We start from the raw sequence: 72089 nt of genomic DNA, 5'->3' as shown, positions 1-72089 counted from the left end.
TACATGAGAAGTCTTTGATATCGCGACCTGAATATTTAGATAAATAACTATACAAGTACTTGAATGCAATAGATAAGCAACATATGATACAAAACGACCGTTATTCTACACTAATTTACTGTCTGCTGTCCTGTTGTTTTCTCCATTTTAAAATCCGCTATCAGTTTCCAATAGAGTTACTTCATGTTGGTAAAAAAATTTTTAGCATTAAATCACATACCACTCTTGAGTCTGGTAAAGATGTTCCAACCAAAACCCATTTTCAACGTTATAATCTAATTTAGCAATCATTCCGCATTCTCTAATGTTTGTTGCCTGATCCATTCGTTTTATTCTGCTGCAGACAGTTGCTGAAATAACAATACAATTTAGCTGGGCAAGTCTGAGATTGGAGTCGAATTTGGAGATAGCTTTGCAAACCAAAAAGATAATGAGTTTGTTTCCTGGAACAAAATATAATATGTGTGTGACAAGAAAAGAAATAGAAATGAGAATTTAACATATTATCTTCTTGTTAAGTGGTCGTGATTGATTGATTCTTCTGTCAACAAATTTAAAATTATCATCATATAGTGTGCACACGATTGCTTGACATTAAGCTGCGAATTATTTGGGGATGACAGTAATATGCAAAAACATAGCATTTTTGGCTTTACTAACAACTGACCCTAATCGTCCGGTGAGGACAAAGACACACCTAATAAAAAGTGACCAATCTTAATAAGGGAAAACTATATTAAAACGGTAAGACACAATTCTAACACCGCAACTTAACTTGCTTGATTAAGATCCTAATTAGTTTCACTGGCTATACAAGACGATGTATGATACAGATTGGACAAAAACACGCTAGAACCAACGTGTGTGTGTGCATGCATATATATATATATATATATATATATATATATATATATATATATATATATATATATATATATATATATATATATATATATATATATATATATATATATATATATATATATATATATACACTCTACAGAGAGTCGAACAAGGGTCCGCGGGGTAAACAGTACCCATCGCCTTACCTACACACACGAGCCCATATTCCCTCACAACTAAGCACACATCACCAAACAAATGATGTTCCTCAATCGGTGTTATGTGCACTCGTGCGTAGCAGACACACTCATATGACGACCTAGTAATTACTTCTCATGTATCTACACAGTCATTCCGGATTCTTATGAAATAAATCAAGGTATACAGAATTAATTATGGGGAATTATAAATATACGCCAGGCATAACGGAAAGTGCTTTCTCTGGATTCAATAAAAGAATACTTGATAATAGTAGGCAGAATTAATATTTTAATACAAATATTACAATCTGACAGGTTAGAAACGGAGATTCGAACCCAGGTCCGCGAGTAAACGGCACCCAACGCCTTGCCTGCAAACATGAGCCCGTGTTCCCTCACGACTAAGCACACAGCAAAAATGATGTTACTCAATCGGTGTTATATGCAACCTGTATGACAGTATTATTTGTATTAAAATATTAACTCTGCCTACTATTATCAAGCATTCTTCTATAGATTCCAAGGATAGCACTTTCTGTTCTATCTGGTGTATATTTATAATTCTCTATAATTAATTCTGTATACCTTGATTTCTTTCATAGGAATCCGGAATGTTTTTTGTCAGCTTTTGGACAATACATTGCAATATGTCCCCATTGTTTACATCGATAACACTGCCTATTCTTATGTTTGGACTGGTCATTCGTTGATGTTAGTTTCGTTTGCTGCTGTAAGTTCTGAATATTCGTCTTGTTACTCTTTGCATTTATATTTTGACGAAACTTATTATTCTGCCCTTGCTGTTGTAAATTGGTGGGAATATAATTTTCTGCAGCCTCTACAACTGGACTAGAACCCTTGTTCCACCTAATTCCCTGTGCTTGATCTTGTAGCAAGGCTTTCAAGAAAAATTCCTCACGAAGACAAATAACTGGGTCACGATCCTCCAAAAAACGCTTAATGTGTTGATCAAACGTGGCCATTAGACCACGATACGTCTCGGTGCTTTCCTTCTTCATGCTCACCAACGCAGTGAAATGTTCATGCGGTCTCTTTCCAAAGCGATCAATCGGTCCTTTCCTGAGTTCCAGGAAATCGCAAAAAGCTTGAGTTGCAACATATCTAGCCTCACCTGTCAAAAGAGTTCTTAGCTGTAATACTTTCAACTCGTCAGACCACTTGGCATGATTTGTAATTGATTCAATCTCTGCTAGGAAAGTCACACTATCGTTTCCTCGTTCATGGTCGTATGCCTGAAGCTTTACTTTAAATGACATTAAAGATGTTTTTCTGTCGCGTTTTCCTGACGTTTTACTTTTTCTAACACAATTTCCAACAAGTCACTGCTAATATCACACACATATTCGCTGAATTCACACCTTTCAGAATTGTCAACTAAAATTCCAACGTATTGAACAATTCCAAATAATTCACACATAATTATTGGAATCCGTACCGCTGCCACCAAAATGTTACATTCGGGTTCAAAGGACACACAAACACCAAGCAAGGGTCCTACAACTTTATGGAAAATAAAACTAAAGCCTTTACAAAAACTAGAAGAAAGAAAAAAACAGTGTTGCTTACGGTACCAAGCACAACTTAAAACTGCAAGCTCTACCACTTTGCTCTTGTTTTTTGTGCTCTTGTTTTAGTAAGGGTTAGAGATAACGGATCTTATTTATATTAACATTTGTGCCTTATCCAGGCTCAGCTGGCCATGGGAAGATAAGCAACAGCACCAAACCTGTTGACATTCTCTAGTATCAAATATCCAGAATGCTGGGATTAATATTCTGGCCAACTGTCACTACTAACAATCGGAATCTGCTAGAATCTGATACAGGCACTGAGCATGAAATCAAACTTATAACAATGTAAAAGCAGACAGTCATTTAGAGAACTCATTAGGAGTCAACTAATCTGGTCGCAATGAGATGGGCGTTTTACAGCAGGATATTTGTTCTGTCAGGTCGAAAGAATTTAATTGTCAAGAAAACGAAGCGGCTTCCTAATTTTGCATTATATTTTGGTGTTGATAGCTAAATTTGATTTGGCAAAGGAACATACACAGATGGATGAGAGAGGATGATTAATTTGATAGTCTGTGCAGAAACTATTAAATTATCCTTATAAATCATTATTCCGCTGTTGATTTGGTTCTGTTTGACGTTATCTCCGTGTCTAAAGATATATTGCTGTAGCCTTTTCAAGAAGACCGAAATAGTGCTTCAGTTGAACGAAACAGTGCTTCAGTTGAAACATATTAACCACAAATTGCACAAATTAAATGTCAGGGATAGAGAAGCCATGTATACGATCATATGAAAACAAGCCAACTTATAGTTATTTATTCTGAGAGGGATCTTATTTGACGGTTAGCTGCAATCAATAATACTTGGGACTGAAGAGATTAGAGGATTCTTCCGTCTATCAAAAACGTTTTACACGAAGTTGCGGTCACAGAACCCTCCAGTATCAACGTCACTATTCGGCATATATTGGACCGAAGAAATTTGTTTATTCTTTCGGTCTTTTTTTTTGCCTCTTAAGATCACACAAGACATAAGTACCCCAGACTATGGGACCTACTCTTTTAAAAAAACATAAATGCGTATGATATAGTTCACTTGTGAATACCTGAAATTCATGCACAGGCTATAAAATCTGCGATTTTGTGTATTGCTAATATTTTGACTACGTATGCTAGCTAGAATGTTTTTACTATTGTTCCGTAAATTGCTACCGCTATGGGGTGGATGGGGGAGGGAATGATGTCGGTAACTGCAAGAAATTTACACCAGATATCAAGAAGCTATGATAAGTGAAAGAATGCTGTTTGTACCGTGATTTCACTTTTGTCTTCGTGTGATAGCATTTTTAATGGATTTCGCGGTTGCTCCGAATCAGGAATTTAAAGACCCCATGAAAAGTTATCCACACACGTGACGCAGAAAGTCCTACTCATGTTTTATTTCTGATACAGTGATAACAATCAGCAAAGCTGATCTATATGATAATCCTATTTAATTACGGTAATAAGAAAATGTATTTTATATTGCTTTATTTTAACTTTTTGTGACATAAATGATTACAAAGCATTTTATTTTATTTCATCGCACATGTATGAGTGAAGTAGCTGGTAGCTGTGAGTTCTACTCACTGCCTTAAATCGACACATGAGATCAGTAACAATACAGAGAAAAAAGGAAGGTACAATTAAGTACTAGTAATATTGATAACTGGAAAAGATAATGGAATGTTTCGTATAGGAAAATTATATATAATATTTATTTACATTTTCAATTTATTCAAGTGACATAGCGTCTACTTTGTTTCCTGCGATTATGTTTGTGATTTAAGATTTATCCAAAATTGTCACCCATTTGAAGAATAATTTGCAAAACGCATATATTAATGCAGCCTTTAAAACTTCTAATTGCGGGCAGGAAACATTCCAGTTAAATTCAAATCCTCCTAAAAGAACATCATTTTATCCACAAATTTTATTTTATCCAAAGGAATAGCAAAAATGTTAAATGCTAAAATTTGCTTGAAGTACAAGTACTAATTAAAAACATGTACATTTATTAATCACAGTCTAGTACTAATTAATCAATATAGATATTCATTAATTACAGCCTAGTACGATTTTTGGACAAAATCATCAAATGAACAATCAAGTTGCCTTATGCATCAAAGGATGTAAATAATCCCACAATTGGTTAATTACACATTTTCATATTTATAAAAGCCACCGATAATTAAGCAGGATCTTTGATATTTTCTTATTTGATTTAATTTAAACTAGACGGTTCTTAACACTGCAATCGCGGGAATCTAGTGATGAAGTGAGAGACTCCAGTCACATGGGGTGATACATCATCTTTATGTTTCCATAACTGTTTGGTATAGTGTTGATGGCTGAGTCAGCTGCGTTTGAGGTGGAGAAGTAATACGAAACACCACGCAAGGAACATTGGTTGCATATACGCTGAACTACACCTTTAAATATATCTTACGAATCTAAAGTCTTTTCTCGTGTTCGTGGTAATGTAATTCTTTCAGTTTATTCGCTCGTGTAGTACTAATCTATTTAATAAAATATTTTTTATTGGCTTCTTCTTCATTTCATACGTTGCTATCTTTCAATCTTTAATATATATATATACAAAATGTGATCGCCACAGTGGGATGCTTTCCACACTTATCTGCCCGGTACACATGAAATCATGGATCTGCTAAAGTTTTCTGAAGATTCCAAATTAGGGTTGACTGTAGAATCAATGCTTGATATCGCTCGCTTGTATTCAGGGTTTCCTGGAAATTTATAATAAATGAAAATGAAAGTTCATCGTTATTTTCAAACGGGACGGACAGAACAGAGAGATTGCAGTTTCGTGTGGAACATCGGTCCAAACATTATTTCAGTTTCCCGAACTACTTAACACGCAGGTATCACCATGTGCCGTGGCTCTAGCTGCGTAACAAATTAAAAGAGGTATGTTCTGAAGGAAGAAAGTCCTTATGTTCTCTCTTGAAGATTGGAAAAATGGAATGGAAAGTTAAACCCATTGACCACTGCCGGTCTGTATAAAAATAAAGCTTTTATTCCAATAAGGTTATATTGTTCCGGGTTGTGATCAAAGATTGGATCGAAAGACATTAACAAATTAGATTTATTTCAACATCAATGTGTGAAGCACATTCAATAATTCTTACATAAAACCAGATCTACTTTGAGAATAAATATACTTGGACTGAACAGAAATGTCACTGAAATCAATAAATTAAAGTTCAATTTCTTTTGCAAATTATGTCATATGCCCAAGAATACTTTGTCTAAAAATATCTTTATAGTAGACCATACTCATATATTTGCATAAAACAAAAGAGACTGATTCCCGATATATATAGAATTCTAAACAAATATGACTTTAAAGATTTCATTAATTTCTTGTGCATGAACCGTTCCGGCTGAGAAGGAATGGAAACACATAATATCGAACACCGGAAATGGATATAAGAATAATCGCTTCAAGAACACGTGTTTTGATGTTTCAGCCTTTCAAAGATTTAAAAATATACATCACTGTATTAAAACCGCTATTTTGTGCAAATAATGATACATTGATTTCGTACAAATAGGAGATATAAATTGGTGGTATCCGCATACATCTGAAATATAAAAATGCATTTTACCTTTGGATGTTATTCAGTGAGGCCAGGGTAAATAAACGGTTTTTTAATTTTTTTTGTTGCATCTAATATTTTCAGTGGTGTTCATGTAAATAAAAAAAAAAAACAGTGTTTCTTTATAAACTAAAATATCGTTGTTTATTATAGCACAATGTCTTGATGCAGGATCTTGAACTTAATGTTATCGGATATCAGAGACCCTGCATGCATTTCGTCGTGGAACGCACGTAATATTATTATCCTATGATGAAGGAAAATGTATAATAAAAAAAATAGAAAAAAAAAAAAAAAATAGAAAGCAATTGTGATGAGAAAGTTTAAAACTGAACGTATAAACATACAATATAGGAATATAATTTGTACTCGGGACCTCTTGTTTGGCAAGCGTTACACAAAGAAAGAAAAGACTAGGTCAATTGCCCTTCCTACGACGAGAATAAAAAAGAAGTAAAAACAAATGATAAAAATATTGGCATAAACGAATTTAAAAGAAAGTTTGAACATAAAATTAAGATAAAAGTTTATTAAAACAATATTGGATGCCGCCGCGAGTTTCGAACTCGGGACCTCTTGTTTGGCAAGCGTTACACACAGAAAGAAAGAGAAATGTGGATGTTTATATATAAGATTTTAGAGTCTTTTCATACATTTTGTCGTAGGGTGGACAGTGTTATACCTTTCTTCCATCTTCGAGCTCATGATGCTACTCCCATATTTCAATTTAAAACTTTTTCTGAATTATGAACGATCATGTTTCCTCTAGATATGGATTTGTCAGATTGAATGTAAACATGGTATTTAAGGCCATTCCAGAATGAAATGATAAAAACAATTGAGAAATAATGTATTCCAACTATGTGTAACCTTGTATAATTTCCGTTCCATAGCTAGAACTTGAAGCCCCATTCCTTTCCTTACATCTTTGTTACAAATGCTTTTCTTTATGTTGTCATTTGCCGGATGCATGTATACACATAAAATCAATAGCAAACTTGGCTGCAAAATGTTATCCTCCCCCCTTCCCAAGGCTATCAAATCAGTTATATCGAATTTTACATTTAACGAGAAGTGATGAATCAGTCGTCTCAAGGGGTTCATTGTGCAATTACCCAATTCTACTACAGTCACCTATCACTACTTCTTTTGAAATTATAAACTGGAACTATTAAATCAATACGGGAAGGCTTTTAAATACAAATTTATTCTCAGTGATATAATTGATTTTGAAATAACGAGTCCGTTTAATTTACAGTGATATTTATTTATTTAAAAATGGACATCTAATTCTTCACTGCACAATGAAAACGAATAACATCCAAAAATCTTGTTATTGATATTCAGTGATGTAATAATTCAATCTGTTGCTCCACTGCCATCTCGATTTTTCCCCCAATGTTTTATCTATCTTCTTTAGCCGGTTGTATGGAGGAACAAACTATCACATGTTCAAAAGCAATATGAAAACGCAGATCAATAGATGGATAAAACTGCCCGAAGCCTTTGAGAATGCATAATACTGATGGACTCGAATTGTATAACGCCGTAATCGTCACTAACTATTGGTTACATATTTTACAAATCTGTCACATATTTCACCAATTTAATGACATTGTACATTTCAAATCACAGTCTGCAAAAACTGATCAACACGTGCAATGTTGCTAGAGCCGTAAAGTTTCACATGGAGTACCTTTCGAACTGGGACGTTACTTTGACAGTCACAGCCGAAATAATACTGGCCGCCATGTATAGCCTATGGTGTGCTGAAAAATAGCGTTAAACCCTACAACAACAACAACAACAACAACCATGGTTGTTTTATATGATTCTACTCAACTTCAAGCTTATCGAATATCCTCCTGGTATGGCTAGCCTTCTACCATCACAGATGCTATGTCGATGGATAAGGCGCCGTACATCATCACCGTTATACAAGCATGTAATTAACAGCACGTGTGTTTAGCAGCAAATGTACTTCTGCCACGTCAAATAATGGTATGGTTGCGTTGCAATCCACTAGGCTAATCACGTCAATTTTCTGATCTTTATTTTAATTATTGACTGACACGAGCTCCACGACTGTCTCTATTCAGCTTCAGCATAAAGAATCCGTCTGCTATTATTATTCCCGGTTTAACTGTTGATTAAGACAACATATTGATTAATGTCCAATCTTTCATAGAACCTCCCATGTGCACAAAGGAAGTCATTGTAGTTTCGAATGCAGACTTGAGATAAATGAATTATGTTGCCTCAGTTTTTTATTATTTTCGAAGCATCGCATGGAAATATCCCGGCGAGTTCCGAATATTTAACGTACCATCTTTACTAGCTTATGAGACGAGTCGAAATGCAAACTGCGCAGACCCAGATCTGCAGTCGCATAATGTGTCGGCAGATCGGGGTCTATGCAGTTTGTTAGGAGTAATTAGTAGAACAAATAACATACCCAGATCTGCAAGTACATTATGCTATGGCAGATCTAGATCTTTGTTGTTTGCAGGTTGACTTGTCTTATAAAAGAGTACAGACTGAAACAATAGCTTTATAGTGACTTCCACAGGATAATTGAATCTTAATGTCAACAATCTCATATCTTAAAACTCGTTTCAAGAAACAAATTAGATATGTTTGTACATTTTAACTTCTTTCATTATCCATGTCCTCAAAGCAGCCGTCACTAAGTCCCAAAGGTGTTTTGTCTAGAGCAAAAGTATGTCATCTGGCAGCCAGAGTGCCAAGACTGACATTTTCTGAAGACAAGTTAATGTTTTTTTAGCTCTAAGAAGCATTCTGTTTCCTTTACTGTGTTATTAGGTTGAATCGCATGAAAACTAACTGAGACAAGAAAATTAGAATGTCATTATGTTAAATCATTTTAATATTCCAAAAGCATCTCGTCTTAACTGATACCAGTCAAATATTTCGTTTCATGAACCATTCACAGAAGATAATGTTGTCCGCACATTGGTTGATTAAACATTTAGTTTTTCTAGTGCTGTAAACTTATTGAAACCACTCGTTTCATTTTATTGCATTCGTTTTGTTTATTGAAACAACCTGAATATTCCAAATCTGATATTGCAAAAATATAATATGTCCTTTATAAACAAGAATTTTTCATCAGATCTTGAAAAATATCCATTATTGTTTGTTACTTAATCATATTAGTATTCGTGGTAACGATAGTTGTGTAAGTACTGATGGTAATGAAATAATCAATAAAGCGGCAAAAGCTAACCGGTGATCACTGTTTCTGAACTGAAGCTTTCATTATCTTAAAAGCAATTCATATAATTGTCAAAATATGTGGAATGCAAACTGCACGAATAAGACTCGTGATATCCTGTACACAGCTGGAGTGTGGTCTCAATCATATAACCAAGAAAGATAGATGATGTAGCACATATACCTGTCTCATACTTACCTTCTCAGTTTAGAGCATCCGCCTAGGATGCGAGATGTCGTTGGTTCGAACCCCGGCCGAGTCATATTAAATGCTAACAAAAGTGGTACTAACAGGTGCCTCGCTAGACGATCAGCATTAAGAGGTTAGTTTTAGGACTGGTCGGCCTGGGTGTTACATGGTGCTAAATGTCTGCAGCATGGTGCCCCAGTGCTAGACATCACTATAAACTGCCACACTGCAGACATCGTAGCTATATGACTGACAACAGTTTTAAAGTACGTTAAAAATCCAAATCACACACACACACACACACACACACACCTACGAAAGGATAAACTTTTCGACCAGTATGTGTACCTTGCCAGTGACCACTGACAGTTGAGCACATTCTTGCTGAATGTAGCACTGCCACTCCTTGATGTTGTTGTTGTTGTGGGGTTTAACGCCTTTTTTCAGCACACGATAGGCTACGCATGGCGGCCAGTATTGATGGTAGAGGAAGAACCGGGAAAACCCCGGGAAGAACCACCGACCCACGAGAAGCTACTGGCAAGCTTTCTCACATACCCACATTGGCCGAATCCTGGACTCGAACCCACGCAGACAGAGGTGAGATGGCAGTGATCCGTAACGGAGAGCGCTTTAGACCACTCGGCCACTTGGGGCCCCTGCCACTCCTTGAGACAAACCTGTTATTACAAAATCAATTAAGCTTTTTGATAATATGCCAGGAGATAAAATCGTTAAGTTTTTAAAATAATGTTTTCTGATATTTGACAAAATGTACACACATACTGTAAGGATATTATAATTGTTATCTTTATATTTTATTTTGCTCATCCTTTTAATAATTTTAATTACTTTAACATTTACCTGATAGGATAACTATGTTTACTTTAATTCGGAAAGGTTTTTCTTGTCACACATTTTATCAATGTTGCTAACATTGTCATTTTATTACCTGCGTGGCAGAGGAAAACCGTGGAAGACCCCGTAAAGAACCACCGATCCACGGAAAGCTACTGGCAAGCTTTCTCACATACCCACGATCATCGAAGCCTCGAACTCACGAGGACAGAAGTGAGATGTCAGTGGTATGTAGAACCTAACGCCTTAGACCACTGGATGTGTGTTAATATGCTGTTAAACTCTATACATATATGTATGCAGAACTACTCTTAGTGTCAGTGATCCATATCTTATCTCTGAAAATGGTGTACCTGCTTCGAAAGCCCGTTTGTCATCACAAATGCAATGAAGTTTATTTTTTACCTATCCTGATTTATTGATTTTGGTTTTGTAGTAGACATGTTTATCTCAATCCGAGTCTTGTATTTTGGAAATTCTCATGAAACTGTTTGCTTCATAGTTTATATTGTAATTTTAGTATTTTTGTATTATGTTGTGTCCAGTAATTAATTTGGGTTGGGATTTATTTCTTCAAATTATTTAATTCAAGTAATTCTTCTCTGGAAATACAAAGTGTTTTCAGAAATAACATTCATGGAAATATAGACTTGAATTTATACTGAAATTTCAAATAAGGATTTAATTCTTGGATTGTATTATTGTGAACCAACAAACAACTGCTGGCACATCAACATTATATGAGCCACCATATCCACATCAGCACCTTCAACGTTGTATTTAATTTGGGTTTCCACTAAAGTTTATTCAGAACTTTCATCATTAGGTATTGTGTCTGTAATTCAAGGATTAATTGGGATTTAATTCGCAATACCGTAAGACCCTTAGTTTTACATTTTCACTTTGAATTATAGAGAAATAAAGTATTTGTTGAATTTTACAAAAGCTTGTTGTTTGACACTCTTTTCTATTACTTATTTTAAGATTATAGAGTCGAAATAATTTCTTCTGTGGTGTTTTCATAATAAGAAATCTTTAAGGTATTGCTTAAACGAATTTATATATAGAAATGGGAAAATCATCGCGAAGATAATGAAGAAATATGATCTGAACATGGTTTTTAAAAGAACCATAAAGATATGAATCTACTGCTACTAAAACATGACAGAAAACAATACTGCGCATACAGTTTTCCCTCTTCATCGCCAACCAATAAAAGTCCGTAACACAACTTCATTACTTTAGGCTGATTGATCGTGGATCTAGAGATTACTACGATGCCAAGTATTTAGTGCCCGTACGGAGAAATGATGTTATCAACAGAAAACCGTCCCATCTCAGAAAATACATTAATTGCAACGTGCAAACTATGGCGTTGATTTCGATCAATGCCCAGTTTTTAAAGAGTTCTCGTTTGCGTTTCCTCAAATTGAGACTTTCGTCAAAGGTAGACGTAATAGAAATGATTAAAAATAACCCCACGGTGTGAAAAATACACACCTGGGGACTCTTTCTGTTTCTTTAAAACGAAAGGTATGTCAGCTTTTGAGGAGATCCTTAATATCTACTAAGTATTCAGTGGATGTAAATAATAAATTCGTGACGTAAAGACGACAACTAGATGACACAGCATCATTAATAGCAACTTGAACAATACTTTCAGGTTGTTGTATCGGCTCGATATTTTTAATTTTTTTTCACGACAACGTTGCAGGAATTACATTCAAAATTTAAAGTGCAGGTATTTCATTGACCACTAGAACGTTGTTGAGCGTTAATTTCATCAAATATAAAATTAAATAAGACTCAGTTCGTCTCACATATCTAGTCGGATATTCATTTGCCCCCAAACATGATCATTTGGGAAGTATCACTACGATTACCTTCGAATCGCTTTCAGTGACTCGAAATTATTAGATTGGGTTGGAAAGAGATGATGGTGTTCGGAATGAGAGGTAAGAACCAAGGTGACACCATACCGACGAGGTCATAAGGAAATGGAAAGGACGAGGTCATAAGGAAAGTCATTTTGAGGTTTTTACAAACGCTGCCTTCCTCGATGGATCTCTCTATATTCGGCTCCTGAAATGCATCACTAATGAGATCTTCAAAAAATCGAACTTAGCTATATGTGCAACAATACAAATAACATTGTGCGTGCGCGTGCGTGTGTGTGTGTGTGATTTGGATTTTTAACGTTGCTTTAATAAATTGTCAGTCATATCGCTACGATAGCTGCGCTGTGGCTGTTTATAGTTATGTCTAGCATTGGAGCATGATGCCGCAGACATGTAGCATGATGTCCCACCCAGTCACATTATCCTGACATCTGGCCTAACACTAATATCTAATGTTGAGCACCAAGCGAGGCAGCTGTTAGTACCATTTTTATAAGTCTTTGGTGTGATCGAACCCGCGACCTCTCGCATCCGAGGCGGACGCTCTAACCACTAGGCTACCATGGGCGGTGACACTGTATTTATACGACACAAAATGTATGCAAGTCAAACTGCACAGTAAGTCGTTTAGTCATTCGGTTGTTATAATTAGCAAATAAAATAAATAATAGATGAATAAAAAAAAAAAAAAAAAATATATATATATATATATATATATATATATATATATATATATATATATATATATATATATATATATATATATATATATATATATATATATATATATATATATATATATATATATATATATATATATATATATATATATATATATATATATATATATATATATATATATATATATATATATATATATATATATATATCATAACTTTTGACTTACTTTTCCTTGGAGGAGGATACGATGAAAAACTGTCACTAAGTTCCCCCTAAAAGACGAACCATTCTGCAAGAACTATAGGCTTAGAAGATGCCCATCTGGGAGTTTTAACGCGTACAGCTGGCACTAGAGTTATTTGATAGCAAATATTGTACTGGGTTCATCCCATTCTAAAAAGCTCTCAATTCTAGCAAATGCAGAATTACTAAGCAAAGTAACGATAATATAAATAGACGACAATATAAAATATCTATCAATGTAGAAAAGACAGATTCTTATAAATAGTTTTACTTGATCATTATTATTTACGGGCCTAAAGAATGTTATTAATCGCAAAGATCATTGTTATTTACGGGCCTAAAGAATGTTATTAATCTCGAAGATCATTATTATTTACGGGCCTAAAGAATGTTATTAATCGCGAAGATCATTATTATTTACGGGCCTAAAGAATGTTATTAATCTCGAAGATCATTATTATTTACGGGCCTAAAGAATGTTATTAATCGCGAAGATCATTATTATTTACGGGCCTAAAGAATGTTATTAATCGCGAAGATCATTATTATTTACGGGCCTAAAGAATGTTATTAATCGCGAAGATCATTATTATTTACGGGCCTAAAGAATGTTATTAATCGCGCAGAATAAAACAATTAGACGAACATACTCTTACTCGCTTTTGTAGTGTTTTCCAAAAAGGATAAAAAGCCTTCAGTTACAGTTACATCGGCAATAAAATCAATGAACCAATCTTTCCACAGTGCTTTATGTTCATTTTGTTAATGACTTTTACAAATATAAAACTATAAAATTGCTTATCTGATCAACCCTCATTGTGTCATACTGACAAACATAAAGTATAGCACCATTTTTATGCGAGTATTTGATCAACAACCGAATTTTTTCTTCAACATTGTACGCAAGATGGAATGAAAGCTGCACTATAACGCTCAAGTTTTGATAGACACAATTTTCCAGATTTGAGTAGTGTAACTGGGTGACAACAGGTTCTTCATCTATATATAAATTTGCACAATAAATTATTCTGCTGATTATGTTGTCATAATAATTAGCAAACAATCGTTAATTTTATTCTATTCTTAGTCAAAAAGACTATTCTAAAATATTTAAAATATAGACGTGCATTGAAATAATATTGAATTCGAAATTGCTTCATTATTTCGAATTATAAAAGCGAGATTGATTTTGTGATTTAATTAATTATGCCAACAAATCGGAAAGGCGCTGCGTTCCCTTGTTCCCGAGATGTTTAAACTCAACGAAAATGGCATCTAATACCTACTCGCGAAGGAAATTGATCTGGTGCAAGAAGGGCAGCATAGGAAATTGGTAGCCATCTTTTAGTAATCAAGAATCAGGTAGGACTTGTAAAACTTATTCCTAATCCCGTTAAAAATGGGAATTGCACGCCAACACGTATCTCCTTTCTAGCCGCCAGCAAACAAGCTGCCAATTCAAGCATGTTCGTTTCGTTAGCCATACGTTCTTAATAAGCTTGGACTATAATCTTTTAGCTAGCTAGTTCGATGCCGTCTTTCAAATATCGTCATGACGACAAGAAGCGATTAAGAGGACATGGGCGTGAAGGAGACACTTTTTGTGCTTGATTGTTTGCAGCTGTTCCCAGTAACTTGTCTACAAAATTAGCTTCAACCGTGATCCATACAATTTTCGAAGTGTGTTAGATCAAATAACAATTTGGCTTAAAGCATGCATCCGACTGAAAAATAAAGCAATGTGATGTCCTCGTGATAGACACAATTCCATCAGGGATGAACATTTTAGGAAGACACTTATTAGAGTTGACCTTCACCGCATTAACAGCAATCTTTTCTTAATGTCTTAACTGCCACTTTTATTGGAATTTAGTTTCATAAATTTGTTATCGCTGTCATATGTTTGTCATGGTTCGAAGAGATATATTATGCCACCATTACAAAAAGATACAAAGATAAATAACAACAAGCGTGTGTGTGTGTGTGTGTGTGTGTGTGTGTGTGTGACTTAGGTTTTTAAAGTAACTTTAACAATGTTTTGGTCATATCGCTACGATGTCTGTAGTGTGGCAGTTTTTATAGTGATGTCTAGCACTGGGGCATCATGCCGCAGACATGTAGCATGACGTCCCACCCAGTCACATTATTCTGACACCAGGCCGACCAGTCCTAACACTAACCGCTTAATGCTGAGCGCCAAGCGAGGCAGCTGCAGTACCATTTTTATGAGTCTTTGGTATGACTCAGCTGGGGTTCGAACCCGCGACCTCCAGCATTCCAGGCGAACGTTCTACCCACTATGCTACCGGAGCGGTGACAACAAATGTGTCATATATATGTGTCAGTATATGAAAAATGATACACTTAAATGTTTCAGTACGCATGGAGATGTGCATATTATGTTTAATGATCGTAACAGCATACCTGACTTAAGAGGGTCAAAATGGTACTTTTTTAAAAAAAGGAATAAATTGCGTATTCGACGTAGGTAAACAGTAATACACATATTTCTAATCAGCTACATTTACACAACCTCTAGAAAAATACCAACCTTTACAAAGTCACTCGTCAAAGATTCGGAAAAACAAAAATATGATATATTGAAAACAAAGCCAAAATTAAATTAAGATATATTGACGCAGTAGCTGGATCAGAGTAAAATATACGAAATGCAAAATTTGTCATAAATCAGAATTTATTTCATGAATTTAAAAAGATTGAAGAAACGTTGCAATTTAAGGACATTAAACTTATATATGGCAATCATCATGCTGGAATGTTGATAACAACTATAGATAATTTATCCAGCACAAAGTGACATAATTTTCTATGACATCTAGACTATGAGCATGAGAGTCCAGTGCGTATAAACATAACTCAGCAAATTGTGGAGAGAAATTAAGCATAATAAAATAAAATAATATTGATAAGTCTGAATTAAAGGAATGATCAGTTGAAGAGTCTACCTACATAATACAGATGACATGTGATTTTTTTATCGCAGAACTAATGCAAAGAGAAATTACTTTTCTTTAAAAATTACCAATAAATAATAGAATGATGACAGTAAACACTATGATAAGACAACTTCATTCTAAAAGAATTTTTGGGAAAAAAAACATTTAAAATGTTGAAATTGATACTAAACGCATCTCACATAAACCGTGAAACAGATACAATGCAAAGACTATGCTAGTCAATCGGATTTTAGCAAATTAAGAGGTAAAGCAAATCACATAGATGTTGATGCAATTATGAAAACATTTAAACTTCTCACGTATTATATTAAAAAGAGGAACCAGCTGCACCATAAACAATGCATTTTTCCTTCATTGTGTTGCCATGTACCATTTTAATACAGCTATACATTCCTCTATCACTAAAAATATTACATGCAAATTTACTAAGCATTGCTGAAAAGGAAAGGATTGATACACCCATCGGATGAATTTGAAACCAGTTCCTTTTTCACAGTGTATTTGAAGATACAAGTTTATGATAATTTTCATTTGACATCGTTAATGTATAAAGTGAATTATATACCTGTACTTGGTGCAATAAATATTGTATTGCATGGACGTGGTCCAGTCAGTCGCAAAATTGTTACAGGTGTAACAGAGAAAAAATGATACAGGAAGTGGAAAAACAAAAACAAGAGTAACTGAGCTCCAACGAGTGTATAGCATCAACGAGGATATAATGGTAGTACAGTGAATAAAACGAAAGCATTAAATCACTTGTGAGTATGGAAAAATAGCGAATAGAGTTTCAATGTATTTGCCTATGGCTACGTCCAACAAAGGAATGCTTGCATGACACATACACGAACCTGGCTCATGCGATAGGCAAGTATTTTAATACATTGATAGAAGAATGTGATGATGATTGAAAACCGAAATTAAGTGACAATCGACATTTCTAAGCAGCGACTGTTACCGAAATAGACTGCAAACTTTCTAGCAGACAAATATTCACGTCTGAATGCAAAAGTAAACAAATATATAAACCAACATCTATACAAGTAAAGTCACAATTATTAAAATCTGCTGTTTAATGATGTCATGCTTTGGACTCTGCTGGACAGTTCTGTCATATTTTTTCTCCAGTACTTCCTACCCAGAAATATTCACTGTACCAATGCGTACAATAGTTTGTGGGTAACTAAAGGAAACATCTCATAATTTTCGTACGAAAACAGTCAACATTTCGACAAGATACACAATCTCAAGCATTATATGTACAATCTAAATGTGTAAAATAATCGCTGTCCTAAAAGTTATGAAAAACTCTCGAACTCCTTGTTATTGATGTAGTAATGCAGTCGTTAATAGCATTGCCACCGAATGGAGAAACAAATCCAAGCAAATGGAAGGCTTATGCCTTAAAATAATATATAATTAAAAGAAAATATTAGATTTGAATAGACCTAAAAAAAATATTTGACTCCTGATGCGGAAACATTTTGTGTTGTCACGAGTGGATTCGCTCATAAAAAAGAAAAAAATCAATGTTCACTCGTGAAATATTTCGTTAGATTTGCCTTAAAATCGTAGATAACCCCTATATCTATAGAATGATACAGTATAGGTCGTTGTGTAACAACGAAGAGCAATTTCCTAACTTGGTTATTCATTTCCTGTCACTAACGTATTGTTGTCTATGGAAACAGTATCTATTTAGCTGTGAAAGTGTCAAACATCATGTTTGACTTTAAACATATATAAAAGGCAAAGATCTAATCTACAATCCTGACTGATTATTGATCTACTTTCCTGATTGATTATTGAACCTTCGTGAGTAAATAACATTGGCAGTTTTCGTTACAATTTATAAGTTAAATTTCATTATTAGTTCACGTTAAATAAAGCGACACCAGATTCATCGTTTTCTTTTGATATATAACGAGCTTTTATAAAATGAGAGAGAGAGAGAGAGAGAGCACTTAAGAAAATGTATATTACCCTTCGAATCAATTATCTTTTACAATTGATCTGTTACCGAACCATGTATTGACACTAATTTAGACATTGGTGAAACAGCGACTGAAGATCTGAAGATTTGGGGTCTTCTCGTAATCGGATACCAAACCATAATGTTTCAATGTCCTCATCGTTCCATTCTTTCACTTGTCATCGACAAAGTCTATGCAAATATTCAATTATTCACGAACCTTGCTGATAGCGTGATGACAATCCAAGTGTTTTGGTTCCATCACGGTCCAGTGAGATAGCTCATTGTTTGAGGCATCTGATTTAGTCTTCTACACATAGAAAATGCAACTCGAATAAGTATATTTAATATGTCAAATTCACTGTGCATGCCAACACACAATACATATCATGTTCTGTATTTTGTGCAAATGGGTTCAGATGCCGTATAGTCAGCAATCTACCAAGAGACTTCGAGTCACGCAAACTTTAGCCAACCAACAACTTTATTTTGATTGCAGAAAAGAACGATAATAGGATTGCCAGCAAGCAATCCGTGCGAAAAAAATCTGTAATCGAATTTTGAAAGACATCATTTATGTGATGCATGGTTAGGAGATACGAACATGCAGTAGTTTGACAGGCTTATTGGTAACGAACAACCTTATTACAAAATAGATCGCTAGTGTTTCAACATTTCAAACAGTCTATATTTTCACAAAAGCAATTTTACAGAGACATGGAAATTTGCAATTTACCCTTAGAGAAAATATTTGAAACCTAGATACGTTTCTTGAATGCAGTCAAGAAATAATTCATAATGAAATGACTAATCAGTTTTGATAGGCTAAACATAGATTAATCCTCGAGAAGAGGCATATAAATTTGTTTTACGTAAGAATGATGGAAATTCTAAAGCTTCAATCTATCACTGTCAAGCCTCCACCGCAGGGTTTTGTGAAGATTCCTATGACAGGCAAATAGTCCTTCCAATGATATGGCTAAATCTGCAGCTACAACAATAGCCCATAATCATTCCACGAAGACCGTGTTTCATTCAAACAGTTTTCTTCGTTCTAGTTGCCATAGCAATAACCTTTTGACGAGGATTCCTAGGTCAAACGTTCTTAATGAGCTGCGATCTGGATTAACGATAATTAATGTGATGCCATATATCTAATACTTGTATGACATGCGGAAGTGATCGATAGGACATGGACATGAAAGAAACACTATACGTGTTTAATTGTTTGCTGAAAAAGCAAGCTATTTATATAGTATTAATCTCGAACCAAGGGAGATGCAAACATCTTCAAATGAATGTAAGATGACACAACAAATAGACCCAAGGCCGAAATAGAAACGAAAGACACTACATTTTGCTGTTTTGTTCTGACAGAAATGATTCAATGCCCAGAACTGACCATTCGGCACAACTTGAAAACATCGCAAAGATTATTAGGTCAATCAACAACAACTGAACGAAAACAGAGATAGAATTTAAAGAGAACAAGGTTTGATTAAAAGCAACACATGGTGACTGAGTACATGAAATGGCTGTACCTGAATAAACCATGGCAAAATCTGATGTAAACCTAAATTAATTCATATATGTTAAAGTCTGAAGACGCGTTGACATTGCTGAAAATAAAATGACCTGTTTTAAACGATGGTCCTGTTAAGTAGTTGGTAGCATCTAAAGACAATTTATGAAGCACAATTATTCGCTACATGATTTGACTCCTTTTGAACTTACGCGTCGATACGTTATAGAACAAGACGTTTCAGAACAAGTATTCAAGACATCTTTACTACGTTCCCGAACGTCATGTTTCTTATACCAATATTTGTGGAACAAAGTAAACGGGATAAAAACAAACTAAAATTAACCGAAATGAAAGAGTGGTTGACAGAACAGTATGCTTATGCATTACACAAAGAACAGTATACATATACATTACATAAACAACCGAGAAATGGAGTTCCTTTCAAAAGAATTTATTCAAGTCACATGGTTGACAAATGAAGGTCACATATAGTTAACATGCAATCATAGAAAAATATAACAATCAATACAAACACACTTTGACAGTAATATATATTACTGTCAAAGTGTGTTTGTATTGATTGTTATATATATATATATATATATATATATATATATATATATATATATATATATATATATATATATATATATATATATATATATATATATATATATATATATATATATATATCTTTTCAGAAATAATCTTAAACAAGTATACATGACGCTTTCAGAGCAAGCTTTGAACATTAAAACCCTCAAAAAAGGAGGAAAGGTAGTAATTTGTCGGAAAAAGATAAACACTGTATGCTTTTTCGGTATACTTAATTATCAGAGCAACTGTTTAGGCAGAACATTAAAGAGTAGACTTTTTACGTTTTCACTCAAAATGAAACTATATGCTGAATGAGAAATACTATAAAAATGATTTGGGGCTAATATTCATGACTCCATTCGGAGTAACAAAGAATTAGAATATTTAAAGGTATGGATACTACTGGAACGTTTAAATTTCAGATGTGAGAAACAGTCAGAAGTTTGAAAATTAGAACAGTATTTGCAATGAAGAAATATTTTAAGTCGGATGAATAATTTTAGGTGACCCACTCGTTTATATTTGGGACGTGAGAGAATATAGAGACCATGTTTTATGAACAAGAGTTATCTCTGCATGATACACAAGATGACATAAAATAAAATTGAAAAGATTTTAAGGAACAAAATAGCAAGTGGTAAAAGGTATTTGTGAAATGAATAGATGCAATGAATATTTTACCATCTAATAACTAGCATAAATATATTATGCCATATTATAATGTACTTAAAGGACGCATCAACATTTGACCAAAAAAATAAAATAAGTGTTTCCGATCTGCCGACCGTCCCTATTTTGTTTTCCGTTGCTGCCCTAGTACTCCTCCCCCGTTACACCCCCTCCCAACCTACCCTGACTTTAAAATCAGTTCGATAGGAAGCACTAATTTTTTCACAACACCTTCATCACAAATAAAAAGCAATTTTAAGGAGAATGAAGACCTTGCACGCTTCAAATAACATGAGTGTGTAGAACGCGACAGATGTCGAAAACAACGGTTCAAAAACAGGGATTTAAAACATAAGAATAATAGGATGCAATCAAGAAAGTGTATCCTAAATCATAACGAGTATAAATTAATAAAATGTTATTCATTAATGAATAACATGTTAAGTGATTTACAATTGCAACAAGGTATTAGCATGGTCGGGAGGATATTACTGTAGAAATGAAAAGAGCTAACATTCAAAACCTTAATGATGATTGTTATAAATTTGATTGCCTGTATAATTTTCTAATTGTTGGTAGTGACAGTTGGCCAGAACATTAATCCAAGCATTCTGGATATTTGGTACTAGAAGCTGTCAACAGGTTATGTTCTACTGTTTATGTTCCCATGGCTAACTGAGTCTGGACAACAAACAAACCTTGGATAGACAAATCCATTAGAGCCCAACACAGAAGACGGAACAAATTGTTTGCAAGACAGAAAACAACAGGAAAAACAAGAGATCGGAAACTATACAAAGAAGCAAAAGCAAGATCACAAAGCTTAGAACGGCAGGCTTACTGGAGATATATTGAAAACTTGATAGAAGTCGGTAACCCACATCAAGAACAACAACCAAACAAGCAGAAGAGATTCTGGAACTACATTAAGTCCTTACGTAGAGACAGCTGTGGTGTGGCACCACTCAAGGAACACGGGAAACTGCATTCAGAGGCATCCGACAAGGCTAACAAACTGAATCATCTATACCAGTCAGTCTTCACACAAGAGGATAAGAGTGATCTACCAAGCCTACATGGAGATCGTTACCCACCACTGCCTGACATCCAAGTTACTGTAGAAGGTGTATACAGCTTGTTGCGGAAAATTAACCCACAGAAAACTACAGGACCAGACATGATTCCAGCAAGGATCCTGAAAGATCTAGCAGAAGAGTGTGCACCATACCTGAGTTATATTTACCAGAAGTGCCTCTCAACAGGTCATGTCCCTGATGTCTGGAAAACAACAAACGTTACAGCTATCTTCAAAAATGGAGAAAGATTCAAGGCCAGCAATTATAGACCGGTCTTCCTTACATGTATCTGCTGCAAAATGTTTAAAACATCATAGTCAGCAACATGATGCAACATCTAGATCGCTACAACATTCTAACAGACTGCCAGCATGGTTTCCGTGCCAGACGAAGCTGTGAAACACAGCTCATAACCCTAGTGGATGAGCTCGCCAAATCTTTAGACAGAGGGAAGCAGTATGACCTTGCAATCCTTGACTTCAGTAAGGCTTTCGATCGTGTCCCCCATGAAAGACTCCTCAGTAAGTTGGACCACTATGGCATCAGGGGTAACACACAGAAATGGATCAGAGATTTCCTATCAGACAGATCGCAGAGAGTTATAGTAGATGGAGCAACATCAGACCAATAACCAGTTGTTAGTGGGGTACCTAAGGGGAGTGTTTTGGGTCCCATACTCTTCCTGGTGTTCATCAATGATCTACCTGCAAGCGTCAAATCCAACACAAGACTTTTTGCAGATGACTGTATAGTCTACCGGGAAATAAATGTCTCCAAGGACTGTGAGATCCTTCAAGAAGACCCTGGCCCTCTGGGAAAGAACTTGGGGCATGTCGCTCCATCCAGAAAAATGCACCATCCTAAGAGTTTACAGGAAAAAATCACCAATCTTGTCCGAATATACTCTTAAGGGGCACAAGTTAGCCAATAAGCAGGCAACACAATATCTCGGGGTGGAATTGTCAAGAGACATCTCTTGGAAAAGGCACATAGACAAGAAAAAGGGGAACAGTAACCTTGGTTTCCTGCGCCGCAACCTCCAAATCAACAATGAAGAAGTAAAAAGTGCGGCATATTTCACTCTGGTTCGACCAGGTCTTGAGTATTGCTCGACTGTGTGGAACCCACATAGTAAAGATCTAACAAAAATGCTCAACCATTTCCAGTGGGAATCACTCGAATCCAGGCGAACCAAGGTCCAGCTAACCATGATGTACAAGATTGCAAACATACTAGTGGACATACCAGCAGAGAAATACCTGACCCTGGCATATAGCCAAACTAGGGCAAACCACAGGAAAAAGTTCCAATTAAACTCAGCATCGACAAATTGTTTCAAATTCAGCTTCTTCCCATGTACAATATGGACTTGGAACAAATTACCATCAATAATTGGAGAAGCTCCTGACTTGGTATCTCACAAGGTGGAGCTTTCCAAAATCACATTCTAATGAACTAGTCAGCTACAAGTAAGACCTAGTGATTCTCAGGGCTATGCCGGTTGAGGTTCCATATCTCATTGCCGCTACGGTAGCCGGATTGGTCTGAGTATGAAAGGATGAAAACGTACACTGACACACTTTTACTTATTTCTGCCTTTCCTATCATTACTCTTCTGACTGTCCTATCACTTCCTTCTTTACTTTATCTTTGACCACGTACCACCCGTTGCTTAATAGTCAAGTGTGACTGTGTCAACGTATTTATAGATAGATAAGGCACACATGTTAAATTAATTAAAATCCCTTATCTCTAAACCTTACACGATAAGAGTGGTAGAGCGTGCAGTTATGTAGTTGTGGCTTGGTACAGTAAGCAACACTGGGTATCTAGTTTTTGTGAAGATTTTAGCTTTTTTAACATAAAATTGTAGGACCCTTACTTGGTGTTTGTGTGTCCTTTTGAACCCGAATGTAACAATGACCAAAAACTCAAATTTAATTAATAACAGATACCAAAGTTAGTCTATGAGATTTTGAAGAAAAATAAAGGACAAAGAAAAATCATATACATTTTCATGCTATTATAAATCGTCTCTAAAATTTAATTCAAAGAATGAATGACAATCGTTCCAACTACATCCATCAATTAAGTATTTTTCCAGGCCAATGTTTTACCTAATACTAGTTTAACATTTTGATAAAACCTTCTTCTACAAAGAATTACACCAAAATTAAATGACATCAGCAGATAAATGGAGAGATTATATACCACATTGATGAAGTAAAATCCAGTACATTTTTCACTTGTGAAGATTGTGAAGATAAAATTGTACATACTTTGATTTGACAGCTAGCAAATACTTCAAATTATTCTACAGATACATATCGTATTTTCGGTGAACAAAAGTAAGCAATCGTGGATAACTGTTGTACTGGCAAAAAAGAATCTTTCTGGCGGCGAACAAATCTAATATTCATCCATGTAAAACAATCTTTCCTGAATTTATTTTATTGCTGCTTTGTTGTTTGTTTTGTTTTGTTTATTTTGTTTTTACCTCAGATTTGTATCATGTAAATTGAAACGTTCAAAATATTGATCCAACACAGAAAATCTTGGTATGTTTTCCGTTTTGGACCTAACTTTATGCAATGCTTTAACTTTTGTGGCGATTAACGAACTTTTTTAAAATAATTTTTAGTCACGTTAATTTTACCATTACAACCGTTAATCAAATTTTTTGGACTGTAAAGGGTAACATTTGTAAAGTTAATGATTAATCGAGGTCACCTCGTGACAGTTTAGGAGTCCATTAATTAACAATGGTTCTCATGTAGTCATGGAAATGACATCTAATTTAAACGTGATGGATATTTTTATTACAAGTGACTTAGCTCTTTGTGTCACGTAGAGAAAAAAATGTGCATTCTTTGTGAACTGGATGGAGAAAAGATTACATAAACTAGGAACGAGATTATTGACACCATAACTGGATTGCCTCGGTGATAACGGTATCCTCTGGACAATCTCAACCTGCACGACAATACAGATGAATATAATAATATTATGGGCCAGTGAGATTTGCATTGATGAACAGATTACTTAATTCAGAATAAATTAAGACCCAGAGCTTAAATACAGTTCTCTAATCTCCAGGCTTTGGAAGTTCGTGTACAGATAGGCTCTACCCACTTCCGACCGGGCCACGGTACCAGTAAACGTTTACAAGGTCAGCGACTTTATTAAAATAAAGATAAGGATGAGGGATGAAGGAGACGAAATCAAAACGATAAATTAATTTAGATATGTCTTACAGATACAAAAATTTCGTTATAATATCGTGTGAAACAAATGATTTCGAATGACTATTAAACCTTGGAGTACTTTAAATGAAGAGAGAGAGAGAGAGAGAGAGAGAGAGAGAGAGAGATGCACGAAATAATCAACTGCAAAGAAACGAAAATGCAACAGTCTTCATTTCCGTTGATAAAACAAGTAATCATGATTCCATTGCACTTTTAGCGTCCATTTGTAAAACCACAAGGGCGCATTCGACAAGAGTAAACGAATACAATAAATCACAACGCTCTATCCAGCGTATTATAAGTTTGGAATATTTAATAATACTTTCCAAATGTAGATCTAGATGTTACTTCGTTTATTAAGACTTTTATTGCTATCAGTTCAAACTAGTTAATTAATATTAAAGCATATATACACCAAGAAAAGAATATCCAAAGCAATCCTTCCACAAAATCCCCCAGTGTCCCAACAGTCACCGATATATTATCAAAATTCCATTATACTGAAAATGAATCATTGGAAACATATATCAGTAAAACCAATAAAACTAAAAGGAAATTTGGCGAAATCTGCTTTTAAATTTCCTGTTCGTAGTTCAAAATAAGTCACTTGTCAAAAGCTAGGATTCATTGGATGAAGATTAAGTAAATGAGAGAGAATACACCCTTGTGAAATGTGGGACAGTGACAAAATGTGAAGAAATAATGATAGTTTGCGAGAGGCTTATCTTCAGCAGCCCCGACGTTTTAAAATATCACGCGTGATTGTACTTGTTATATATAAGAATTTAATGTACGAACGTGGTCGTCATGTAATCACATACCTTTGTTTTAATGCTTTGTCAGGTTTTCTCCTGCATAGAGTAGTTTGTATAAAAACTCGCTTTAGGTTTATAGCCCATGTTACTATACGGTTCAGTTACGTATTTCCCTGATTTCTTCTGCTCTAGATAAAATGATATTTGGTTGTGGAACTGGTAGAGTTTGCATGTGTAACCCGGCTGGGCGTCATGTAATTGTTCCTAAATTATTCGGCTTATACGCGAGTATATACGGTACTTCAAGTCGGTTTTGTCATCGTCTCACGTCTGTGACGTGGACAAAATAATATCATAATATCATATATTCAAGTCTTTCATATGAGAACTACAATATTTTTATATCATATCTTTATGTCTGTAATATGAACACTACATCATCAGTTCATATCTTCGTGTCTTTCATATGATTAGAAGAACAGTACCGTTCAGGTTGTTGGACAAGTCCCATGGAGTCACTACCGTATATTGCCAGCTAAGTTACATTATATAAGCACATATATAATCTCAGGGCCGGATTAAAGCCTTTGGGGGCCCTGGGCACAGCCAACATAAGGGCCCATATATATCCTGCCTTGTCCATATATATATATTTACAGTACTATTAACAACACTGCCTGTGAAATCAAATGATAATATACGCGGCCCCTTGAGCCTCGGGGGCCCTGCCTGTGAAATCAGACGATAATATTCGGGCCCCTTGAGCCTCGGGGGTCCTGGGTACGTTGCCCACATTGCCTAATGATAATCCGGCCCTGTATAAGCTACAAACTAAAAGTGTAACAGAAGCTGAGAAATCGCTCGGCTCCTTCACTTCGACCTTCTACGTATCAATTAAGAGAACATACCAATTTCATATATGTGAAGTGAATAGATCAGTTTCATATATTTTATTTTAAAGAAAAATATTATAACCAATGTTTGTTAAGTGTACAGGGCGATTTACTATTTAATAGGTAATGGGAATTTATTGTCCTTCATGTTTCCACTTTGTTAGATCATTGGATCGCTGGAAAACTGCATTTCAAACCCCATGGCGGCGCGTCAGCCTGTTTGTGGTAACGGAATTCAGCCAAATATCACTTGAAGCTAAGTCAGGGCTGTATGAAGGATGTGGCAAAGCTGGATAATGTGCTTCTTGTGGGAGTCAAGACGACGAATTTAGGAGTCATGGAGCAGATGAATACCTCGTGTACAGGTACGTGGAGGGATGGTTCGGTAATGTTCCACGATGTTTGGTAACACTTTGGAGGCATAACAGTATCCAGTAATACTAGCAATGTCAGGCACATGTACCTGGACAACCCGGCTATTTGCATCGAAAACTAATGCATATATAACTCTCTTAACGATTCGACTTCCTCGAACGATTAGTGGTCTCTGCTCCATTTCTCCCATCCAAAAGGTGGCGCTATACAGTTTCACATTTTGCATAGGGTTAGGATTTTAAAGAAAAAGAATATCCCTGGCTTTCCTCACTGGTTATACTGGCTATTTAAAAAAGACCTTGTATATCTTGGGTATAATGCAAAGAACCTTTAATTCCCTTTATTTTGGTGTATGATTGATGGGTGTACTATGGGTTATAGAGTATACAGCTTAGCCTTATTTCAAATGTGCACCTTTCAAAAAAGTGCTAGCTCTACTTGGTCATTTTCACTTCCTGAACTTCAGAGGTAAATTGTGTAAAAAAAGAGCCGATAACTTTTCTTACATTTTATGTATTTGGTAATTCATTCATTGCACTTTCAGAAGCTGGTATTGTCTAGTCTGGCAAAATTCATTTTCCCTATTTTAATAGCTGCTATATATAGTGTACTTTAGATTAATTCAGACTGATTTTTTAACACAAGGGAGCAGTCATTTTAGTTAGCAGTGTGCTTAAATCATGTAAAATTTCCAAAAGTACAATATCCGGAAGAAATATCATCCACATTACATTAATGTAGCATAGAGGTATGCAAACATTCTCACCACTGTACATGTTTTAAATGCGAAATACTTCACCTTACAAACGTCACTCTCTCAAAAGTACATATTATCTGGTGAGCGCCACCAAAATAAGCCTTTACTTTTGAGTCGGGTTCAAAAACCGTTGGCAATGTCGCACAAACGAATCTTCTTACTCTTTTCATATTCGGTGATGATTTGTTTGGCTACTTCATCCCAAGTGTGTTCTATATTATCGTCAACGCATGCGCATCTTGCACGAACCTTTTTGAGTTTATAACGATTCCTCCACATGTTAAAAGCAGCTGACAAATCAATGCCTGTGATAATAAAAATATTGTTCACTTTGTATCGAGCATCCGAACCAAAATGTCCCTTTCACAGAAGCCACTTCAGGCTCCCTTCCCGAATCGCATAACGTGCATGGGTCATCTCCCATGGATTCGCGACCATCTTTGAAACGATAAAACCACCTCAGAATTTTGATATACGATAGCGAATTGCATCCGTAAACTTTATCCAAGTCAGCCTTAATTTCAGTCAGAGAATATTTTAACAGCGCCAGGATTTTTATTTTTGCTCTTTGCTCAGTAGCAGAAATTGTCACCTTCTACATTTTTACGTCACTGTCATTTTGCCTATTTTGTTTCACACGGATATATCTGCACGTGTCCCGCGTTCTAAAGGTACAGCTACCTATCATTTCATGGAAAGTTATTTTGTCTATCGATCGATATAACATTTATTGACAGGTTAAAAGAAAGGAAAACTTTAAAACACAATATTCTGAAATTTGTCATAACATCTAGAATATATTCTGACAAATAAAGAGAAGCAAACATTATGCAATATGTTTTCCTAAAGAAATTAATTGCAGATATTTCTTGACATGGCAACCAGTGCAAATCAAAGAAAGATAGAAGATTAATACCATAAAAAGAAAGAAGTGGAAATGAAATATACGCTGTTTCAATAAAGTGAATTGTTTTAGTTCAACATCTAAATCGGAAGTGGTAGTGCCCAAATCCCCACAGACGTTGTTCTGGGGGTCTTTTCCAAAATTTGAATAAAAAATAGATATAACTGCATTTGTGAGTAGATTCTGTTACTGACAGTTTGCCAAGACAAGCACCGTTTACATCTTCCAGAGTTAGGTTGTATTCGGACGAAAATAGGGCCATCACTATTACTACCGTGGTAATGTGAAAAACATAACACAAATAATAATGTAGTTGTAATGTTGTTGATACCTAATTAAGAATGCATATCAAAACAGAGCTTGGGAATTTCTCAAAAATGCTGCCCAAGTTATATTTAGCTTTATCCATTTTCGAGCACAATCTACCAACCCTTGGTTTAATGCGAGTATGTGTCAAAAATTAAAAATCCCTGGAACTGGATAAGTAATCAAGCTTTAGCAATCTAAGATACCCAGATGCGCTACATGAAACAAATTCCTTCTCTTTCGACAGAACACTATAACATGGTACCATACAAATACCAGATAAGATGGCGGCATTCTTGTTTTCGCTTCCAGCTGCAATACACTGCATTATGTACGACACCATGGAAATTCATTCTGAAAAACTGTTGAGCAGGACGACTCATGATAGAGATAGACACGGAAGAGCATAATTAACTTGTTGTTTTGCCAAATCAGCGGGAATACTAACGGACACCTCATTGGTTTAAGATACTAAAAAGACGTAACACTTGCATTTATTTGCAAAGAGTCGAATCATCAACCTTAGGTAATATGGTGAGACTATTAATTAATTTCGTTCATTTTCCTTGTTGTTAAACATAAAATGTGATGCGTTATTTTACAGTTTCGCGACGAAGTCTTTCATGCATCACCACTCAAAGAATATCAAAATAATGATATCTTGGAAATAAATGAGTTTTGTGACAATGATGAATTTCTTGTGTTCGTTATAACGTAAGTTGGAGATATGGAGCCTGCATGCTTTTATGCATATAGAAAAAAATGGAAAATAGTATTGCTAATGAAATTTTTCCTTATACATATATAAGCAACTGGTGCACAAAGTATATTTGCACTTTTTGTAAGAACTGCACCATACTCCCTCCCAAACCCTCTACCCCCCCCCAAAAAAAAATGTTTATACAAGAAGTCATTTCCTACAAGTGTCATACAAAGGCAAATCTAATGTGTATACCAACAAATGTCCTAATAATACAGCAATTTTGAATTATAATAATTTATGAACCAAAGTTCAGCTGTTATGATTGTTTTCAGGTTTATTGCTTAAATAATGCGTCGACATATCTGGTGATTGATAGTTACAAGGTTCACCCGATCAACTACAGCAAGACAATCTACTTATTGTCTTATTTATACGTACCCCTTCAACTTGCAAGAAGAATTATGATACAATCATCAAGGACAAAATATATAATTGAACAAGGTGCTAATTGGCTACCAATCCAGAAAAGCCATTATGCAGGCGAAACCATACACCATCCAATAATGGAACAGGCAATCTGGCATGAAAACTTGACAGTATCTGGCAGAACAGCAGGGCAGATGGTACGCTTGTTTGGATACCTTTCTGGAACGATAGGAACAGCCAAGCCTAGGTTATGTTCTGAATAGAACACATGCAGAAGATGTGCTATCCCACCCAATCTAATGCAATCAGATTTTCCATTTTTGCTCCTGTTTGCCGCAACGTACAAAACATGAGTAAAATATTTAACGATTTGATTTGAATCAAACCGAGACGCTATCCTGCTTGTGAATCTGTTGCCAGGCATGTAGTATTTCTAAATGTTTCTCTGTGGTTGCGTAAGAGTAAACAAAATGTAGTTTAGTCACCTACAATCTTTGTTTTCAATGTGCAAGCAAGTAATTAATTTTGTTATCTAGAGTTCCTCTTTCCACTTTGGAATAAGCAGGATATAAAGAAATAAATGCATTTTAACCTCACAAAATAATAAATGTGGTCAAAGTGAATAAGGAATATGTAGAATGAAGGATTCGAACTATTGCGGTTATTCCATTCGTGTATATGTATTAGGCATTTAAAGGTAAGGTACAACGAGTCATTGTTCTGCATCTAGTTTCTTTTGAGTGTAGCGGTTTTCGGTATTTATTTATGTATTTATTTATTTATTTGCTATATTTTCAAGGGCTATGTTATACTCATTCTTAACTCTGGACTGACTCTTATTAATGGAACAACTTAAACACTAATATTTACATTACATTCTGTGTGCGACGTTGGTGAGTACCTGTACGAAAACAGTCTCTGGAGGAGGATTTGTATCTCTATTAACAAATCGATTAAATGACCCATAAGACGTATTCAGTTCCATAGACCAGGTAAAAAACAACACTTCAACTTTCTGATAGATTTGTGACACAAATGCGAATTAGCATGATGTTTTAAAACATAATGGCATAAGTAAAGCCACATTGTATCTCTCCAAGGTCTGATGCTTCATCGCTCAGACACTATTGTAGTTTTCTTTTAAGTAAGTTATCTTCCCTCTGTAGTATTGACTGGGTATATTTGCCTTCCTTGTTTTTTTACTCTTCATTTTTTATGTACACTTTATGACATGTCCTTTTCATCATCACTATTCATGCTTGAAAGACACATCAAGGCACCTGACCAAATGCAGTCAACCGTCACTTGTCACCCTCCATACCGATTTGTAAGTTCGTAACCTCCTACTGGGTATTATATTCATCAAAACTGGCACATATCTCGTGCCGATATTCTCCATAAATGAGAAAGTGTTCCTATGCGTATTTGGAAAGGTAGATCTGCTTGACTTTATAGAGTAATCTGATAGCAGATAAAAGGAGACACATGTATGGATGAAAAGGTAAATATTTATTGTGTATATCCTATGTATATATTTAGAATATCTGGTACATTTTATTCTTTTGGAAAAAACAGAGCATATTTGAAGCATTTTTTCTTTATTGCTTCCTTAATTGTTTTAAGATTTACACACCTTTTAACAGATTGAACCATTATCTTGATTTAGACGCCTATGGAAATATATTTTCAGAAGTCAATAATCTGCTATTAAGTGCTAATTATTTGAAGGAGACATGCGTCTGTTACGGGGGAATTTCGTGCATGAAAATCCATTCATCTGAAAATACCCTTCCGAAATCTTTTTGTTGTGTACTTTTGAGCCTTTATTCAGTTTTCTTAAAAGAAGGACATATATTTTTTCAAAGCAACAGGTTAGACTTGTAAAGGTGTAATGATAACCATTGTCATAGAAACATGAAGCATTTAAATAGCCAATCAGATGCTTATTCATAGATATGTCGACATTCAGTCCGTGAGAAAATATGACATTTCATTTTTTATCATTTTTTTGCCAAGTTCCAACGCTGATGATATCACGAGGCTGACAAGGCTGGACTGATTCTTTAAGCAGTCTTCTTCGTATTTACTTTGAAATCCTTTAATTTTGTAATAAGGGATTTAAAAAGGCTACCAAAATATATGCCAGTATAAAACTGCCATACGTTATGTATCTTGAACAGTTGATTTATTCAACAACAAAACGCATTTCCTGTGTGGCCCGTTTGTTCTTTGTTACAAAGGAGCGTTTGAATAGTCATTACTCACCCAATCAGTGAACCCACCAACCGAAGGGCAAGAATCTCAAACATCCGCGTTTGATTGGATTGCAGCGAAGGAAAATTCCATATGACAGGAGATAACTGACAGAGATGAGCTTGAAGGGAAACGTGCCTCCCACCAAATTCCTTTGATAATGGGCTGTTATTTGAACAAGAATAATATTTGTACTTTAGAAAAGTAACCCGAGACGCTAATGAAATTGCTTGAAACAGGCTTCTTAACGCGCTTCTCGCCCACGAAATCATTCCAAATTGAAGTCTCCATTTTTTGTGCTTATAAATATCGAGGCGTTTGCTATAACACCAATAGGATTGTATTAATGCTTTACCGGTACATGGTTTAAAAGCTTATCATAGCTAATTTAGTAATAACAATATTATTACAACCATAATAAACTTTTATGGATACTATCGAAAGTGACAAAGAGCAATGCACACATAGAGTTTCATGTCTAAATATAGTGTCTTGGAAACTGATACATGTAAATGCAAAGGAGAACTCTATGGAATATGAACGCAGAGGATCGCTAATTAACAAGGAACGTAGTGAGGACAAGGAGTGAGGTTCATTAATTCGTTTGTATTATTAAGTTGTGAATTCTTTTCAACCAAGAATTGATGGTGTTAGCAATAGTAATAATTTAAAGTCCACAGCTGGCTTTAACGGTTTATCTAAGAGGTCTAACTATGTCATAGTTCCAATCGGAATGCGAGTAGCCGCTAGAAAAGAAATACATTTACGATAATAGGCAGTCTTTGTATCAGATCAGATTGTGGACTTACCTTAGCTTAGTTCAGTTGAATTACGATAAGACAATGTCTGACGAAAAAGAGTGAGAACAATGTTCGCATCCAGAAAAAAAGCAATCTGAAATGTAGTTAGCTTTGCTATTATATTTTATTTTAAGTAAAATATCTCAATACTGCACAGTAGAATAGAGCGCTGTCTACAACCAATATGGTATCTAACTGCCACCTAGGTGGGAAGATAACATTTTGCTTTTTAGCTAAAACTGTCTAGCTTGGGAGTGCTGGATTTACGAGATAGTAGTAGTTCTCCTAAAGTATTAAGATCGGGTAATGTATTTGAAGTAGAAACCACAATTTCGATGGCTTGCTTATATAAAATTGACATTTACTCATTTTTTTAAAATCCTTTATTCAGAGTTTGATAATGGATGAAGTCCTTCTAAACTGCAGTCATTATTATATACCATGTTAATATTGAATTTCACGAAGGCAGCTGCAGTAGATTGGCGGTTGTCATGCTCAAATAACAATTAGTGGAATGCCGGTTAGAATAATCCCCAGACAAGACTGAACTGTCATCAGTGTTTGTTGCTGTGCAGGACTGTACAATCACTGCATCGGGCACCAAACAGTCTTTCACATACTGATATATCATCAAAATGTTCTATGTCGGGATAGAATTAACTCGCAAACAAAATGCACAGGGTCTCAGCAGCTGCCGCACTACAAAGAAAATCATGATATAATTAATATCTGAAGAAGAACGATGCTCTCAAGTTTTAATACATGTCACATAGGGTCATATATTTACCTAACACATTGGTAATATACTTTCTATCTGATCGGATATTCAGAGAAAACAATTTTATTTTACTTCCTACATTTTTCTTGAACTGTCCATTCATAATATAAAATCCAAATAGTTATTTGTAAGTACGAGAGCTAGTCATCATACCATGCCCTTTAGCGCCATTCCTTTTTAAGCATCGTGGTTGTTCCTCTAACTGTGTCTATTTTCACACATACCCACATTGTGTGTAAGCATCGATGTTAGTGATTTTTAACATTTGTATCTCAGATCATATTCGTTTGTAAGTGTGGGGGTGTTGGATAATAAGAATGTGTGTTGGTCACCCAAACAATTTTACCCCTCCCCCCCCCCCAACTGTGTGTGTATTGTTGACGTTTCCATTTGGGGTCCATATAGATAGGGTTTCATACGGGCTATACCAACTCATCATGTTTTATTCCTACTTGAAAGATACAGTAACAGACAGTAATATAGTTCCACTGTCTGCTTTTCTTTCACATCATGTTCATTTTCCATATAGGTGCTGTTGTGGCCAACAATGTTACAGTTCCAAATGATCCTATACAGGCCCCAATATAATTTTCCATATGGGAGCTATAGTGTACCACAGTCTTAAATATCCATAAGGTTCCATACTTATCCATGTCTTAAAACTATATATTGACATCATATTAAACTCCTATGGGGCCCCATATTGACATCCGTAATGTTAAACTGCGTAAAGCTATACAGTCTCTAATGTAATGTTAAATTCCTATAAACACATCACCTCCCATAACAACTGACAGCGAAACGAATTAAGACAAAATGACTTACTGATAATTCTTGTAGGGTACATTAATTAACACAAATTTCCAAAGGGCACATGCTCTGAAAATGTTATGTTAGTACTCTAAAAAGTTTCAATAACAAGTCTGACACGCAGAAATAAAAAATTCGCTGGTACCTCTGTACTCGACAGATGATCTTCCTCCTGATTTGCATTTCACTCAGCAAACTCTTTGTTCATAGGTCTCACCTATAAAAAGAACGTATGTATGTATGTATGTATGTATGTATGTATGTTAAAACTCCTATTTAAGAATGGACTGACCAAAGTGGTCTGAATTGAGAGTTCGTCCAATTTCAGAAGAAACATCTGATACTGTACATGATAAATAGGACTGTACACATATAGTTATGATAAATAGGACTGTACACAAATAGTTTATTTAGTTATATCAAGATACATTATATTTATCAGCACTGCATCATTATCAATTTTTTTAGAAGTATGAACCCTCATGGAAAATTAAATCTAGGTTTAATTTCATATTTTTTTTACTTAAATAGTGTTTGGTAGAAGTTCCTTGTATGCTGTCATGGGTTGAGTCCAATGCGGTATTATATAGCCTACAGTCATGTTTTAAATTCAGTTATTGTAATCCTGCTACACGTACGTTTGTTTGTTTCATATTGGCGGAAAGAAAGGGTATGATATGGCGTAGGAATACTTTGAGGCTGTGAGGCCAAGGCAAATATTTTCGCCACATCTGATAAGCATTTCCCATTGCTTTTGAATACAATCGGAATGCTGCTTTGCATTTGTTATATACCCATTTGCTGCTCTGTCCAGATTATTTTCCACCATGTAGTGCGAATGCAATTCAAAATAAATTGAAATATATGAAAGTGTGACTCGGTATATGGAAGACCATCGATGCATGAAAAGTCAATGAGAACCCCTAAATGAAATGTAGTTCCAGAGTATACGATACAGAGATATGGATTGAACATCCGTATATAACAACACTTCAACCGTGCAGGTTTAAATAGTTATGTAATAAATTACAGACCGTGTGTATTTTCCTTGATATGTCAACGTCAAACGGTTAAACCATTTACATTTACCAAGTTCAATGCACAGGTACATTGTGCAGAACATTTCTAAACGATATATTTTTTTAACAAGGAATCAATTTGTAAAGGACATATTTTTGTAGGAAATCCACGAGGGTGGGAGTCTAATGGGTAAGAAGATAAAGACAAACAAATTCTTACTCTAGCCGCTCCTGCTGGACTACTGACGTTAAGTTTTCTTGCTTCACTCAATTCCTCAATAAATTCATCAACGTTAATCTTGTTGATTGCCAACAGACCATCATAGTACAGGGTCCTGTAGGGAAAAGAAAGCTGTTATTTTATACGTAGTGAAACCAATTGATAGATTTGTTAATGTACTGGCGATGCTTGAGAGTAACCTTAACAAACTGATTTTAATTATTTTATTCAAATATAGATGTCAGTGTTGTTTTGGTTTCTAATAAGTTATGAACATTGCTGTATGATACTTGCTATTTTTTATGGTTTTAATTTACGTTATTTCTACAGTTCAAAGTTGGAATCGAGCATCATACATCACAGTCACACTACAAATGTAAAAACTTTCCTAGAGAAAAAACGAAAGAATTATGAATGCTTTAAATGAAGAGATAGTACGAACTACCTGAAAGCATTTCTTGACTGGTGCAAACAGTCGCAAACATGTAAGAAAGGTGAAAAATAACAACAAATCATCAAATATTCATCACAAATTTTGGAGGATGTTTTACAGGTTCACAGGCTTATTTTCCTGTCTTTGTTATTTTGTTCTTAACATCAGTTTCCAAAACAAACAGTGCAACGTATAAATAATACACATTAACTAGAAATTTTGCCAGGGTTTTTTGCTGGCAGAAGTTTTGAGGACTTGTCTTGATTTGTAGAGCAAATATTGCGCACAAGATTTCTCCAAATCGTTCTTTCTAGCCATTTGCCTAAAATATGTTCTGAATTTCGTTAGACATTTTATTTCCTGCACATGTTATACTTTATTCACCGAGGAAAAAGAAGATGGATATTCATACTAAATATGTACATATTTTGTGTCCCAAATCATGGAAAATATCTTCATCAAAAATGTAGGCAAACTGTGTACTTGTCCACACATTATTTACATCCATCACGCTGTCTCAGAAATGCAAACTAAAAATCAAATAATAAAATATGACTTCCAAGCCATACGAAATGTTTACAACTCAAGGTCATTTCTAGAAATAGTACTCTTGCAATGTGTTAGAAAAAATATTTATACCAAAAAAAATATTTTGAACACACTAACTGGGACGGAAATTTGTAGCAGCCAAAACACAATATATTCAAACGTTTCATGCACTAAACGTTTGACATGATTAGTCAAAAGACCAGTATCAGTTAATACCTTGTGCTTGTGTAGATCCACGTGACATAATTTTTCCACATTTAGGTCATTTTATGTTATCAGTCTCGTTTACTTTTGAATTTATCCAGTTCCAAATTTTACTGATTTATTAAACCTTAATTGACTCACTACTATTACTACTACTACTGCTGCTTAACAATATTAGATGACAGATAAAAAATATCCAACAAGAAGATTAAAAAACAAACATTATGAAATTGCAAAACATTAACACGCTGGCAATAATTAAGGAAGTAAACATTATCAAGTCTTTAAGCCTGTTTCTGTGGTGTAAATAGGTGAGCTGTAAGAGCACGCTTGAATTAGATCACAGTATCCTTATTTCTACGATCAATGGGCAATTAGTTCCATATAGCTGGGCCCTGGTAGGCAGAAGAAGAAAAAAAACTTTTTTTGTATGACTTCGTTTTAACAGTTGAAAAAATTACAATACAAGTGTCAAAAGATGAGCGTAAGTTCCTAGGTGAAGTTGTTGTTGCTTTAAGGTTAAACACAATTTATCAGCACAAGATAGGCTATACATGACGGCCAGTAAAAATGGTGGAGGAAGAACCCGGGAAACCCCCGGAAAGAACCTCCGACCCACGAGAAACTACAGTCAATCTTTCTCATGTACCCATATTGGCCGAGCCTGAGACTCGAACCCACGCAGACTGAGGTGAGATGACAATGATCCATAAAGGTGAGCGCGTTAGACCACTCGGCCACACTGGACCCCCTCGATGAAGTGTGTACATGGGTTAGGTGAGATAGATTTATTAGACTGGAGCCAGTCATTGAAATGTAGCATAGTGAGCAGACTTTGTGTTTGATTCTGGTTAGAACTTATTATAGGCAGTGAGGTTACAGAGCGGGGATGGGTTGGTGGTACTCAGTTCTTCGTACTCGAAGGTTAATCAAATCAGCTGTATTTGAACGTTTTCGAGTTTCTGTATTAGATACTGAGACGAATCAGACAAAAGTGAATTACCCAAGTTCAATCTTCGTTGTACTAAGAAACACACAAGTGTATTGCTTTATGAAAGACATGGAAATATATATATTTAGGTCAACGTCCCATAGTTGTCATATCTCCCCATTTTGCGGATTAACTAGCAAATAATATTTGTTGCTAACAAATAACTAGTATTTTTCCTTACCGTTCTTCGAACGAAAGTCTTGCGTGATTTTCAAACAGCTGCTTCCATGTTGAGACTAAGCAATTTACTTTATCTCTAGTGACTTGTTTAGCTTGTATCTCATATCGGTCAGAGATCTATAGAAAGAGGTAAAGGAGTAAAGGAAAGAAAGAAAAGAAAGAAAAAGTTATCGAAGGGAGCTTAGAACATATTGAGATAAAGAAGTTTATAAATAACGGTTCGGTGAATGGTTATCAAAAACTAGTTTTGTTCCGATAGCCTTAAAAACTAATAGCATTTAAAGAGTCTCTGAATTAATAAATTGAAAATTTCTTTTTTGAGCAAAAATTGCTGGTGATGGCTTTTAATATTAATACTGGTATTATTTTAACCACTACTACTACTTCAACTACTACTACAACTACTATGATCTTGAGCAAAGATCATTAACGGAACTAGACCTTTTTCTACTAGCTACTTGAAGCCGCTGTGGATAAAGAGTGCGGGTTTGAATCATCACACCAGCCTAGGTCAGCTACAGTGGTGTGTCCTTGGGCAAAGCACTTTACTCCAATTGCCTCGACACTAAAGAGTCTGATTGTGCTGCTGTTCTGTAAATCAAGGTGTGTGTGTGTGTGTGTGTGTGTGTGTGTGTGTGTGTGTGTGTATGTTTCAGGTGATTTTCCCTATCAGATGTCTACTGTGCGTCAATTGGGATTGCCAAAGGTCTCCATTGTTTGTTTTTCCTGGGTACAAAACTGAGTGTATTTCACACACAGTTCTGCGTAATGAGTACATGGCTCCTCTTGGGTCTTTTGCTTCGCAAGAATACGTGCACTGCATATGTACATTGTATAGAAAGCGAACAAGTAGTTCTCTGCCCCCTTTTTTTTTTCTTTTTCTGACATTGGGGTTACTACCAGTAAAGTCAAATAAATCATAAAAGAGACATAGAAAAACTTGCTGGTCTGCTATACCATGTACATAGTTTTATTATGTTATGTAGATTTTATTTTGTATTAATGGTTATATGTGATATATATTTGTATTTTGTAACTGACCTTGTCGAAAATCAAGTTCACAGTTTACCTGACTATGAACATTAATTTTCCAAACAGCGTAATATATAGATAATATTTCTCTGTGAGTGTATATTAAATATTTGGATCATTGGAAATTGAGGTAAGCATGTATAGTTTGATCTGAGTATAGAACTACAGGCAAATCAACACATTCAGTGCTGGAACTTATTTGGAATACCACTGAAATTCATTTGGAACTTTACATATTTGGATTTGTGATGAAAATTTGGATTTGAATCACAATACAGTTAAGTTATTTTTAAAATTTTAACTTTGTTTTCTAACGAATTGACTTCTTTGCTGAATTTTACAAAACGTATTGGTTTTTGCTCTTTTCTGTTGCTTAATTTAAGACCACAAAGTCGTAATAATGGTCACTACGTAACACTACATCCCTCTGGAGCCACATCGAAGTCTGATTCACTCTCAATGCACATTAGAAAATGACACAGTCATATATAAATGATACAACAAATACTCGAATCTTATTTCCAGGTAAAATATTTGGCTAAAATTGTTCGTATTCAAACATTTGCTTCAGCACTAAGAGGTACCAAACGGGACGTGTACACGGTACCATGGATACGGTATGTGAATCATTTGCAAAAGATGGTAGAAATTCCATATTTTAGTGGATATGCCAATTCCTGAAATTACTATGGGATTGGGAACGTTTTTTTTTTCTTCAACTTACATGAATAAGCTTTTGTCGCTTTGTCTCTTCTTTGTCTGCCGTATTATTGAAATCCTCCCTTGCTTTAAGTAACTTCCGTCGTGCCTTTCCTAATTCGTTGTCAGTTGCGACATTCGTACGTCGTAAATGCTGAAGACGACGGTAAGTACGAGTCACTTTCTGTATAAGAAAACACAAAAAATAATTACACTGTCCGCTCAGAGCATACTTCATGATAATTTGCTTATACCTTTTTATACTGTCAGTTCACAGCATTCTTCATGATTTTTTTATAATGCCTTTTTCGTGCATATTTGCTTTTTTTTTAAACAATTCGTTTTCAATGAAGAGTTCAAATGACACTGCTTTATCCATTAGGTATGTACATACATTTTCAAACGTAGCGTGTGATTTATGATGAATCATTTGCAACACATTAAAACTCAAATTGCTTTCATTTAGAAATATAATTTCATTGAGTCCAGTCTGACCCACTTACATTTTATTCTCGTGAAATCAACTGCAGTAAAACGGAAAAAGAAGATTTAGAAATTGGATACAATTAATTTTCCGTCCATATTGGTGACTTTCCAGGCACTTTTATCTACTGAAAACATTCTTTTAATCTCATGTTTAACACATCTGACATTTTTAATATTCGGTTGTCCTTATCATTTTATTTCCAACGTTGACAGTTTCAATCGAGCTCTTTTAAAAACCAACGATAATTAGGTTCAGGGGGAAAAACGGACAAGTAATTCTAACTGTAAGAATACCTGTTACAGACAATAGGCATAAAACAGTACCTTGTGCTTGACATCAAGTTTTTCAGCTATTTTAGAAAATGATTTCTTTGCTTCCATAAATTCCTTTTCTGTCTGTTTTATCTCCCTGACAACTTCCTTGTCCTCCACAAAACTAAAAGAAAAATCCGTAGAATAATAATTAAAAGCAACGCATCTATTGTATCGTTAAATATTTGAAAATAATCGATTATGTTAGAACTGATTATGTATGTTGATTCTATTTTATACCAATCTCACACCAACACATAAAGTAATATATCATTTCATAGAACTACCTGAACTGGTCAGAGGGTTAACATCGTGTACAAGACTTTGCTAATGGCAAATGGTAGCCTGTTTGGGTGCATTTTCTAAGGCTGAAGGCAAAAAGAAAGGTACAGGCGAATGCCATTGGTACAAGCAGCGTCCGTTCAGGCCGCTGCATCCTAAAATGTCAACATAAGTAGTCCAGTGTAACCAAGACTCTGTGATATATAGTGGAGCTCACACTCGATTATGTCTTTTCCTCTCAGAGAATGCAACTATTATGCCCCAACAACAATATAGCCCATTTTTAAGGTTATAATCATGGGTCAAGGGCACTGCTGAAAGCGGAAGACACGGGGAAATCTGTTTCTTCTATAATGCTAAACGAACTGTTAGAAAAAATTAATATATCATTTTTTTTTCTTTCACCGATATGGTCTGGCAGTTATTGTTGACCACCATACAGAAAACCAGGACCGGATCAGGTAAAGATTTTTTCGTGGGGGGGGGAGGGGACGTAGGGGAAGGAGGCAAAATTTCACAACGGCTCTGGCTTGCCGTCAAAGGGCACCAAAATAAATGCATGTATGTGTGTCTTTATCCAAAGTGTGCATACTATCCAATAAACGTGAACAAGAATAAAAGGATGGTCAAATTTCAGGTGACAAGTAACAAGTGAATGTACGTTTGTGTGTGTGTATGTTACATTTTTAGCCGGGAAGGGTGTTTTGGAAGCCATCCCCCATCTGGCCCTGAAATCAATGTCGTGCCTGAAGCAGACTGATACAAATGAATTCCCTTGTGTACTCAGGAAATTAATCTGAAATGGTAGTAAAACTGCAAATGTTTGAAATAGAGTCAAAATATTTTGCGGTCTAGGAATTAATAATTTTTGCACGTGGAATTACGAAATGTAAAAAGATTGTATTATCTTATTTTAAATAATTTATCTTTGACAAAGTGACCATGCTCATGCAGAACTAGCAATGTTCTGATACATGCATATTAGAAGTAAGAACCAACTATTTACACTCAAATCCATTTTAACCACTATTAATCAGAGTTCAAAATAAAACTAACTTAAGGTTATTTTTTTGCACTTTTCCTAAGATGCATGTAGGAAGTTTCCTTTTCAGAAGTTTGAATTTTAGGAGCAGAACCTAAGGATGTCCGATTAATTTAAATCCAGCAAGAGCCACTTTCCTTGGAAACTCTTCTGCAGTGTAGCAATGTATAGTGATGTCTAGCACTGGGGCATCACGCCGCAGACATGTTGCATGATGTCCCATCCAGTCACATTATCCTGACACCAGGTCGACCAGTCCTAACACTAACCTCTTAATGCTGAGCGCCAAGCGAGGCAGCTGTTAGTACCATTTTTGTAAGTCTTTGGCCGGGGAACGTACACAAGACATACCGCATCCGAGGCGGACGCTCTAACCACTAGGCCATCGAAGCGGTTCAATGAAAATTGTCTTTATATTCAATCATTACTGTGTATATTTCATCAGAGTGAAGGACACATGGGTATATAACGCAATATAATGGATCTGCCCAGTCATGCGAACAGAAACTAAGATCTCAATGAACCATCCGTTTTTGTTAAACCAGACCACAACTATAAACGGTACGACGATGAACAGAAACATGTATAAAGTATTGAAATACAGTTTCAGCTGCCTCGAATTAGTGTCAAGAATGTCTAATGGAATCAGAATTCGTATTCATAAAATGTATGAAATACACGGCTATAACAAAAATAAGTCGAAAATTTCCTATACATTGAGAAAATGTCTGGATATATAAAATAAATTACTGTGAGCTAATGACTATTTTCAACCATTATGAACGCATTACATTAGACAATAATGTCAAACACATCATAATGCCATAAGGAGCTTAAGGCATACGTTATTATTCTACTCTTTTCGTTTTTTTTTTTTTTTCATATACAACCTAATAGTACGTAATCTATGTATTATGAATATTCGAAGCACATAATCTGTGTATCTCAATGCTCCTAGTACATAATATGTGTATATGAATAGTCGTAGTACATAATCTGTGTATATGAATTGTTACGTGTTTAAGCTCTCATAAACAGTAACAAGAAAAATGTGAAGACACCAAGCTTTTTAAAATTTAACAAATAATTTATTTCCCAAGAAAAACAAGGTAAAAATGGAAAAAGGAGCTTATGGTTTTTAAGAATCAAATCCAAAAATGATCCAAGAATAATCTAAGAATTAAAAATTAGAAGTCCTAGTAATAAAATGTTCTAATGAATTTGAGTTCGAGTCCAGACGAAAATCCAAAATGGAAGGCGATGTATGCTATAGCCAGTATAGTACTGATGTATCTACAGTTCTTTGTTGATCTATAAGCAATAATATTCAGGTATTTGAATTCCGAATAAAATTTCAATACATTTCTTTGTCCAAGAATTCTGTATGAGCACTTAAATATTTTCCAGTGAAAAGAATTAATCTCTTAGAATCCAAATAATCTGAAGAAAAATTAAAATTTAACTCCAACTAGTCACAGCATAAAAATAAAAAAAAAACATCACTTGACGTCGAAGTCTTTAAAAACCCAACTAAAATTATCTCTCAATACATCACTATTATATCTTACTACTGCGCAATTCCGGTAAATAGTGAACAAAATTTTCATTGCTGTAACATGTAATGGAACAATAACAAAAAAATAAATAAAACTAACAATCAAACAATTAAATTAAACCGAAGATAAATTATATCAAAACTACATAACAGAATGATCGTGGTACATAATATGTGTATATGAATGCTCATAGTATATAATGTGTGTATATACATACTCATGTAATATAATCTGTGGTCTTCATAGAAAAAAATCTAAGCATATTTTTCCTCTGATTGCATACCTATCAGAGTGCAACATCCGGTTTCATCAGACCAGCTTTATCATATTGAATCCTAATGCCACGATTTAGCATATATTTATAACAATTAACAAAAGAGTCTGAAAATTGAAATAAAACATTTTAAATTATAATACTAAAACAGTGTAATCTAATCTGCATTCAAACCTCGTATAAATCTGAATTAGGCCATGTTTTATCAAATGAGATGGTCGAATTTATTTAAACCTAGAAATGTTAAGACAACTATATATTCTACCTGTTTAGATTTCTTACGGCCTCTCTGTCAATCTCAGCAACGATTTGGGCGGCTTCGGCTCTAGTCCTGAACGCTTCAACATTGAATTCAAGAGCCGTTTTCCAATGGACTGCATCTGAAAAATGAATGTTATTTTTATCATGCCACTTGTATGTTGCTAAGGTGGCGCTCACCAGATAATATGTACTTTTGAGAGAGTGACATATGTAAGGTGAAGTAGTTCGCATTTAAAACATGCACAGTGGAGAGAATGTTTGCATACCTCTATGCTACATTAATGTAATGTGGATGATATTTCTTTTGGATATTGTACTTTTGGAAATTTTACATGATTTAAGCACACTGCTAACTAAAATGACTGCTCCCTTGTGTTAAAAAATCAGTCTGAATTAGTCTAAAGTATACTATACATAGCAGCTATTAAAATAGGGAAAATGAATTTTGCCAGACTAGACAATACCAGCTTCTGAAAGTGCAATGAATGAATTACCAAATATATAAAATGTAAAAAAAGTTATCGGCTCTTTTTTATACAATTGACCTCTGAAGTTCAGGAAGTGAAAATGACCAAGTAGAGCTAGCACTTTTTTGAAAGGTGCACATTTGAAGTAAGGCCAAGCTGTATACTCTATAACCCATAGTACACCCATCAATCATACACCAAAATAAAGGGAATTAAAGGTTCTTTGCATTATACCTAAGATATACAAGGTCTTTTTTAAATAGCCAGTATAACCAGTGAGGAAAGCCGGGGACATTCTTTTTCTTTGAATTCCTAACCTTATGCAAAATGCGAAACTGTATAGCGCCACCTAAATTGCGTTAGCTTACTATGGAATTTCTAGACTGCATCTCTGTTCTAAATCATCATCATTTGTTCAGATTTGTTATCCGAGGTTCCTATAATGATGTCCCCTTCTTGTTTGTTCTTCTCATCCATTTAACCGATGTTTCTGTTGTCAGGTTACCCAGTTTCCGTCTGTCCGTCCGTATTCCCTTGTTATGTTTTCCGCTTGAGTCATCATTTCTGTCCTTTGCTATTTCGTCTGTCTCCCTGATTATTTCTTACCCACCCTCTATTTCCTCTTCTTTCTTTTTTTCTTCTTGTAACTCATGATTGTTATTCTTGGGGGCGGGGGTTAGGTGATTTTGTCTCACTTTTGTTAGTTCCACCTCTTGATTTCATTCCCCCGAATCAGATTTCTTCCTCGTCCTTTCTTTTACCGCTGGGGTCGAGGCGAAGATTTGAGGCCAATTAAGTCCTTTACTCTCCCCTCATGTGGGAGCTCACCTCCGTGGAGGTCTCCTACCCCTTCTCATATTCATCTGAGGATACTACTCCAATATTAAGTGATACATCCTGTAATACATAGTATTTATTGTATAGAAGCAGTTTTGCTTCTACATCTTCCAGGGGCGTGAGAGCAAGTGGCGTTTCGAGAGGAGGGTTGCCTCCCTTTAAATTTCCACTCAAGATGTTTTAGGTGGGTTGTATCACCATTTGTACTTTCCCGTGCGGCGACATCGGAGGTGCTTGTAACTTGAATCTCGGACTCACCATCTAATGGGGGAGGGTGTTTGTTGTGGGTTGCTCCCCACTTATATTTCCCATCTCAGTATTTGTTGCAGGAGTGTTAGGTATCTCTAGCGCTATAATACACGGGAACCACTTGGTATCGGTTTTTCTAAGATGCTTAATGTTTAGCATTTCTGCTGGTATTGGTTCACCTCCTATTATCTTTATTTTTTAACAAAAACTATTTTGCATTATTTAAAGGAGCGAAGTCCGGTCTTTCTACATAGTCCCTCTCCTCTTCTCCTATTATGTACCCGATGGGGGAGGCATTACTTGATTTGGATGCAAAGGTTTGAAGTGCAAGTGGATTTTTGCAATCCCTTATTATTAAGCGGCATTGTTAACTGACTTACTGGCAACTAACCGAGTTTTACTAATAACAAACGCATGTGAAAATTGATAAAAAGTTTGGAACTTAAACATTACATCTTGTAACCAATATTTCATGAAATGTTCATTATAAACAAGAAAGAACTCGCCCATAAACCGGGACAAAATTTTAACACAAAAATGTTGGAATTTAAGCGAAATGATATGCATCGCCTAACTGATGTTCCAAAGGACCTCCAACCAATCAATGGTCACATAGGTGTAAGGAGTGATTCAAACTGGCGTCGAGACAAAAACTTGTGCAACATATACGAATTTAGCTCATTCTAACTCAGACACTTTTCATTCTATTTTCAAATATTTTAGAAAGGTAGTTAATGAGTCTTGTTTCAATCGACTAGAAATTTGTCCAAACGAAATAACCGGTTTTAAGGAAAGGAATCTGAAATGAGAAAACGAATATTCTCAGCTTTTCCATTAGTTTCACTGAACATTAATTTCTTCGTTTCAACATGGCTAGTACAATGACAAGGAGTTATACAAATAAAGTCTAAATCATAAACAAGGAAACCTGGGAAATAAATACACACAATTTACCTTTTGTCATGATCCTTAATCTTGCGATTATATTTGGGTGAATATTTTCCTTCCCTCCGCTCAGTAAATTTTGAGACGTATTGAATGAAACCGTTTGAGATTTTTGTTGAAATGAAAATGAGGCATCGATATCCAGCAAGAAAAGACCAACTGAGAGAGATTGAAAGATTTAACTTGATAAAGACTTACTCTCATTTGTGCCGACGGGTAACTCTCCAATATCTTTCTCCATATCTCGAACGATCTCTGTTGTCTCTTCGAAGAACTTTTGAGAAGCTTTTGCCATTTTGTCTAGATACTTCTTCCAGATATCCATATTCCTAAAAAGACAGATGGAAAAATTCGTAATTTCACTGACTGGTTTGTTCAGATTTGGCTCTACCGACGGAAAGAAAACTGACGTATTGAAGCAACCATAAACTATACCGTACTCCATATGTGTACGTCCGTGTGTCGTTTGGGAAGACACTTAGCTAAATTTTCTCGGCATGATACACCCTGTGATGTGTATAAAGGGCCCTTAAAATCAACAAGAACAAAACTAAAATCGTTGGGCCTGTTCTCACATTTTTGTTCTTTGTATGCTTCCTCTCATTCTCTCTGTTTCTATGGATACGCAGAGGACGAGTGGTAGATGGTTGGTTAGTTGGGTGTTTCCTGACGGCACTTTCAACACATTACAGCAATAGCGTGCCAAGGAAATAGCAGCCAATTGCCTTTCCCAAACAAGTACCAAGGCCTTCACGGCTTTCGAACCCGCAAGGAGGAGTGTTATGCGCTACCAAGTGAGCTAACGCGGTTCCCTCCAAGAAAAGATATCAGAGAGAGAGAGTTCTTCAGATTTATTTATCCGATATTTTCGGCCGAACTTCCAGCTCTTATATTAAAATTAAAAACGTGTTTTCTTGCGGGAGAAGATATCAATCATTAAAATAGAATTATTAATAAATAATAATAATAATAATAATAATAATAATAATAATAACAATAATAATAATAATAACATTGTTGTTATTATTATTATTACATGTAACAAGAACGGTAAAAATTGTATTGTAAACAAATTTACTTGTCTTACGGGCACAGTATATCATCTTGTGGTATATGTGTTCTCAATCTAGAACGTGGCACATCCGTTTTTTAATAATTTAGAAAAGAGTTTTGCAAAACAAGCATGATTAGTTGATTTAATTAGTATACTCACGTGACGAGTCTGACAGCCCTATCATTCTTGAATCCTCTAAATATTACAAAATTTGCCATTCTTTAAACTAGAAAATTAAAACGTTGCTTATAAAACAATTCACATGTATAAGACTACTTGCTCAACGTTGCTACACTGCAATAATAGATGACGTCATACGGTTAACATAGAAACTTAATCTGACGCGCTCGGAAGCTAACGAACGTATGTCACGGTCAGAAAGATGCTTTTGAAAAAGCTTACGAGTAAATTAAAATTGATATTATTCCAGTGTAGCTGGTATTCGTCAAATGTACGATGCCTAAAAAATTTAATAAATCAAATGCTTCTTCTAAAATTGCAAATAGCGTCAACTTTCCAACTCCAATTTTCTTTTCTTATTTTGGAGGTGCAATAATATGTGTTTCGTTCAAGGTTAGGGATTACCTCCAAGTTTTCTGGATACATCCACCGCTAAGACCATAGGAGCCATTGATAACGCGTCTCAGACGTTTTTAAAATATCCTTGTGCAAATTTACATTTTCAAAACAACAGTAAATCTTAAAAAGAAAAAAACTATCCAACCCCACTACGTAAGAATACTTGCATTATGTAATAATTATCAATATAAGCACATAAAGTCGAATATTATAAACATTTCGAGTTATCGGTTGCTGCAGTGCAATGTGATAATTTTTAGGTCATTGTATGGTCATTTATTACGAAGTTAGTCGCGTTTGTTTTGACGATTTCATCTCTACCCGTAGTATTCATTATGTACGGTGTGCATATGCAAATATTAAATACGATAAATATGTATGAATTTTTTGTTGTTGTTTAAATTGAATTTAAAAGTTTATCCTGTTTAAATTATGGTGGTGTTTAGAACGCTGGAATGAGAAATTACCGTACACATGTATATATTACTCACATTGCCAACACATTTAAATTATCACTAATAAGGTAACCCCGTAGATAAAGATGTATTTGACTTTATATTTCTCAGAGTGTTTAACTTTACTCGCTTCATCTCTTTATCTTTGGTCGTTTTATTCATATCTTATAACAGTTATGGAAATCTATTATGTCATCATTAATGTGATTTCGGATAAACTTTCCTTCCGCTACAAGACTTTTTTAACATCCTAAGTAGTACATTTGTATTCTCGCGGTATTCTGAAGTAGTTTTGATTACACTTCATGTCAGATTAATGTGTAGCCTCCGCACACTTCTCACGTGACTCCATATACATGTAAATTTAGATAAGAACATATTTTCTGCTAGACTCTCCTTTCATCATTCGGTTCCACTGAAAATACAATGTACTGAATAAATCATTTAACCTGTTGAGGAAAAAAATATATATTATATGATTTCTTATAAATTTGTAATTTTCAAATTTACAAGAACATGTTTTCTTAAAACAAGTTACACTTCCAAATATTTTTTATGCTAAATCATCTGAGATTCACGCTACATCAAGCTGCCAATGGTAAATAATTAAAAAATTTAAGATACTCGGGTGAGGAAACTTGAAATGTCATCACTGATAATGTAATGTAATTGAAATTATAGTAATTCGCCATCTTCTGGTATAAAAATGAGCATCAGTAAAGGAGAGACTGGACTGAAATTTTTCAGATGTTTCGTCAGAAGCAGGGTTTCAGCCAGAACTTACTTTACGCTCGACGGTTTTCATAAATTTCACATCCTCATCTATATGCCGTCTGATGTGAAAAATGATCAATACAATTCATAATTAAATTCTCCTTTTGTCTATACAATCCATAATTAAATTTCCCTTTCGTCTAGATGAAGGTGTTATGTATATTTAATTTAAATGTTTGTTTGTTAGTTTTTTATTTCATTAAAAGCTATTGTAATGTAACATTGTATGCTGGACTTGACCTTGTCCAAAATTTAGTTCATTTCTGCTTGACCTGATTTACTTCTGTTTATTTTATTTTGTGTAAACAACTAACACATATCTAATTTATTATCTCTGTGTATGAGCTTAATATCAGTGTTGCCGTCATATTAATGCTTAACATTTCCCTCCAATTTATTGTATAAATATTGATTAACATTAAAACAAAGAGACATGGGTGTATATGGCAGTTTTAGTTGAAAAGGATTTTAAGCGGTCAGATACGGTAATAATAGAAACAAATACTACCTAGTTCACGTCTGATTCTGATAAAGATTCTGACGCGTAGGAGTTGGAGTCTGTATTTTGTCATCACTGTTGTTTTGATAAACTATTGCAGTGGTGTAAAACTACCAAATTGTTGTCTGTAAAGAGCCGTCGTCTTGAGCCCTAGCTTGGGTGAACATTAAAAATTGTCTGGGAATATACTTTGTGTTTAATGTTATTGTCTGCAACTTTTGTACCCCGCAAAAATTAGGATCAATATTAATAGAAGTAAATATGTTTCTTTGGGTCTAAGTTTTGGAATTTCCTGAGTGTAATCCAGGTTATGGTTTTGATTTTGTACAATCAGGATCATTCTAGAAAGTTATTTTCAATTAGGTAATGTCTTTTTTATTTATAGACAATGCTAATTGTGACCTGGGGTCAAGTAGAGAACTATATGTAGTGTTGCTGAAAGGACTATTTAATTCGTGCTTTAACATCAAGTACTTGGACGTTGTATTATGTTGTGTCCAGTTGGGATGAATGTTTTTCTTAAAATTTTTTAAGTCAATAGCGTATGTTCTTTTTTTCTCATTTTCACTTTGTATTATAGGGAAATAAATTATTTTGTAAACTTTACAAAGCTTGTTGTCTTGTACTTTTTTCTGTCACTTAGTTTAAGAGCATAGACACGCAGCTGAATAAAAAGAATGAGTAGTAAAGAGCTATTTACTGTGATCTGTGATACATACCAGGAGCAAATAAATTACTGGCCAATAAATGTGTCAGCTAAAGGAATAATTTCCTGATCAACATCCTTCTCAAGAGCTGTTTTTGTCATTAGCTCTAGCAACTACATATGCTGGGTATAAATCAATGGATTTCATTCTAAACAAAATCAACTTTTGGATCCAAACAAGGCATTTCAGTTTCAAGTTTGTTAACCACAACCTTATCTCCAGCATAGTAATAAATTACTACCCTCGATAGGTAAATATTTTACTGTTCCGACTGTCACTGGTCCTACGACTAAGTCTGATGACAAATTTAAGCAATGGAGAAGAACATCAACAAAGTCGCACTCTACACACTGAATAAAAACACTTTTTCCAGAAGACTTCTTAGATAAAGTCAAAGTACCTGACAGTAAAAATGTATGAGAAGATCTTGTGTCCTGTAATATTTTAATAGAGATAGGCTTGGCCGCATCAGCAAAAAGTGATAAACAACCTTTTTTCATAAATGGTTCGTAATTCTCCATAATAAAATCAGACTGAGGTTTTTTTGACCCAACTAATGTATTGTTTTCAATACATGACCGTGACCTTGACCTCTCAGAAATCAGCAACCATTTGTTGTAAATAAATCTTATTAGTACCGGAAATTCGCTTGAATAATAACTGAAGCCATCATGAATGAACAAAACCAATATTTTCCAGTTCAAATGGGAATATATGTGTGAGTGTGTCTGTGTGTATATTTAAAATGGTACTACCGTTAATGTTCAAACGAGACAGAAAAAGTGTAAAATACAGTTAACTGGTCTAAATCGAATAGATCTGTGGATGTCATTCAAACGTTTTCTTTTTCGGGCAGCTGACATCAATGTCGCTTGGCAATGTAGTTGACATATCTTACTCGCAAATTCGATCATCGTAACGCGCGAGTTCACCGTCATCATTAGGATGAAAACTTAAACGGCGCGCTCTTTGCGGATCCAGATAATTGCATGCTGAGAGAGAGAGAGAGAGAGAGAGAGAGAGAGAGAGATCAGTTGGTGTAGCGCTTGGTATAAGTTGGACCGAGTGTAATCCTAATAAGTTGATGTATTGATTTGTGAATAATGTAACAAATGATAATGTGCAATATTAGTCAATTCCTGATCTACATAAAACTCCTTTATCAGACATGGCACCAACAGCATAATAAACTACATACTATTACTGATATAATATATACAATATACTATCATTTTAAAAATGCATAACATGATGGGCACTGGTAAATAAATTCATTCATTTGCACTTGCTACAATACCATTTTCCTTTCGGCACATGTCTGACTTTTATACAACTTGTATGAAACCATACATTTCACAACTTGTCTTCTTTCTTACATCATCATCTCCACCATAAATGCTGTTTTTTTATTTCTGAGTGGAGGTAGTTTGTTTACTTCAACAGTAACTGCATTTGGGGTAAGGACGTTTCTCCTTGAAATCCATTTATATAGAAGTTCGGTCATAACACATTTGGAGTGAAACTCCAAAGCTTTAGAAGACATTGTTTACCACAGTTCGTCGTCTCTATAAACACATTTATAGCGATAGTCATTAGGACACCAGACATAAAAGTCACAATATTGTCATCCGTCATAAACATTGGCGTTTTTATCTGGTAGTAATAGGGGCATTCACAGTGGATTGTTAACCTGTTGTTTATCGATTTCAGCCATGTAACTCCCAGTGTAGGTTGGTCTTTCATGCTAGAGGGCTATTTAATCTTGAGACAGCCTTCCCCACAACATTCACAAGGAATCATGTCATCTGGACTAGCCCCGAACTGAGGAATCTTTCATTAATAATCAAACCACTGTTCACAAGTTTATAATTGACATGTTTACTCTGAACGATTAGTTCAGAGTAAACATGGCAATTATAAACTGAGTATTCCATCTTTACTGTTTCATGTTTAGTTCCCCAGACTGTTGTTGGGGACTGGAAATGCTGGCGCTTGTTTAATCGCCTTGCATTGTGGGTAACTGTGTACCATAGCGTGACGTCAGTGAAAACAACAAATACATCTTGCCAATAATATGTGAGTCGATAAGATTTCCAGAGCGATTCCTTTGATGAGAATTAAAACAAAAACCTTAGTAATAGCTTTCATCAATTTTTTTTATACACTTTTTCGCCCTTCCAGGTCTATCCAATCAGATCAAAGATAAACGTTTATGTCTGGAAGGTTCCAGCAAGTTATACAGGAATTAGGCATGCAACAGTTTAAATTTTCTGTCTATGATCCTGAACGGCAATGGTCTTTAGAAAGATTTCCTCAAGCATTGAAGAATATGGTTCACGGTCATATTGCTTTGATTTTGGAAAAGATTGGGATGAGGGTGTTCGTTTACTGTTGTTTTGATTCAGTTGAAGAATCGTTAGATTTTAGCTCTTTTGAACTAGTTTTTGGACATACTGTCCGTTGAACCTTGACTATGTCTCTGATTGCATATATAAATTGACAAAGGCTTGTGAAATAGCGGGAACTACTCTTCACTCTATTCAGTCAAAAATTAAATTAAGGTATGACAGACATACAAAGGAAAAGGAGTTTTCAGCCTGGTGAGAGAGTTCCGGCTCTTTTGTCCGTACTTCACAATCCTCTTCTTGCTAAGTATTACAGTCCGTATACAGTTGAAATGAAAGTGACTTAAATTATACCATTAACCTTTCTTGGAGGCAAAAACAGAAAGAAAATTGCCATATAAATATGATAATGAAGTATATTATTAGAGATATCCCAATAAATTATTATATACCTGAATCACAGTGTGTATGTAAACGATTGAATGCAATCTGGCTGGATTGGCTTTGGTTTAACTAATTCATAACTACTGAATAATCTGGACCACAATCTTTCACTTCTACAACCACAAGAAATAAGTGAACTGAAACATATATTATGTGAGTATGAAAACTTGATTTTCTTATGTTTCAAGCAAGAATATTTGAAAAAAGATATTCAATATTTGATGGAGAATGATTTCATAGAACCGTGTAAAAGTAACTGGAGTTCACCATGTATTCAAGTGACGAAACCACATTATACTTTCCGCCTTTGATAAACATGATAACATCTAGTCTAGATAACTGTGACGCTTACATCAATGACGTCATCAAGTACAGATATATAGAGGATCTGAAATGGGTGACGATTTAATATTGAATTTATGAAACGCGTTGAATAATGTCTAGCTTTTGCGAGCTTTGGCAAACAAAAGCTGGACGTTATTTAACGAGTTTCATAAATTTAATATTCAATCGTTCCCATCTGAGATTCTTTTAATCACATAGTTTTATTTCTGTAGAAATTATTTAGATAGAAAGAAGAATGAATAATTTCGTTCATTCTGACAGACGCTGTACCTTTCATTTGTTTTGCGTAAAAGATAGTCCCAAACAAATTTGAAATAGTAAAAATATATTATACATTTGTGCTAACTGTAAATCAAAGAATAAGCATCCATCCAAATAAACAGAACGTTTTTCAAAAGACAAAATATTTGTCAACATAAAATGTATAGTGCGTGTGATGTCACATTGGTTGATACGGTGCACAGCACCGGTCCGAGTTGGCCTACATTACACAACACATCCATTGTATACGTTTAAATTCCAAATCAGAACTAAGCATTATATTGTTGCGATATTTTTGTGAAAAGAAGATTGCTGGGTGCAGAAATATACATATTTACTGTAATGTATTTGTTTCCGGATATTTTTAGTATTTGATTTGGAACACTAGACTGTACAGAAGACGTAAAAATGATCCCTTTTTGAGTCGGACATATTTACCGAGTAAATATGCTGTGGTTGGATACATTTGTTAGTCGGAGAGACCGGTATATTTCTACATTCTTCTGTGAACAAAGTAAGCTTTCTTACTTCAATAAGATGACATTTAAACCAAGCTTGTATATAGGGTGGATTCCATGCTTCAGATATACTGCCCATCCATCCCCACCCCCACCCTCGCTATCATCTGCGCAATACCCATAATTTTACTTGTTGTTATTATTCTTGTCTTGAGGTTTTTACAGTTTTTCATGTTATGATATTTTATACATGAAATAATAAACCTCTTCTTGGTTGGCGGATAAACTGCCAATATTCAAGCAGATGAGAACATTTTCCGTCAATTCCCTTCTGTGAGTCGAATAAAAAAATGGCGGCCAAAAATGTTCAATGAAAACACTAAATTCCAGAAGGCGGTGTTAAAATAAAGTTTTCCCACTATCGCAGCCAATCAGTAAAGAGAATACTGCACAATAAATTCAAGGGCTTTCTTGACCAATCAGAATCACATTAAGTGTTATGCTCACATGCTATAATATCAAACATATGAAACTGCACACTCTAATGGGCAAAGTGTACCGACTATGTGATAAACCTGGAAAGATCACTTCGAAATCATTCGGAAGTCCTTTGATCGACTCAGTGATGCAAATCTGATAATTTATGTAAAAGTGAGTTTTCTAGGACATATTATTGGACACGGTCAAGTTCAACCTATAGAAGTTAAGGGCGCGACTATCTCTGATTTATTAGTGCCTTTCATTAAGAGGCTTCTAATGCGATATTTGTATGGCTGGATATCATCGGAAATGTTGCTCCTACTTTTCCTTAATTGCTGAACCTCCGACCACTTTGTCGGGTAAGAAAACCAAGTTTAATTGGTATGAACGATGTCTGGAAGGTTTGGGTAAAATAAAAGCCATAGTTAAGAGTTCACCAGTGCTTTCAGCTCCAGATTTCAACCAACGATTTTAACTATATGTTGATGTAAATTATGTAGGAATTGGTGGAGTATTAATTCAGGAAGACATAAATCATGTGGATCATCCAGTGTGATATTTTTTCTTACAAAATAAACAAGCACCAAAAAAATTATTCCACAATCGAGAAGGAATGTTTGGCTTTGATATTGTCCTTGCAGTAGTTTGAAGTCTATATTAGTTCTGATTCTTCTCTGATTATTGTATTCAGAGATCACAACCCTCTCACTTTCATTAATAAAGTTATAAACAAACATCAGAGATTGTTTAGGTGGATTTATGCACCACAGTGACATTAGGCATATCAAGGTTGTTGTTGTTGTTTAACGCCATTTTTCATCACACGATAGACTATGCATGGCGGCCAGTATTAATGGTGGAGGAAGTACCCGGGAAAACCCCAGGAAGAACCACCGACCCACGAGAAGCTACTGGCAAGCTTTCTCACATAGCCACATTAGCCGAATCCTGGACTCGAACCCACGCAGACAGAGGTGAGATGGCAGTGATCTGTAACGGAGAGCGCTTTAGACCACTCGGCCACTCGGGACACCCATATCAAGGTAAAAAGACTCTTAGAATACACTGGTCAACAGTGAAATCATTACTGACTTGAAAAGGCCCTAATCTGTAGTATTTTGGTGTGCCGAACACGAATATAACCGTGAAAAATTTGTATTGGCTCTCGTTTTGAAGATATTCATATACCTCATTTTCTATGTTTCACTGTGTAAATTTCTCCAGTAGGACTGCAGCAACATCCGGAATAATGATGTAACATTGCATAATACCATCATGCTCACATCATCCACAGTTGATTGCATCATTTTCTGATGCAATGCAATACTAATGCCATGCGGCTGCTGAAGTAAGTTGACGTCAGCAGTGTACTATACATGTGTAGGCCTATTATACTAATGCCAGGCGGCTGCTGAAGCTGATGTAAGCAGTGTACTATATAAAGCCCAATCAGATAGGTTCAGCATTTAAAATATTTTAGACGTTGTGCGAGACAGTTCAAGCTACTGTTACATAAAACTTATTATTTTATCCATTTACGTACAATAAAGAACAGTAATGCCTCGAAAGTGTGTTAATACCGCGGACAATTTTTGCTATATTTGTGGGGAAGTGACATTTGCCAACCAGAAGAAAAGTATCAATTCTCAAGTGAAGAAGGCATATCATCTTTACTTCGGATGCAAGGTTGGTGACCAAGACAAGCCTTGGGCTCCGCATATATGCTGTGCTACATGTACAACACAGCTTTCACAGTGGTTGAATTGCAAAAGGTCATCAATGCCGTTTGCAGTCCCAATGGTGTGTAGAGAGCCAAGCAACCACCTAAATGACTGTTACTTCTGCTTGGTTCCTCCTCTTTCCGGCGGAATAACGAAGCGAAAGAAGTCGAGAATAGTCTACTCAAACATTCCGTCTGCATTGAGACCAGTTCCACATGGTGAGGGACTTCCTATTCCAGAACCTCCAGCAGAATATTCTCTTGATTCATCTGACGAAGACAAAGGTGAGTCGACCTGTTCTTCTCCTGGTCCATCAGCATGCAGTGATCCAGATTTTCACTGTGGTGCATCATCAACCCCACACAGAATAACACAGGAAGAACTAAATGACCTGATTCGTGATTTGGACTTATTAAAGAACAAGGCAGAATTGCTAGGATCAAGACTCCAACAATGGAATCTTCTAGAAGAAGATGTCACAATTACTGCATATCGAAAGCGCCACCAGCAATTGGAGCCTTTCTTCAGAAAGGAAAGTAATCTGATATTCTGTTCCGATATTGAGGGCCTCATGAATGCTTTAAAAATCACTCATGACCCACAAGAATGGAGACTATTTGTGGACTCTTCGAAACTGAGTCTCAAGGCTGTGCTTTTGCACAATGGAAACATTCTTCCATCTATTCCAGTAGCGCATGCTGTCCACATGAAAGAGACATACGATAACTTAAGGCAGCTACTGAATTCCATTGAGTATAACAAGTACAGCTGGCACCTCTGTGGTGATTTGAAGGTAGTTGCCCTTTTAATGGGACTGCAGCAAGGATATACAAAATACATGTGTTTCTTATGCGAGTGGGATAGCCGAGCAAGGGAAATGCACTACATGAGGAAGGAATGGACTCACAGGCAGAATGTAGCCATTGGAGAGAAGAATATCCAACACCCAGCTCTGGTTGAGGCTCAGAAAATCTTGCTACCACCCCTTCACATCAAACTAGGTTTGATGAAGAACTTCGTGAAAGCCATTGACCGGACTTTGCCAGCATTCCGATACCTGCATGAAAAATTCCCTCGACTCAGCGAAGCAAAGATTAAAGAGGGAGTTTTTGTGGGTCCTCAGATTCGAGAGCTTTTCAAAGATGACCGGTTCAACAACTTGCTGGAAGGTGACGCGAAACAAGCATGGAATGTTTTTCGCCTAGTTTCTACAAACTTCCTCGGAAATGTTAGGGCAGAAAACTATAAGGAACTAGTAGAAGACATGTTGATGAAGTATAAGAAACTTGGCTGCAATATGTCTCTAAAGATTCACTTCCTTCATTCCCATTTGGATTTCTTTCCTAGCAACTGTGGTATTGTTAGTGATGAACACGGCGAACGTTTTCATCAAGATATCGCAACAATGGAACAAAGATACCAGGGAAAATGGTCCACTACAATGCTGGCTGACTACTGCTGGACACTCCTCAGAGATGCTCCCGAACAGCTGTACAAGAGACAGGCGAAGAAATCTAAGATGTAGTCAATGACTTGATTTTTTATAGGTAGGCTATTACAGTTGACCTTTTACTATTGGAATGCATTTCGTTATGTAAACATTAATTTCTTGCAGATTACAAAAAAACTAGAGCCAATTTTGCAATTTGACTGTCATATTCGTGTTCAGCACATAAAAATTGATAAGAATTGACTAATTTTATTTCAGTAACATGACTTTTGTAAAAATTTGTTGTCCAGTGATATATATATATATATATATATATATATATATATATATATATATATATATATATATATATATATATCAGCACATTCAAGATGGAAGATCATTCGGAACACCACCACAGTTCGAAACTTTGTTAGGACCTCAATTACTCGGAATCTAATTGCAGCATATAATCTTGTATTCTTTTATTTTTCGGTGGACATATGCGACTGGTGTTATCAAAGGCTGATCCTAGAAAGTAGCGAGAGCTGGGTGGAACTGGCGCCCACCCACCCACCCCGCCAGCATCCACCTCCGTCCCCCGCTAACTAGAGATAGTTTTCTTACAGCTAGTGTGGTTACAATTATGTTCTTCATTCACCAGGCTTTCAGCAGGGATTCCATCCTACAGACTCCTTGCCTACTTGTTTACACTACCATCCCTAAACTATAATCATGAAACCAGCTCTGGTTAATGACGATCTGTAGGAAGAGAAAAACAAAAAATAAGTTGAACAAAATTAACGGAAACGGAAATGAGACAAATCATATACGCAGTGTACCGAAATAATATAAAATCAGCCGCACATACAGGCGCACAGATTACCATACCAGGAAGAAGAAAGAAGAAGAAAAAAAAACGCCAGACAATCATAGAGGTTCCGATACTGTTAAAGTCGACTCGCTTCTTGTTATTTGTTCTTAATACAAATCAAAGAGACACCACATTTCCTAATTTGACTTAAGGAACTTAGATTAAAGGCAGATCAGCTCCAAGGATAGCATCACATATTTTGTACATGTGCCTGAATTAGTCTACGTTTATTTTTGGCCAAACCAACCGTTTTTAGACAAATCCATTTCGGGGATATAAAGATATGTATTGCATAATTTCGTTGACTGGTGCATGTTTGTATTGGAATGAGGATACTTAAGAATCTATGCAAAACTAAGACCCGGTAAATCGCAGATAATGTAATCATAAATGCAACGGAATAACACCTCTGACATACAGGGTTTTGGTGCTTTAAAAATATCCAATTTTGGAGATTCAAACGGGACGATCTCGTAGATCGGGACAACAATGGTACTAGACGAGCAGTATTTCGATTTGTCTGACATAGTTCTGTGGCCAGGAGGTATCGTTGTGTAAAAGCAATTCGCAAAACACCTCGCAGCCACATACAGGAATAAGTGGCAGGCGATAACATCAGAGGGAACCATGATGAGTCATTCCCACTGACAATGCAAGACAACGAGAACATGTCTGCAAGCTTCTCAATCCCCATGAATGATTTTGAGGAACAAAAACAAAATAAACGACTATATTGCTGATAATATCTTTTTATCGCGTCACGGTGGATGCATAGTTTCGTCCATGCCTTAATTGCGAAGATACCGCTCCATGTGTGGGCTAAGTCCACGCTACTAAAACCAATTTAAAATTTATTTCAAAATCTTCATCACCAGGTTACTATAAATACAGCACTACCACACAGTACGGAAACTGATTATTTTAATTTGTGGATGTGTTGAATACGGCAGTCGTGCTATAGAGTAAACCGTATTGATTTCAACTGTTAGCGTACAGGACTCGCGACCAAGAGGGTGCGAGTTCGAATTCTGCCCAGACCAGGCTGAGTCGCCCTTCGAGGTATAAAAGTAGTACACCTCTGGACCGAAGTGAATTTTAAAATAGTGAGACTTGATTTTATTGTACAAGGTCAACACCAATGCTCAGTAATTACCTTTTAATACCATTTTTTAGTGCCGTAGTACTATCCTTCCATTTGAAATATTACTACTACAGTCAACGGGGATGAAAAAATGCTGCAGTTGTAGCTCTGAAAAGTCAACAAACGAATGGGAACATATTAACAACAAATATCAACTTTGTAAATATTAAACAGCTTAAATGTAGCTTAGTTGTGTAAGATCGAACACGTATTACTACGGAATAAAAGGATTTGATAGGTACAAATTTAAGTCTAAATACAGAAGACAAATAAAATGCATATAATTACATCAACATTTTCAAATTAAAGTACACTTTAAACACGAACAACAAAATGTAGAGCACATCCATAATGGGGTGGAAGGAAGGAATGATAGCGCAAATTGAAAAGGAATATTATGCCAATGTTAAACACTTACAACCAACACAAGAGCCAGACGCAGAGAGAAAATGTGTTGTAGTCTACAATTTCACTGATTGAAGCGATTGATAACTAGTCCGCCCAGTAAGGTTATTTTCAGAAAATAAAAATGTCTAAACTCGCAGAACTTACAAGACAAGTAGAAATCTAAGATATTATCAGTTTTTGTTCTTGTAAAATATCCAGAAATCTTACTATTTTACATTTCGTTATCATCGAGACTCATCCATATATTTATTACTCGAATCCCTTGACAAAGTAATCTCCTCTCATTGCATAGACCCAGACATGTGTGTGTATATATATATATATATATATATATATATATATATATATATATATATATATATATATATATATTTACTACTAGTACCCCTTGACGAGTTACATTGCTCGCATTGCATAGACCCAGACCTATCTTTATATTTACTACTCGTATCTCTTGACGAGGCACTTTATTCCAATTTCACAGGCTCGATACTGCCTTGCATGTATCGATGTACCGTTGAACACCAATCGAAATCTGCGTGCCATTTCTCATTCACATCATTTTAAAAGAACTGCCACTACCACACTTAATTAAATTAGGGAATATTTATGTCAGTCTTTCCTGGGTTTAGGACATTTATTCTCCCTCAGGACGTTTAGTCTCGATTCATTTTCTTGATTTCTTTTTTTTTTTTTAACGCGGAGAAATACGGCTTTAAAATGCATCATCGGGATCAGCGTCCATATCTGATGTGTTCTTCATCACGATAATTTTGACACGATGCAATACAGCTGTATTTTAGCTATCTGAGGGCAGATAGAGAAATTATGTAATCAGCAATTTTTTGCCGTGATTATAAAATATGCATATCAGTGTTCAAAATAAATTATTTTCAATTGGCCCTAGATAGATCGCTTGGCACTATCAAAGAGGCAAACCCGATTGCGAGGAAGTGTTTTACTGAACGTGTCTGATCGCATATAGTAGGATCAATTCGCTTCAGTTCAACACTGATTTCGATAGCGGTTATATTCGGAGTTGGCAAATTTAAGATTTTTAAAGTACCTTTATTTCGTGTTCTTATTTGGTCAAAAGACAGCATTGCTTTTTCTCCTTTTGTTATTGCAGTAATGAAGGTTTTAAATATTCCTTTTGTATTATCCCTTATAACTTGATAGTATAACAAATCGAAAAACATTCATCGTAAAAATCTTCAAAGGGAGAGGAAAACGTGGCATTTTAGAAACCTTCAGTGTGTGTTACAAGATAAATTTGTCATACACCCCTTATTCCCCTAACCACACTCCTACTGCGCGCAATGGGATCTAGAGTAAGGCATATGCTTCCTTATACATGCTATTATGGAAAGCCGCAGGTACCCGGCGGTGATCACAATTTTTCCCTATATTATTATATGGGCAACAATTAGCGGCTCCGATAACAATTAGCGGCTCCTAAAATGACGGTGATTACAATCTTTCCTTATATTTTAATAGAAACTACAATTAGCGGCTCCTACAACAATTAGCGGCTCCTTCTACAATTAGCGGCTCCTAAAACACTTTTAATCTACGGCTCCGTTAATAAAAATCACAATTTACGGCTCCAGAAACACGTGAAGCTCAGTCTACAAACTACAATCGCCGGCTCCTTCCACAGTAACGCCGCTGTAATTTTGATCTCCGTCTTTAGTACCGAACGAGATTCGAACGAGATTTCAACTCAAAAACGAGATCTACTAAGCTATTATCTCCAGCTCCTACGATAGTAACGCCGCTGATAATCTTGAGCTCCAATTTATCTAACGAACCGAACGAGATTTAAACTCATAAACGAGATTTTAATCACGTGATGACATATTCGGAATACCATCATCTTATCCGCATAAGTGTGTTGTATCTTAGAAGATGGAGAATTATCGATTTATGTTTTAGAAGAGTGAAGGCCAGTCATCCAATATCATTCAATGCAAGGTATTTTTTTTTCCAATAAACGAATAATTATAAATATAAACGTTTTAGGCAGGTATATCATAAATAAATATCATAATAACACCAACAGCCCCTGTGATCTGTACTGTAGTATAATACATGAGAGACCTCGAAATTACGTATCTCATGGAAGGGTGTAGTGACTTGGAGCTTATCGCGTAGGTTGGATTTAAATTGAAATTCTTCAAATGAACTCGTGAGTAAACAGCTTTCTAACCAAATGGTGTAATAATTGATGATTTTTGTCTCTTTATATTTAACTAGTCGTTAGCTAGAATGGGCAAGACCGCTCCAGTGGCCTAGGGGTTAGTGTCCATCTCGGATGCGGGAGGTCGCGGGTTCGAAGCCCGGCCGATTCATACCAGAGATTTGTAAGAAGGATAGTAACAGCTGCCTCGCTAGACGCTCAGCATTAAGAGGTTAGTGTTAGGACTGGTCAGCCTGGTGTTAGGATTATGTGACTGGGTGGGATATATTTGTGGCATGATGCCCCAGTGCTAGACATCACAATAAACTGAATAATTCCTAAAGCTACGTTAAAACTCCAAAACATACACACTAGCATATGCTAATAGGTATATCATCACGCCATTGGGCACTGTTTTTCTTTGCCTCAGGCTCTATATTATTTGTATGTAAGTAAAAGCACACAACACCAGCCCCTTATTCAGTTTAAGAAATATCACGAATGGCTTAACGTTTGCATTAAACACCTAATATTATTGTAACACTTTGTGCTTATTTGCTTGTTTTTACTCAACAGGAATGATGTAGTTTATAATATTCTGTAAGCTTTAAATAATTCTGTACATTTCCATTATGTCGTAATGTACTCGCACAAATAATAGGGTTATTGTATCCTTTCATTTCAATATATTTCCACAATTATCTTTAGTATGGGGGACATGGGTCAGTTATTTCCCCCTTAATATTCAAGGCAGCACTTGCAAATCTGGTTTACTTTGTCTATGTTCAACTGATACTCATGACTTTCTGAAAAGTGATTGTCGTGCCTCAATGAAAGAGTGAGTAACCTTTACTATAGACATTCCTTTAAAAAGGAATATCAGATTAATCAGTCACAGTGTGAATCTGGTATTGAAATTTGTTCAAATGACTGTATATGTCTGTATAATAGCTGGCCCTGAGTTAGTACTTTTATGTTGTCTTTGCTATGTTCATTAAATGAACCTTCTTGTATCATGCATTTTGTACCTTGGCATTTCATTGGTCTTAACTGCTGATATAACTTCCTGTCTGCAGCATGTTTTATGTATACATGCATGATACAAACCAGAAATCACATTATGGTAAATATAGATACTGACATGGGTGAATTGTAATTACATTCTTTTTTTGTTTTGTCCCATTTGTACCAAAACACCCACCATCATGTTGATATTGAAATTTACACCAAGTACAAATTATTATTATTATTATTATTATTATTATTAATACTATGGTGCTTCTATTATCTTTTCAGTAGTGGTGATGATAATAATATTATCATTATCGCAAATAATCTCAGTATTTGTATCATAATGGCACATGTATGTGTTTGTATTTGTCCCTCATTGCATATACTTTGATATGGGGGGAGCGGGGCAGTAATACAAATTTCAGTCAGTAAAAGTCATTAAGTTTGTCAGGTTGGAGTTTTTTTAATGGCTTGATCACAAACAGTATAAATGCTTTGCAGAAATAATAAACGTTTTTGTAAAGTATTGTTATGGTATTTTGTGTTGTAATGTTTTTTTCACTGTTATGAAATGGGCCTGTGTGTAGGGATTTAGCCAGGTGACTTAAAGATATAATTTTTATTTGCACGAAAGTTGTGCATTATTTCATGATAAAATAAAATGTGTACATTCATTCAGGGCTGACATCAAAAGTTTATTTCCAAATGCTGTGCACATCGATGGCCCTTCATTTAAAAGCAGGGGCCCTGCCAAATTGATTCAAATTGGGCCCCACGTTTGATAAGGCCATTACTGCATTCATTGCAGAATGCAAAATATTAGGATACAATTTCCATTGGATTTTTCATTATTACCACTAGGAAATACACTGGGTTTATATTGTGCAAGGTGCAGCAATTTTGTGGGGTGGGTGGGGTGGGGTGGTCTTCTGTGCCCAAATACAGCCATAATTGCAATGTAAATACTATATACTGTTAGTTTCCAATCTTTTTGTATCAGGAAGAATTCCCAACTTTAGTATTCATTAAGGTTTTATTCCCAACTATCAACCTAGAAAATTGTTTGTGAAGTCCTAAAAGAAGTTGGCAGGATGTTCCTTGGTGACATAACCAAGTTGCTGTACATTATTTTAGGACAATTTTAAACACGTAAGAATTTATGCTTGCTATAGCAATTATTCATGCTGAATGATTGCACTATATGAGGCATCCTATGTTTTGTTTTATCTTTTGTATTGATTTTCATTGTTAGCAAAATGATTTTATTTTGTTTGCCTTTTTTTATTTTCTGTTACACTTTATTTTATCAATGAATAAAGACCACATTGATAATACAAACTGCACATTACTATTTGATTTGCAGAGAATTTGCTGATGGAATTGTACAAGAACTAGATAAGAATGATGTAGAATGGAGAAAGAGAAGAAGGCTGCATCAAAAACAATATATCGGTAAAGTGAGTTACAGTGGACAGTATTGCAAATCTTTTTAACAAGTATTCACATAAATTGCATCCCATGCAAACATGAAATATTGCAATAAATTTGTTTCTTAAAAATGAAATCTCTTTAGATGGGTCACTTGATAATAGGGTATATTTGATTACTGTTAGCGTTAGATTACATGTGAAAAAGTCCTCTAATTATGATGTTACATCAGTTTGGTTGGGAAATCTATCTATAATATAGGTCAATAAAAGAGTATCATAATAAAGCAGAGTGATTGGCGGTTATTTGTTTTAAAAAATAAGGCTTTTCATACATGGTTTACATTAGTCTCATTTAGCATTTGTCCCATTTTTGTGTGTCACAATTATATTTTGAATTTTCAGGGAGTGTGTGACTTAGTCATGAAATGTAGCACATGGATAATTTACCTACTTATGACAGTTTGTCAATTGGTATTTTTCAACAGACAGTGCTATTTATATAGCTTGTTTAATTTATGGCATTTCTTCTCAGTACACCCCAAACCATTGTATAGGTAATTAATCAGAAAATTTGATGTTAGTATAAGCTTTTAAAATGGTTCAGTCTTATTCAGACATTTCCACTTCTAAAGCGTGGTTTCAGATGTTTTCACATTTTTATCAAGGACTGTATTTTGTATGTGTCTGGTACATTTTAATTTTGAAATGGTTTTTTATGGTCAGTGTACTTATCTCTTGCAGGGTCCAAACTATATAAGGCATATTGGTTAGTAAAAAAAATGATTGCCATATAAAAAAAATGTTATTACATGCATTCTGTGAGAGATGGCTTGCAGTTGAATGGCACAGCATTGTATGATATGTAACATTTCTTCCTGTCACATCATAGTTGATGTGGCATTTGTACAGTTCTAAAGAAAATTATTGGTAAAATTATTTCCTTCCTATATATTCTTGGTAAAAATGTTCCTTTATAAAATAGGTTTTCCCACCATGCCATGTGATATGTGATTATAGATGTTATACTTAAAAAATTAGCATTTTATGAGACAAAGAAAGGAATTGTAACTATGTAACCTTTCAGGCATGGAATGTATCTTTTGCTGAATATATCTGACTGTTTGCTTCATTATAACGTGATTCTGCTTATAACACAATCGCAGCATGGCTCCCATTTTTTTAATATAAGGTGACCTCTCTTTTTAACATCTAAATACATGCTATCAGAAAAATCAATTATTCTTATCCCTAGCAGATTTATATGATCAAGAGGTTAGTTAAAATTGATGACATTGAACTTTCAATGCACATTTTCTGTAGGGAAGTTTTTCAAAAAATTTGTTAACTCGATCCAGCTTATATTGTGATGTTATTCTTTGGACCCGTGAGCAACGCATTATAAAGGGTTTTACCTGTATGTAATTATATATCAAATTTACAGAGTTATATATTGTCATACACCTAGTACATAATGTTGAAAACAGAAATGTCAAAGTTTGGGATATGATTGGAGTTTATATGATGTATACAGCTCTATCAGAATTTCATTTTCCCCCCTTCTTTGTAAGTCCAGTCTAGGGTCATGGGTATGAATATATGGTGTTTTTCAAAAGTGGGAAAAAGATAGGGACAATGTTGCTATGCTGCACACTTTTAAGTCTTGAAATATACATGTTTCTTTATTTCAATATTTTCCTGATGTTATATTTCCTTTTTTCAGATGGGTATGATAAATTGACATCTTATGGTATTGGCATACATGGTTGTATTGATAGGTATGTATGCATACATACATACATACATATGTACATACATAAAGCCACATTCAGTGGTTAGTGTGCCAGACTCAGGTCCATAAGGGGGTGGGTTTTGTATCTTACCATAGGACCAGTCTGTTCTTGGCAAGACACTTGACTCCAGTTGCCACAGCACTAAGTAACTGACCTTCGTTATTATACCTTAAAGCACCAAAACAAACGTAGCAGAGAAAATACATAAGTGGTTATGATCTGGCAGTCTCAAAGGTTTCTAAAGTTGTGACCCAGGTAACCCAATGGTCATATAAACAAATTAGCAATAGCAAACATTTAAAACATAAAATTATATTAAGTTCTAGGTAGAACCTTTAAGACCTATGATGGTTTAAAATTTTAAAACCAAAGGTACATTTTAGACCACTCATAAATCATGTCCCATAGTTAGCATTTTGAACTGTGTTTCTATCTTGAACTGTTTGTAAGTTGCATGACACAGTGAACATACACATGCATATACCACACATACACGTACACAAGGACCTAAAATCTAATAACATCCATTGGGAAAACATCTTGATTTAAATAAATTTTATTTACAGTTGGACTAAAATGTAAAAATAGTTATTTTATAAGACATTATTTTAGTAACAGATGTTTCCTATTTTAAGTGAAAGTGCAACATTAATGGGAAAGCTGAAGATTCTGCTGTGAATGTTTATGCAGATTTGTTCTCTTCATTCTTCAGCTTTTTATTATATTTCATTTCTGTTATGTACATACAGTTTATCTTGACAATGGATAAATTACCCCGCCTTGTGTGATACAATGTATTTTTAAGTAATCTTATTTTCAGTTTTTTGCAGAAGATAATATGGCTACATGCTGGAATAACTAATAGATGACCAGATATAGTTGCCTTGTACTTTGTCAATACAGTTGTTAAATCCCTTGGTAAATGAAGACAATATCAACTCACATAATGCAAATTATAAAGTAATTACATGTTTATATATATTATTGTAATTGCAGTTAAAATGTTGAATAATTGGCATCTCAGTATTGTCAGTTTTTAAAATGAAATCTTGACAGGTATGTATTTGACTTGGAATTGTAAACTGAATAAATTTATTGCAGTGTTTATTATGTCTTCCTGTTCACACTCACAATTTTAAAGGTGGGTATACTTTTTTAATGACTGTTTTATACACCCATACAAGGAAATTATATGCCAAAACAAAGTGTTACTGTAAAAATTGAATTACTTGAAGACAGTAAATGAGATATTCAAATGCAGGATTAACTGAGCTATGTCATCTCTTCTTGGACTATGGATGTAAGCAAAGCTAGATATAATTGGTTGATTGGTCAGTCATACATCTATTTGTTTGCAGGCCTGGTGTCACACATGTAAAGCTTACTATTTTGTACAAATCTTGCATTATCTCTGCTATAGTAACGGCTAAGAGGGGCAGATTTAGAACGTTTATGAACCATATCATATGAATGTTTTGCTCATCGATCTTAATTATTATTTCTTAATTGTCCTTGAAGCAAATACTGTATTGGCATTTGGTTTTGGTATTATAGGCAGTGTATCCCCTAGGGGTGCAAGACTGAGAGTCAAAAATCTCCTTGGTGTCAAAACTGGGGGTCAGACTGAGTAAAAAATAAACTTTGGTATCAAAACTGGGGGTCAAATTAAAAATTTGGGGGTCTCTGAAGCGCAAATGAGGGTGAAGGAAAATACTGATTATAGGGGAAAAAAGTATATTACTTACAGTATTCTCATGGTGAACTAGTAATTTTCTCAGTGTCTTTTTGATAACAGAACAATGCTGTTGTACACTACACAATTTGTGCAACTACCACTATGTCACAAGTTTATATGACCAGTTTATGTGGTAAGTTGGATTCCAATAAAGTTTGTAAAAATTTAGTAAAATAACAAATCTTGTACATTTCCTGTACATTAGTAAAAATACAGACAGTATTTAAAGGCAAAAGAGAACTTTAACTTCCATCACAAAAGCCGATATAAATTATTAAATTTTGTATATGATGCTAATAATATTATACTAACCTACTTTTCAGGGTGTCCAGTAAAAGTGAGAGGCAATCCAGGCACTGGAAATGGCATAGTTGCTGCAGTGCAGATGGCCTTCTTAGCAATGAAAATGCCTTCATATATGGTGCATCACATGTAAACCAGGCAGGTTTTGAATTGAAAGAAGGGTAATACAGGTCAGTTAGAAACCATTGCAAGTGCCCTTTTGTATATCTATATATTGTATATATTGTTTAACTCTTGTCCACAATTGTAAGGGTCATATGTAAGCAAGATATTGCAAAGCTAACTTTTGTCCATGATTGTAGATTATCATCTGAGATGATATTTGTAAACATGTTTACCTGGCTTTGAGTTCAGAAAATTGTTTCGTCCATTAGAAAAAAATGTTCTCATTTGCCAGGTAGTTTGCTAAAAAGTTAAACTATAAAGTAAACAGACCTTACCTTGTTTACGAATTTGATGGGAAAAGGACCCACATCCTATATCTCTTATTGTCTTAGGTTTTTATATGAAGTTTGTGATCAATTTTATATAAAGGTTGTGATCAACATAGTTAACAACATATTCCTATTGTAACATCTCTCAAGTGAAATCTGTCTTTTAGTTGTGTTCAGTTGTAATTTCACATGATTTATATACTTCATTTATTCACTGAAATAACAAAGTGCTTACAGATACTTTTGGACTGTTTTAGGATTAGAGTGAATTCCTTCAAGGACATTCTAGATTATATTATTGTGATGGATAAGATTATCACATCGGCACATTTAAGACTGTTGGAACTACAGCACATTCAAGATTGGAATCAATTTGGAACACCACTGTAATTCATTTGGAACACCTTTTTTCCTTTTGGATCTGTGAGAGCTATTTGGGATATATTTCATAATGTAAGCTACTTTTAAATTTTCACATTATCTGTGAAAATAAAGTATTTGTTGAATTTTACTTGTTGGTTTCACTTTTTTCTCTTTAAGATCTTTGAGGTATAATACCTCTAACTTCAGATCAGCATGCTCATCTGATTGAAAATAAGAGACTTTGCTCTGTAAGTGTTCTATATGTATGAAGTTATGAATGCAAGTACAATTAATGTGAATCCTTGTTATACTTTAATACCTTGTATGAGTTTCAAAAAATGAAAAGATGGCAGAAATTGGATTAATTAGTATAGCAGTTGCTTCCCGCTTCATTTTTGTCTTGTCCTAACCATATCTTTGGAGACACCCATTCGGGTCATCATCACAGACATCTGGGTCATTGCCATACCACATTTGGGTAATCATCACAAGTACATTTGGAACTCTGTCACACCACATTTGGGTCATCATCACATATACATTTGGGTCACCATCACATATAAATTTGGGTCACCATCACATATACATTTGGGTTACCATCACATATAAATGTGGGCCATCATCACATATATACATTTGCATCACAATCACATGTACATTTGGGTCAGTATTATTGTTTCAGGTCTGACGTTTGAAAAACCATTTATATATCTAATGTCTTGTGAGCATTGTCAAGCATAACATGTAATGAAAGAATACACTTTTTGGAATCCTTAGAAGTTAAAATATCATTGGTATGGATAGATTGGATGTAATACAATAGTTATTATTCTATGCATGTATTTTCTTTTTCCAGTGAACAGGATGATACAAGTTGTTCAAGTTAATTTGGCAAATTTCCTAAAATTGCCAGATTAAAACACCTGCAGTATTTGTTACATGTATGACACATGCACGAAATGAAAATATGCCAAACCACATAAACACAAAAATAGATCCCTTTTTCTTTCTTAAAAAAACCCCTTTGTTTCTCTAAATTTACATTTTCTTAAAAACATTTCTTCTATGATCACATCTGAGTCATCATTTTTAATAGACGTCAAAATACATGTACTCTGTATCACTATTCCAAGCTGTGTCTGCAGTTTGTATATGTACTGCTCATTCAGAAACATCTAAGAGACATGGTAGGACTGTGGAACATCAACAAAACATGGAGGATGTAGTTAATGGCATGGTACAAAATTTGCACCAAATGGGCTGAACTCTTTTCCGAATGATCTATTGTCATTTTGAAATATCAACAGTTTGTGAAGGAAGGACACATTGATATCCATATCTCTTTCTAAAATATGGGCTTTTAGAAATAACAACCTATTATTCTGTTGACTGCCATTGGATAGCAAGTGTTAAATACTGATTTATGCTGCAAAAATAAAAGAGGCAACATCTTTTGAATGTTTTCATTTTGCATAATAAGCTCGTACTGTTTTATGTAGCCTGCACACTTGGTCAGCAAGCTCCCAATCAGTTGGAAGAATAAAATGATCCAGGTCATTTTAACTTTTGTTGGTTTGAGAAACTACACTTTCTTCTGACAAAGATAACTGCTGGTGTTCTCTGTGAAATAAGAGACTCGATAACTTGTTTGCATGGACGTGTAGAATTTG

The 72089-nt window shown here is 35.1% G+C and overlaps 3 protein-coding genes across 3 annotated transcripts in view; 2 read left to right on the top strand and 1 right to left on the bottom strand.

Annotated features, from left to right (window-relative positions):
- The first annotated feature begins 22924 nt into the window (after positions 1 to 22924).
- LOC149801373 (uncharacterized) lies at positions 22925 to 34940 on the top strand. The gene is made up of 2 exons (XM_089956794.1): positions 22925 to 23288; positions 34882 to 34940. The coding sequence occupies exons 1-2, from the start codon at positions 22925 to 22927 to the stop codon at positions 34938 to 34940; spliced, it is 423 nt and encodes a 140-aa protein (XP_089812920.1).
- Positions 33969 to 47957, bottom strand: LOC149801372 (uncharacterized). Its single transcript, XM_089954305.1, has 7 exons — positions 47399 to 47957; positions 44707 to 44821; positions 41300 to 41411; positions 40515 to 40673; positions 36402 to 36516; positions 35308 to 35379; positions 33969 to 34273 (listed from the first exon to the last, which is right to left on the bottom strand). Exons 1-5 carry the CDS (start codon positions 47643 to 47645, stop codon positions 36502 to 36504), a joined length of 648 nt encoding a protein of 215 aa, XP_089810431.1. The 5' UTR covers positions 47646 to 47957; the 3' UTR covers positions 33969 to 34273; positions 35308 to 35379; positions 36402 to 36501.
- A 14582-nt stretch (positions 47958 to 62539) lies between these two features.
- Positions 62540 to 72089, top strand: part of LOC149801371 (uncharacterized) — a 10165-nt gene continuing 615 nt past the window's right edge. Inside the window, exons 1-3 of the mRNA XM_089955437.1 lie at positions 62540 to 63148; positions 65728 to 65816; positions 67515 to 69792. Coding sequence (XP_089811563.1) covers positions 63027 to 63148; positions 65728 to 65816; positions 67515 to 67630 — 327 coding nt within the window. The 5' untranslated portion in view covers positions 62540 to 63026 and the 3' untranslated portion in view covers positions 67631 to 69792. The remainder of the gene's footprint in view (positions 63149 to 65727; positions 65817 to 67514; positions 69793 to 72089) is intronic.

This window comes from Sinohyriopsis cumingii, chromosome 4 (genome assembly GCF_028554795.1).
Source record: "Sinohyriopsis cumingii isolate HCF-2022 chromosome 4, ASM2855479v2, whole genome shotgun sequence".
NCBI lineage: Eukaryota > Metazoa > Mollusca > Bivalvia > Unionida > Unionidae > Sinohyriopsis > Sinohyriopsis cumingii.
The sequence above is the reverse complement of the archived record's forward strand: the minus strand, read 5'-3'. Positions and strand labels throughout refer to the sequence as shown.

Excerpts from the sequence above, each read along its gene's own strand:
- LOC149801373 (XM_089956794.1), top strand. The coding sequence starts at position 22,925 with ATGTCTCCAAGGACTGTGAGATCCTTCAAGAAGACCCTGGCCCTCTGG. Across the intron at positions 23,289-34,881 it reads GACTGTGTGGAACCCACATA|GTGCTGTTGTGGCCAACAAT; the intron begins GTAAAGATCTAA and ends TTTTCCATATAG.
- LOC149801372 (XM_089954305.1), bottom strand. The coding sequence starts at position 47,645 with ATGGAGTACGGTATAGTTTATGGTTGCTTCAATACGTCAGTTTTCTTT. Across the intron at positions 41,412-44,706 it reads GCCGTAAGAAATCTAAACAG|TTTTGTGGAGGACAAGGAAG; the intron begins GTAGAATATATA and ends TTTTTCTTTTAG. Across the intron at positions 40,674-41,299 it reads AACTTGATGTCAAGCACAAG|AAAGTGACTCGTACTTACCG; the intron begins GTACTGTTTTAT and ends TTTCTTATACAG.